The sequence below is a fragment of the Oreochromis aureus genome, linkage group 23 (genome assembly GCF_013358895.1).
Source record: "Oreochromis aureus strain Israel breed Guangdong linkage group 23, ZZ_aureus, whole genome shotgun sequence".
NCBI lineage: Eukaryota > Metazoa > Chordata > Actinopteri > Cichliformes > Cichlidae > Oreochromis > Oreochromis aureus.
This window is the reverse complement of record NC_052963.1, coordinates 32,303,848-32,375,936: the sequence shown is the minus strand read 5'-3', so window position 1 is coordinate 32,375,936 and position 72,089 is coordinate 32,303,848. Positions and strand designations below refer to the sequence as shown.

The 72,089-nt window shown below is 41.7% G+C and overlaps 2 protein-coding genes across 3 annotated transcripts; both read left to right on the top strand.

Moving 5' to 3' along the window:
- Positions 1 to 33,063: 33,063 nt before the first annotated feature.
- LOC116313000 (claudin-18) lies at positions 33,064 to 36,572 on the top strand. 2 transcript variants are annotated; one of them, XM_031730556.2, is made up of 5 exons: positions 33,064 to 33,381; positions 35,492 to 35,656; positions 35,739 to 35,868; positions 35,957 to 36,067; positions 36,233 to 36,572. In XM_031730556.2, exons 1-5 carry the CDS (start codon positions 33,162 to 33,164, stop codon positions 36,372 to 36,374), a joined length of 768 nt encoding a protein of 255 aa, XP_031586416.1. In that variant the 5' UTR covers positions 33,064 to 33,161; the 3' UTR covers positions 36,375 to 36,572. The 2 variants fall into 2 exon arrangements, with proteins under 2 accessions (XP_031586416.1, XP_039463185.1); XM_039607251.1 differs by lacking the exon at positions 33,064 to 33,381 and adding an exon at positions 33,516 to 33,942.
- Positions 36,573 to 43,648: 7,076 nt separating this feature from the next.
- On the top strand, positions 43,649 to 65,542 carry hs2st1b (heparan sulfate 2-O-sulfotransferase 1b). Its single transcript, XM_031730493.2, has 7 exons — positions 43,649 to 44,242; positions 48,341 to 48,582; positions 56,675 to 56,760; positions 57,143 to 57,281; positions 57,384 to 57,481; positions 64,066 to 64,223; positions 64,430 to 65,542. Exons 1-7 carry the CDS (start codon positions 44,119 to 44,121, stop codon positions 64,654 to 64,656), a joined length of 1,074 nt encoding a protein of 357 aa, XP_031586353.1. The 5' UTR covers positions 43,649 to 44,118; the 3' UTR covers positions 64,657 to 65,542.
- Positions 65,543 to 72,089: the final 6,547 nt, after the last annotated feature.

The window sequence follows — 72,089 nt, the reverse complement described above, 5'->3', positions numbered from 1 at the left end:
TCTTCAGCGCTCTTAGTGACACGATAGAAGGAAACTGGGAAGCTTCCAGTTCTTCCCTGTGAGGCGCTTGTGCCACCAACAGCCTGTGATGCATTGCTCACTGACTCCTTGTCCTCTCCGCTTTCTCCTCCGCTCCTTATCTCTGGGTGATCCGCACAGATTTCAGACCCTGGATTTCCTCTACTGCAGCATTTCTTCTGCACTGGTGACCTTTAACTCGGGTCAAGAGAAATCCCTTATTCAGGCAGTTGATGGGGAGCTTCAGCTCGCTTTTCTGTTTGTGCAAAGAAATCTACAGAGGTGGTGGCTGTTATACCAGTAAGTCGATGATATCATTCAATAAGCATATTGTCAGCAGACCAAGGTGAAGACACGTTACTGTATATTCAAATCCAATGTGCTGTTTAGGCATAAAGATGTGTGTGTAAAAATACCTGATGTGCAGGTTTTGTTATGAGATCTTTGAAATGTTGCAAAGGCCGAGATATTTTAACTCTCAAAGCATTTAAATAAAGTTTTGTATTTAAAAAAGTGTTTTATAATTATCACAAAACATGTAATTGAATTATATGTATTATTTATCTTTGATCCCTTATAATAAAGTTAAAAGATGGATGTGGCTTAAGGGTGTGAGAAAGTGAAGGCAACTGCATTCTTTTAATGGCCAGCAGGGGAATAGATATCTATGGGAAAGTGACACTACTGCTCCCCTGCTGTATGACCTCAGTAAGCACTTTCAGTTCTGGCCTTAACTGCTACATTCAAGTCTGAATTGAAACGACATGATGCTCATTTGGTAAATTACAGAACCCATTAGTGTGAAAAACAAATTTACCTGCTGTACTTTGTGACTTAACTGTCCTTCACAATCCTGACCTGCCTTCAGTTTCTCCTTCACAGCCTCCTCTTGTTTGTCATGTGTGATTTTAACATACCAAGATGGCGATGGGAGAAGCACTGCTTGAGACTCTACAACAGGACATTGGTAAGATCACAGCAGCTGCAACCCTTTTTTTAGCATCTATGGGTGATAGTAGGGATGTCACAATACCAGAATACACAATTCATCTGTCACCAGGTGAAATCAGTCACACAGAGGTAGCTGCACCAAAAGCCTCCTTGTAATTGTTTTGGTCACTACTGAATTGTCATCGTCACCGACTTGCCCAGCTTGTCTGCAAAAGTTGCTGAGACCCTAAGTATTTATATAATGTCCTATATTGGCTTCCCTTCATTGGGTCCCTGTTAAATGCAGAATTGAATTCAAAATCCTGCGGCATTGTTGTTGTGATTTGGTGCCGTATAAATAATATTGAATTGAACTGAATTGAATTAACCCCTCCAAATATTTTGGCCTATGGTTGATAGCAATGCCAGTTATCTCACAGAAAAATTAGTTAGGTGTGCTTAAGGATAAAAACGCAAAGTACTTCCATACCCAACTCTTACTGCCTTTCTTGTTAATAAGTCAGGCCGAAGCTGTCACAGCAGTTCTATTTCTTCTTTACGATGCCAGGCTAGATTACAACACGTGCTAGTGTATGTTACCCCAAACAAACCAAAAACAATTACCATTCATTTTCAAATTTTTCTTATGACAAACTATCAAAAAAGTTGGTTCTGGTAACATCGCTAAATAACACCATGCGACAAAAAACCCCTTCCATCTGCAACCAAGGTCTCAAATTATTCTCTCTAGTGTGATTTTTGTCTCTTCTATATTTCTGAAACCTCTGTAGCATCTGGAAAACTAAGTTGTATTTTCAGAATTTCAGAAGAAACTGTGGTGAACATAAGTGAAATATGGGACATGGGAAAATATGTTTGCCCTTGCTGGGTGAAAAACTTTCTTTCAAGAAAAAGGACACCATCTTGCATCCATTTCTCCTGGCTTCAGGTATAAAGGCTTCTTTACATTGTTGCTTCTGTTCATTGAGTTTGTAGGCATTCATTTATGCACAGCTCTCTTAAGGTTCTGCGCAGCATTTCAATAGGGTAGAGATGTAGACTTTGTTCATTGCAACACCTTGATTCTTTAGCTTTTCAGCCATTTTGTTATAGATTTAAATTGTTTGTGCTGATATGCTGTGTTTGGTGTGTTCTGGATTATGGCCAGAGATCTCCATTTTAGTCTACTCTGTCCAGAGGACATTGTTCCAGGAGTTTTGCTGTTTCTTCAGATGCAACTTTGCAAACCTAAGCCATGCTGCCACATCCTTTTACAAAGAAGAGGCATTGTATAGTCTGATCTTGTGGTGAATTAGCTGGGACATGCTCTCCTGCAAAGATTGTGGTTTTGTGTTAACACACACCAGACTGGCAAACTGTTAAAACATCTGCTTTTATAGAGATAGTCATACTGGCTGATGATCAGTACAAGTGCATTACATACATTTGATACTACTTACTCTCTTAATTCCTATGAAAACAGTAATGGTGGAATTAGTTTACCACATCACTGCAACTGTGTTTTAGGATTACTAGGGGAAAAAATGAGAAGCACTTTTCATATTAATTATAAATATTTATTAAAGTAAAAAGTATCCGATTGACCTGTTTGTTTACTAACATCCAGTTTACTTCCTGGGTTACCAAATGTATTTAAAGTATTAGCCAATATCAACACTACCAAACAGAAGAGAGAAACCAGGTACTGAAACTTAAGCATGGTTGTGTGTGTTTGATCTAAAACAACATTTAGGCTGGGGGTACATGCTGTAACAGCCACGTGAATGCCAGGATCTGAGATTTCTCAGCAGGACATTGCAATGTAACGACTTAACACGCACAAGTTTCAGTCTTTGCCGAGTAGTTGCATCACTGCTGTTTGTTTGGATATTGATTTTCCAGCCACAAAAACGAGTATCAGCTCAATGAAATTAGATTCAATGAGGAACACTGGCAAATACTTGTTCCGAGGCATTCGCGACTGTTGTCATTTCCACAAGCACTCTTTGTGTAGCTGAATTTGTAATCCCTTTTGAAATGCAAAAATGTGCTTTATATATGATATGGTTGAATGCATCCAATTATGGCCTTTAATTTTTAAATGATTTGCTCTTGAAACATATTCCAGGCAAGTGTTCCTCACTAAAATTTTAGTACTCTTTAATCTCGCACTGAGTAAAGGAGAAGCTACGTCGACCAAAATGGGCTTTCATAACTTAAGTGAAAATCAGCCAACCTCACACAAGTGTTAGGCTGATGGCCTTGCAGTAGTGTGTCATTAGCATTCATTATAGTCCTATAAGCCAGAGTAATTACAGGCCCAAGTGCAGGGAGGAATAGCAGTTTACACTGCTAGTAATTTGATTTGCATCTACGCTAATAACTTCTTTTGTGTGTGTTTATGTGCCGTGTCAGAACACAAGTGCCATTTGGCTGCAGGCTGTATGAGGCAAAAAAAAAAGAAGCCTTTTAAATTCTAAGATTGAGTTGCCTTTGCTTTCAGCACTCGAAGCTCTCAATCTGCTAAAGCGTTCAGATTAGCGTGATCACAGAACAAGTGATACTGCATTTTTCTGAAAGTCGTTTTGATGGGCTTTGAAGGAAATGTGGGGCTGTGAGGGAACAAGAAATCAGATGGATGCAGCTCAAAGTTTTTGAGTGCAGATTTTTCTTTGCAGCCCACACATTGTTCCTCTTTAAACTGATGATATATGACAGAGAAATACCATTACCACATCAAGGAATTAACCTTTCCATAAATGCATGTTCTTCAATAATAGGTGAGGTGTCTTAACGGCTTCCTTTTTGGAACCATTAAAGCAAAAGCTCGTGTTGCCACAAGTTGCTGTGTTTGTATCCCATTCTACAAGTGCACCAGTGGGCCCTCGGGGTACTAATACCTGTGGTATCTGGGCAGTGTCTTGAAAAGAGCCAAGCTCCCTCTTCTGATGACTGACTGAGAATAGAGAAGCATTCCCCAAAGCTGATGAGGTCACAGGGTTAAGACTATGCTTTTGTTATGGCACAATGACATCCTATTTACCTGGTGGAGTCCGGCTTTCTTCTCCATGCAACTGTGACCTCAGCGTGAAAACCAGACCTTTGTCTCCTTGACAAATAGAGGCTCAACGTTCAGATTCGCTTGGTTGCACCTCAGTGGCCTCTAGCTGCGAGACCTGCGGGCTCCTTATGTAGTCACAATGTCTGTCTCTGCTGAAGATATTTCAGCAACAGCTTTGCTCTTGGACCTGGATTTTTGATCAGTCGACAGGTTTGAACAATTTAACCTGAAAACCACTTATGCATTATCATCTGCAAAATCTTGAACATTGTAGGTTGAAGGAATAATCTTTCTGAAATGAATAGGGTTGTTTTTTTTATATATAAACAATTCATAAATTGCAAATTCTGTGTAAAGTCTTTTTTAAACAGTGAAACAGAGTCGTTTCAAATGCTTAGAGCAAGCCCACCATAAGTTGACTCCTCTGCACCCAGCCTTTGAACTAGATGGTGAACACACAAGACATAAAGAGCTTTCAGGAGTTTTATTGAAACCAAACCAGAGCAAAAAATTGCTAAAATATCTGCTTAGATTAGGCTTCAAAATAAAATGCTTGTTCTTCTACTTTTGGCTGTTCCGTTTGGGGATCACCACAGCAGATCCCATCTTCTCTACGTGTACAAACCTTCTCTATAGTCTTCCTCACGTCCTCCTGCCTTTCAGCTGCATATTCACCATCCCTTGTCCAATGCATCCACTATCTCTTCTCTGCACATGTCCAAACCATCTCAGCTTTGCCTTCTCTAAAGTTGCCTCCAAACCGCTAAAACCTGAGCAGTCCTTGTGATGTATTCATTTCTAATCTTGTCCACTCTGGTCAGTCCCATTGAAAATCTTAACATCTCCAGCACTGCCACCTCCAAGTCAGCCTCCTTTTTTTAGTGCCACTGTCTTCAGATGTGGAAAAAATAACTAAATGAACCTTCTAAAGTCTCTGAACTCTGTTCAGTGCCAACACAAACACAATCAGTGTTAGTTCATCAGATCAACAGATCACTGACCAGATGTCATGCAAATTCATGTTACACATGAACCAAGAAAAATGAAACGCATGCTTACATCTTTATTCCAAACATGACTGAACATAGTTACAAGTACTCAGTTGCAACATAACTGGATCACATGTTTCCTGATTCATCTGTTGATTGGCTCATTTGGGGGTAGTGGCAGGACACGTACCATCTTTTGGTCTTTTCTAGATTTTTATTCACTATACTTTTAGTACCATGTCTCAGCTAAATAAAGTCTCTCACTGCCTCCGATCACCTCATTTGCCTCCTCCAAGAACACGATTGCTTCTTCTTTCCAAAGTTGTTCCAGCATAAGTCATTTCATCTGGGAAATGCTAAAGCTAAAGGGGAAAGCAGAAGCTTTATTGTTTTGGTTGCTCAGTTCAGCTTTAATTTTCATAGGGGTCAATATTCCACCTCTGCTACATTGCACAAAAAGCATTTACTTCATAATGATAAAAAGAATTGCTTAAACATTGCTCTCACACCTTAAAAGAAACAATGAAACAAAAAGCTCCAACTACCGCTTCATTGCTGCTTACTTTTAAGGTCTTTGCAACGATTTGTGCTTTCTTTTTTTTTTTTTGAAGGTTCCTTCAATATTTGAAATCAGTCTTTATCATTTTCTCTGTCCCAACTGATTTCTTTCAAAAAGCTTTAAGTTATTCAGTCTCTTGATTAAAAGTCTATGAAGAACTTGAGTTATATCGGGTTGTTTACCAGTCGCCAGTGATAAAATCTTATGGCTCTGTCCCAACTGCTTTTTTATTAAGACGAAGCCAAGTGTCAGTAAGCCAGTGAAGACTCTTTACTTGTTAAATGGGGCGATACCATGACCATCAATTGCCACCCACTTTGCTTTTATGCTCTGCTAATGTATTGACACTGTCAAGGATAGGAGTAAAATGCTGAGTGGAAAGGCAGACTGTCAGAGTAAAGCTGCTCACTTTCACCCTGAGGAGTGTTGTTTTTTTAGCTGTACACCACGAATTGATACAGCTTTATTTGCAAGTTTAAACCTGAAGCCCTGACTGGTCATCTGAGGAAGTCGGTTATGAAAGCCACCTGATAGCTAGCCCCCGGGGCCCTTCTTTTTCCGTTTACCCGCTCTCCTAATCCAGCGCTAATGGTTAGCAATGGAGGCCCAGAGGAAGATTCAACCGTTGGTGTGTGGAAATCCCTGCTGGAGTGGGAGTGTCGCGCTTGAGGAAGTACTCAGCGAAGCGCGCCAGAGACAGCGACGGGACCCTCATGCCATGTGCACTGCAACGCTCAAGGTGACCCGGCAAGACAAATTTACCAGCCGCACACACACTCACACAGCACAGCGGACACACTTTTGATTGTGATCACAGAGGAAAGCTATAAAGAAGGGATATTCCTTTTGGAACATCTTCTAAATCTGTCAGTTGGTGAATTTAATTTGTTGTGTCTCCACAGTTGTTGTAATAGTTGCGGCTTCTGTGGTATTTTCAGAAAAGGATATCTGAGGCTTGACAATGGGACAGAGGCAGAACCCAGACGCCAGCAGAAACAAAAGACCTGAAAGAAGTGTTCAATATCAAACCTGCTGCAAACTGCTCCAGGCATTTAGGGTGATTGTAGAGAAGTGGTGGCAGAGATGTGATACAGCTAGATAGTACATAAACTGCTAATTAAATGTTTCAGGGTCGCAGCCGTGTAATTTCCTTCATCGGCTGATAAGAGACTTAAAGGTTTGTTCTCGCTGTCTTCTTTGCAGCGTTTTGGCCTCAGCTTTGTTAGCCTTTGATGGATGACTTTATGCATTATTCCACAGGTCCAACTTTTCATACATGAGAATTGTTACACAGAAAAAACCATGTTGTTTCACCTCATTGTTTAGCCTTGGGGCCCAAGGTCACGTTTAGATGCCATTTGTTAGTGTCTGCACAAGTGTTTGGAGGTCTGAACTTTGACCTTACTTGTGTCTGAGTGGGATGCTGCTGTCGGTATTGAACAATGGCAGTGCGACAGGGCGGACTGATATGGTGTGGTCGAGGCCGATGCCGCAGGCCTTTGGTCTAACCTTTGGCCAGCAGTGCTGTCAGTAGAGAAAAAACACCAATCAGAAAACTCAAATCTTTCTTCCCACCTCTATTCATTTGAACTATTTGGGCTTAAAACTGAAACTGCTGATGAACGGTGTATTTATTCCTAACATTGCTTCAACTGATTGCTACAAGAAGAAATATGAGTCTTCTGTGTGTTCGTGTGTGGGAGAAGAGTTAATCTGCATACTCGCGTAGCCTCACCAAAATACCAATTTAGGATTTTATTCTTCCAGAGCAAAGTACGTTTCACAGTGTCCCTATTAGACCAAAATGAATGTCAGAAAGGGGGAGAAAAAAGGGAGAGGTACTAATCTCAATGAAGAAAAGTGTAAAAAGAAGATTGATATTAATATCAAATCAGGGCATGTGTGGGAGAGGCAGCGTAGCGCGAAATGCTTAATCTAAACTGCATGGACGTCCATCGAGGAAGCACTAAATGTGGACTGACCTCCTTAACCCATCCACCAGGATCCTTTTTGCTGTAATGAATAATAGAGGATTGGTCGGGTCAAGCAAAGCACCGCTGGGTGCCCTCTCCTCCCCCGCGAAGGGTCCGCTTGCCGATCGCCCCTGAACGACACAATGTGCAATGTGTCCCAGAAGCCTCAATCAATTATTGATGCCTGATGAGAGAGGAGCCAAGACAATCTCTCAACTTCTAACTTCTTGGTGATATGAAAGTGAGATTGAATAGTCCCGGTGTACACGGCACACCCTTCAGGTTAATTGTGGTTAAGCATCATTTGTGTGCGTGAAGCATGATTGCTGCCCAGCACAGCTGAGATGAGGCTGACCCTGAAATGGGCGCTTTGAAATTGGTTCTGCACACAGATTTTGTCTGGAGTCCTATTAAACAGTGAATTTATTTGAGCTCAATCGACCAAATATGCATGCTCACTTTAAAATCACCCACTTCAGCTTGTTTGCAAGTTCTAGTTTTCACTCCCCCGCCCACCCCCTCCCCTAGTCTCTCTGGCCAGTGCGCCTTAATACCAGTCGCTGTCTGATAGAGATGCTGAACAAACATGTACAGATCAAAAACAACTCCCATCCAGTCTCACATTTCAGCCTAAATACATGTAGTGTCCTAAACAGAGATTATCTGGGCGGCCGATCTTGATTGTCTTCCCTTTTTTTGCGCTCCCAGGTGGCAGAGCGAGGTCCACATGTTTGCACAGGCACAGCAGCAGTCCCTCGGGGGCGATGCTACTTGCAGCTAAACCCTCTGATGCTTCTGATCACACATCACACTGTGTGTCTGTGTGTGTGTGTGTGTGTGTTTATCTGTCTATGCATACAACACGCGGACACATCAACACACTGCGAAGGTGCAGTTGATGTACTATATCGCATGCTATTATGCCACCAAAAAAAGAAAAAAACCCAGATTGAGATAGCAGCGGGTTTGTGAGATGCAAATCTCCTTCGTGGAAATGTAGTTTTATGAGAAACTCGCGAGATAATCAAACACGAGACTTCTTAATCTGGCTGTTAGATATAATATTATGATAAAGTAATGAACAATAAAATTGCATTAGTGGCTTTGTGCAGTGAGAGCTGACTGATTTGCCTTCACTTGGATCCATGACAGTTGTTTATTGATGCCTTGGGGCCAGACGACAAAATGATGAATAGGGAGGAAGTAATCAGAAGCACTCTTGAGATGCACCACAGATACGCTTTCTCCACAGGGCCCGCTACAGTGCCTTATAACAATTAGGTTTTATTAATAGTATTATTCTCATTAAAATGTATCATGTCAAGCAAAAGAAATTCAAATTGACCTGGATTCTTCTTCTCAGATAATCAAAATTAAAATCAGAAGATGTTTCCAAAGTAGAAAAAAAACCCCTTTTTTTATGTATTTCCAGTTTCTCTATCTTTCATCTTAAGGTGTGGAGCAGTTCTGGTTTATGTGGGGATATCGCTGCCCAAGGTTAAACACTCTGTGTCAGGCAGCAGTTTTTGTTTGAGCTTTACACAATTAAAGAGAATTAAAGTCTGTTTTCTCCCCAACATAATTACAGGGTATGAAATGAGTCACAGCGGAGCGTTTGAGGCTCAACAATGGTGGAGGAAAAAACTTGTTCATCCGATTGTGACTGCCAGAACATTGCCCCGTGGAGACAGGAGGGAAACAAACACGCGGGAAGGAAAAATAAATCCAAATTCATCTCCTTATTTCTTTCATTCTTTTATTTGAATACAGATGTATTCAGTCCTGTGTCAGTCACTCTTTTTAAAAAATGCTCGTCTTGAATTTTTTTGTACAGTAAAGCTGTACTTACTGTTTGGGGATGCTGAATGGCAAAGATTTCGCTCTCATTGTGACAAATTTCCCGCTTCTGCTCGGAGACAGTGACAGACTAAACTTTCTTTTACACACCCAACTCCTCTTTTTCTTTTGTAAATAGAAGGACACAAAGTGTTGTGTTGGGGGAGGTGGTGTGCTTTTTTTTTCTTTTTTCAGAGGGGGTGGAGGGGGGGACGTGAACGAGAGGTTGCTCACCCTGTGGGAGGATTTGACATATTTTGCAATCAGGAATGAATCAAACAGATAACAAATGTTTAAGAATCTCTGAACCCTATGGAGTGCGTTCCCTTCCCCTTTTATCTGATGCAACTATCGGTTGTCTTTCCTTTATCAGCTTACAGTAAGGGATGCCACACAGCAGCAGCAACAGCAAAAAGAGCAGACGTCAGAGGGAAAAATGCTTGGCTGCAGTGCCCTCTTGTGGTGGCTGGTGGCATTTCAGTTGCTGAAACTTCCTTGAGGTCTTCAAATAGATTCTCCAGTCAGTAGAAAAAGCAATGGCTAAAGTTGTTTTCAACTAGTTATTTAAAAAATGTCCTTAACTCTTCTTTTGTACTCAACTAAGACACTAAAACACATTTTTAAAGAGTAAAATGTTGGTAATCTCTCTGAAGTACAGTTTTAAAGGCCCGCAAAGGAGCAGAACTACCAAGAAATGAATGTTCTGACAAAGTTTGAAGAGTTGAAGTCACCCTCTCCGAACCAAATCCTCGGCCCTTGTTTGGATTCTTTTGTCCGTCGCTTGCCCAAATAAGCCTCTCTCCTTGCTGTGGGGATGAGAGGACAGGAGATAGGATTATGCGATGACTTGTGTTTGTTCGATGATGAACAAGCCCTCGTTAGCGAGCACTTTAATGTGTGGACAGATAGCGCGCTCATTAGCTCTAGTAATGACCACTTCACAGTGTACTGCTGCTCTAATTGCATGTTTTGTTCTCTGCGAGGCTGCGGCGCTGCACAGTGGAAGGCATCTCTCCCCTTCCCTTCCAAGAAACTCGCTCGTCCTTTCTTCTTCCTCCTCCATCTATCACAGTTTGAGGATGCAGCATATTTTGTGGTCACCGTTCTGTCTGAATGAGGCATGGCGGATTAGAAGCTCCCAAAATCATGTCGACTAAATGGAACAGATGAGACTGGATGAAAAGCCTTGGTATTGTCCCTGTAGCTAGGGCAACTGAGGTTCCGACTCAATTGTACTTCTGTCGATTAATTCAGTTATGCGGCAGTAATAATTTTTGAAGATATTGAACGATATGATGGAGGACTAGAAATATGGAAAACTTATGATCTCACCTTTTGATGGCGAAAAAAAATATGAGTAGCTTCCAGCATCAAAAGCCCTAATCATATCATATTTTCTGAACATAAAAGGCTCTCTCCTTTCCCCATTTTACTTCCTCAGCTGTAGATATGTCATGTCAATCGTTACATTATGCACAAGTGCTGTCTTTTTTATTGTGAATTCCACATCGGGTGGGACATTTGATATGGAAGCTCAGAGGATTCTGATGCCCTTCTATTTTCCTTGATTTCGTTACCAGTGGGACATTTTTGCCTCCGTATTCTTTCATGTTCCTCCCTTCTCTGAAAGTAAGTTGTTTATTCTCCATGATGACTATCTCCAGCTCAAAAAAAAAATATCTTCTGAAAAGACTTCTGAGCAAATCTGTCCAGGCTTGGTCCCTTTTTAAATCTAAGGCTTGGGTAGAAGCCTACAATGGCTTAGACTCCTTGGAGGAGGCAGCTTTCTTTTACTCTCTTTCTCCATTCCCAGTCATCTTTGTGATACTTGTGAACACACAGCTTTATGACAAGGAGCTAACTTAAATCAATTTAAAACAGCTTTTGAAATGCCTTTCGATATGCCATTGTGTTTACTTGAAAAAGAATGAAAAGAAAATCTGAATTGTAACATCTGTCGTATTGGGTGCCCCCCTCCCGTGCAGCTTTCGTTACACACACAATGCAGTATTGATCGATTCAAGTCCATTTAGGTTTTGAAATAAATAAATATATATATAAAAAAACATATAATCTATCCAGGCTAGAAAGCAGAGAAAGCGGGAAGAAAGAATCGGAGGGCCTGCAGGCAAACAGACGCATTAAAGACATCCAGAGCACAGAGGCAGCCAAGCTATGCTAAGCCAGCAGGATGATTCATTTAAGCACATCTCTGTAAGCGCCACAGTCATTGTTGCTCAGCTGCGTACACTGCAGTGAACAGCAGCTTTAAGTGGAAGAGAACTGCGGTGGTCATTCTTTGGAACAACAGTAAAAACTATCAAAGTTTGCAGAATAAAGAGCTGCTCGCTCACATCGTCTGCTTGCTGTATTTCAGACCTGGGCTCGAGTGCTTTTGCTCCCCAAAGAGGATCAAGTGGCTCTTGAAATCATAGGAGGTAGTGACCATGAAAAAGACCTTAGCCTCATGTTCCACATTATATCTCATAGACCATCAGGCTGGCGCACAATGTGACTCAAGACCCTTCAAGTGACATCTTAGTACGAACAGAGCGGCAGAATTGCGCTGAAATACCTCTTTGCCGAAGCCAACCTGAGCTACAAGCAAATCCTTTTAATCCAGTACAGTATACTTAAGGACTGACCATTGGTAAACCCCAGAGAAGAGAGAAGTATTAATAAGCTGTCACAAGGCTTACTCATTCTATGATTTCCACAGACACTTAACTGCCATGGTGAGAGGCAGGGGAGGGCTCGGGGATGAGTGCTCACCCCTGATCTTTACCCCTCTTAAAGCAGTAGGGAAAATGGAGGCAGGCAGGGGATTATGGAGTGCAGTAATTGTGGAGAGGTGTTGGAGTCAGGATGCAGCGTTTCTGCTGGATTAAGACAAGAAGACAGGCTAATCTTGGATTGGGAGAGGAGACACAAGGGTCGGAGTTGTTCTGGAGCCCTGAGGCCGTTTGGAAAGCTTAAGTGGCAAAAAAAAAAAAGAGGACTGCTTATCCACACCTCTCTTGTGCTGCGAGTCGGCCCTCCTCGAAATCGTGCAACGCTACCATCTTTCAGCATATTAAATGCTTCCACATGTTGTCATTCACCCCCATAGAAGCAGACTCGCCCTGAAGTCTAATTTTCTTGCTTGTAATGTTCAGAAAGGATGAGACTCTTGGAGAATGGTCACTTTCTTCTGCTGACATTCAGCAGCCCTTGACGCTTATTAGCAATAATAATCATGATGGAAAACGGCGGCACGTTGCATTTTTCTTTCCCGCTTTATTTCGCCCCTCTTTGCCTTCCCTTCGATGCCTTTGTGCCGCCACAGTCCCCGGTGCTTCCTCACTCCAGTTTGTTGTTGTGCTTCCATTGTCTCCCTGAGGGGAGGTGACCCCGTGTCTGTTGGTTGTATCAGCAGCCCTGCATTGTACTCGGGGGGGGATTTAGACTCTCAAAGCATCTTCCCGCTGCAGCTTTCCCTGCAAACACCCAAAGTGGTATCTCGCCTTTTCTCTCGCTCAGACATTAATCTTGCTCTACCCTTCTACATCAAAAATGCTTGTATTGTCAGCGCGCGCTAATGTTTGCCTCCTATTCACTATATATACACATATATGTATTTTTGTGTCTGAGGGAATCAGTCGAATGCATTGTTCCCAAATCATTGTAATATCTATTTAGAGTGGCAACAGCACTGGCTGCCGATGCTCAGTATTCATGGAGCATAAACCAGCCTTAAGACTTAGAAAAGCTGAAAGGGCTTATCCCTATATTCTTAAACTCCCCTCTTTTATGTTGGTCTTAGGCATTAAGGATAGGATTGTGAATAGCAATTGTTCAACTGCTGCACTGAGAGTGAGTGTGTATACGTGGGTGGGGGTGTTTTATTCCTTGGCAAAATCCTTTCCCTTTCTCCCATTTTTTTTCAGCTGTAAATATTAACTGTGTTCTTAACTCTTAACGGTGTATGGGACACAGTAATGTGCTTTTAAGGATATATTATGTGAAAGATTTTCCACTGCATACACTGCTGCTTGAAATAAGAAAAGGCTATTTTATGGAGCCTGAAAACAAATTTGCTACGGCAGAAAGAAAAGAAGAGGAAGAAGAAAAAAAATAGATAGAACTTTGCAGTATCAAGTCGTCAGCAAACAATGAAAGGGAGATCTCAAAGGGGGCCGGGCGAATCTTTAAAAAAAAAAAAAAGATTGCATATCGTTTTTATTTATTTTTTTTTTTTTTTTGTTGCGTCGCAGTGTTTCAAATCCGTGCTCCGTCTTTCTTCAGAAAGTGTGTAGTGCTAATGCATTTCAAAAGCCCTTTTTCAAAGCACAATAGAATATCGCCACAGAAGTTTAGTGGTTCCGCTAAAGAGAGTGGCTCAGTCATTGAGAGCTGTTCTCCATTGTGCCCGAGCCTAAGACATTCTCGCTGAAAAGTCGCCATCGTTTTTCACTTTTCATAGCTGGAGTTAAAAGGTTGTTGAGAAAGCTTACATATATCTCCGCTGCTTTATAAAGTGTTAGAATAATTACTGTTGTGAATCTAATTATTTGGGGTCTCACTATGAGACAGAGCGAGATCTGGTTTATTAAAAGAAAAACATGCACAGATCTCAGGTAAGTTATCCACAAGGCTGAACCAAAGTCCTGGAGTCCTGACTAGCATACACCGCCTGTATAAACATATTTCAAACCCATTTCATTTAGCTGTAAGAGCGGGACTGAGCAAACCGTTACATGTACTGTAAAGTGCAGTCAACTGTGTATAATCAAAACAGAGAGCGGCACTTAGGGGATTGTGACAGCTGCAGCCACTCCTGTTGATATCAAATAAGACCTTCTGAAACCTTAAGGATGAGTTAGCATGAAACAAATTGCTCCTAATTGTCAGGAGGATAAATTGTGACTGTGAGCGTTTGTAATTCTGTCAGCTACCATTCACCCCCTCATCTCCATTCATCTGGGCTCAAGCACTTTAATTGAGAGGGTCTGGGCTGGCTGAGTGAATTGGTAATAGAAATAAGGACCCAGTGTGGATATTTTAATCAGTGCTGACTTCTGTACCGGGGCAGAAATGAGTCAGTGCACCATGGAGTGGCGGGCCATCTATCTCCAGGGCCTCAGGTGGAGATGGAGGAGTGGCTTCTCCATTGGATGTGACAGTCACTCAGAGGATCTAATGGCTCAGCACTCACTATTGATTGTTATTGGGATTTACGCTTCCCATCCAAAACAATAAATTGAATCAACCACAGGGATGTAGAGCCTCACTCTATGAGCCAACTCATTCAATACATTAGATAAAACAGCTCTAATAAATTAAAAATATGTGTAAATAATAAGTTATAGTTAATATTGGTACTAATGTACTTACCTGTTAACTTGTTTTTAGTAGTAGTAGTATATATAAGATCAATATCACTCTCATGATATGGCAAGGCTAAGAGGGTAGCTAGCTTAGCTTAGCCTACAGCGTAAGACTGGAACAGCAGCAATCAGCTAGGTTTGTCCAAAGATACAGGTATAAAGATTGAAACAATGCATGTTATTGAATCTATATACTAATCTGTTTTAACTGATAGGATAGTAAGTCTACATGGTGCTGTGCTGCTTGTATGTGGTCATCTTTTATATCTGCTAGCTTCATATGTAAACGGCAGTGTTACAGGTATAGTTATGGTGTTTGTCTCAACTCAGCCACTAAACTCAACCCACCCATATAAAAACAGACTTTTTTTGGAAAGCAAACAGCTTTTGTTTTTGCATAGATGAAGCAAAAGGGTAAATATGTAATTCCTAGCGTCCTGCATGCATTATTTTTCGTTTATTTGGACAGAGTTCAATTAGCTGTAGCCCCAAACTGAAATGAGGGCGGTATTGCACTAATTTTTTCACATGAATGCAAAGTGTTTGGTGTTTGGACTTTACAGCATAGCTAGGCCGCTTCTTTTACTTTAATATAAAATGTAAGCACTTCAGTATATTTGCTCATTGCTGTGCACTTTAGCTGTCCTTTGCTTCGTCCTTTGTGCTTTCCTGGTATCGTTTTTTACCTCCATGTGTGTTTCTGTCTTTACAGAATTTCCATGACTATTTTTTAGCTGTTTCTTCTTTTACTTTGTAACAGTTTTTCTTTTATCAGGTTTTGTTTTGCCTCACGTTTTTATCTTTTTTCTTCTTTCCCCACATTACTTATGATATCTGAATGCTTTTGTTCCCTGCATGGGTGCCATTTATGGGAAGGATGGTGTAGCTGTGTCCCTACCACTTTTCTGATTACCTAAAATTGTCCCCAACCACTAATTTAATACCAACTGCATTTATGGATTTGGTACATAAACCATATTCCTGCCTCCCTCGCCCAATTTTGCTGATTAGCTCTGCGATTTCTTGCTAATGTACAAGGTTGTTGATGTAATAAGGCACAGATTTTAAATGGGGTGCAATTGTCCATGTCAGTCTTGGTTTTTTGAATCCTTCCCCGTACTGAGACCAAACATCCACCCTACAGTACCTCTGACAATCCATAATGTTCCTTGTCATATTTTCTATCTATCATGTCTTTTTCCACCTGAATTCATGAGGTTTTTTTTTTTTTTTTAAATATATTAACATTAGTTCTTAAACTCCCTTCCTTAAACTCTGCCTCGATGTTTCTGTTTTGATGTAGTGCTGCTGACGACTGGATGTGTAAGTGCTGATCATTCACTCTCTGTCTGCAGTGTTATTACATGTGACAGCTGAAGCCGCTGTCCATTTAAAAACACATACCGTAGTAGTTCATAAACAGGAATATTCATAGGAATATTTATAAAATTGGACAACAGGGAATAGATCAGAACTCATGTCTATTTATTCTGCTCCAGGATATTTTGCGTGGCTCGCACATGCTAACTTCTGCATATTCTAATTTGTCCTTGTCATGTTTATCATTAATCTTTGGCCCTGGTTTGCTTGAGACACAGTGATTTGTTGAGATGCCCCCTGGGAGAACTAAAGATATTCTCCAATATGATAATGCCATTACACCCGCCTCGGAAAACCTGTCATATAAATTATACATTATCAGTGACTACATGCACTATGTGTTGATGTGACAGTTCTCAGTCTGGGGAAAAAACACTTAGACCTGTCATTTATAATGCATTTTCCTTTTTCCAGTTAGCTAACCTATCAATGCTCAAGTGTGGTCTTTGATTATTAATTAAATATTCATAAAGGAATGTGTATAATTGACAGTAGCTGAATAACACTTCATTGACGCTGTTGGATTTTATCAAGCCATACACGGGATTTCTTTTAAGTTACAACATTATCATTATTTTACTATAATGAGCTGGACATATCGACAACTACGATGGAGGATGTTGGCAACATGAACACGAATCCTGGCTGAGGTGATATTAGCTTTTCTTTTCATTTATCATTAATTTGACAGATGCATAAACTGTTTTAGGCCATCGCTTGACAAAACTCATCAATCAAACGACACAGTACAGCACACTTGATATTATTGAGCATTATTCACCATTGTGCCTCAGTGACTCCACTTTTTGAATGTGGTAAGCTCATATATCAATCAGAAGCTTTGTTAAATGTTGATTATTTTAAACAGGCGGAATCACGAGATTAGGAACAAATGATTAATCACGAGAGTTTTTTGAGGGGTTTTTACTGCAAGAAGTGAGATTTTTTTTCTGCGCTTAATATCAACTTTTGCGTTTTATAAACAGAAGCAGAGAGGCTGATGACTGGGCGGATCGGTGGACTCGTTTCAGTGCAGTTTGGGAAGAAAAGGAACGCAGCAGAGACACGCTGCTGGCAGAGATGAATTAGAGCTGTGGAAAAGCACTCAGATACTAGCAGGTGACATTTTTCGCCTTGCCTCTCTGTTCCCTCTCTCTTCCATTTTCTCGCCAGCAAAAAAGGGAACAGAGGGTAAAAAGGGTTGCATTGTGCAAAATGGGACAAAGTATAAAACATATTCAAAGAAAGTATGAAATTCTCCAACTTCAGAAAGCCATTTAGATCATCCATCCGAGTGACGTAAGGGAAAATAATATACTTGACCCTTTTGTCTGTACACTTTGAGAAGTTTGTTATAATGGCAAGCCCTGTAATAATTCACTGTACCTCATGTATATTAAGTAGAAATTCACTGGCTTTTATGATAAATTGCTAGGGTAACGCCAGGACACCTCTTTTGCATTTCAATGTGAGAGAGTGTCAGATTCTTATTTCATTACCAGGCGACACATTAGCTGATGGATTTTAATTTTCTTTTTTTTCCCCTACTGCAAGCAGGAATCCACAGAGACCAGGTCGAAACAGAAAGGCTTTGAATGCGAGGATGGATGAAAAATGAAATAAATAAATATAAATCATTGTCAAGAGCCTTTATAGCAATTTTGAGGCCATCACCAAAAAAAAGAGGAAGAAAAAGTAGTCAGTTTGTGTTGTGTTCCTCTGCATACCTTTACCGATTGCCTGTCCAGAGTGGGAAGCGGTGCGGAGCTCACTTGCTGACTGGACAGAAAATCAAGGTTTAATTCATATTGTGATAAAAATCTGGATGCGGTTGAATCTAAGACATGCTGAGCAGGGGCAAATGTGGAGCAGACGTGAGAGCGTAGCCTTTTCAGCGCATCGCACAGCGGGGTGCTGAGCTGCTCCTCTGCAACCCTCCCTTGCCTTTGCCACGAAGCTAAAAACTCTGCTGAGGGATTCTTTCTGCTCGGTTACAGAGGAGAGGAGAACAAAACACAGGTGCCAAAAGCAATTATCAAATTACCTAAGCCTTTCTTGCCTCTGTTTAATCTGTTTGTAGCAAATCCAGCTAATAATACATTAGGGCATTAAATGTGGCCCTCTGCAGTGGTAATAATTACAGTCACTTCATCTTTCAGTGGGAAAAGAGTGAACAAAAGTAGGTCAGTGTGAAAACTCTGCTGTGGCGAAATATTGCAGGCAGGGAGGAAAAATGTTTTATACTTGTGTTGTAAGTGTACCCATGAGCAAGGCACACAATCCCCACTGAGTATTTAGCAGCCTCTTAGCCCTGGTTTTCTGCTTCTCATGTGTATTTGAGACACAAAGACTGGGTACAGGTGAAAAAAGTCACGATTTCAAGTAAGAAAAGTGTACACGGAGTTTCAACAAGAACACAAACAACAGGTTGGCTCAGACCACAAGGGGCAAAATGCTGCTTAGTTTATGTGTATTAGGAAAAACTACATTTTGAGGAAAGTTTAAGGTATCAGACTTCCAGTATTTTGCTCCTTTTATGGATGAAATGTAGCAAATTGCTCAGTGACACTAAAGTATAAAACAGCATCCTCCTTGCAGGTGATTGCAGTTAGTAACACTTACCATTTTGTTGCCCAGAGGTTGACTGTGCAGGTCACGTGATGGGAGACAGCTTTGCCCCAAATAATCATGGTCTGATTTAAACTGACTGCAGTTGCTCTCAGATTGGTTAACAAATAATTGCTGTCCAATTCAGATAAGCAAACAGATGAGCACAACTCATCTGCGCAGCAACTTGATTGGTTGCCACTTGGTTGTATTATGTTTATAAAATCAAGCTTGCTGAGTGCCTGTGTTATTTTATAGTTAAATTGCATTCCTGCAGCAACTACATCACCATTTCTGGAGGCGTTTCTCAATTTCTGTATCAAATCTATGAGGTTGTGGCTCAACTCTGGATGTAAAGAGTGAATGTCAATTTCTGTTTACTACAAATTTATTTTTATGTAGAGAGAAAGAATTTTTGTGGATTTAACACATTTAATTGCCATATCATTACAAACGGCTTGCATGGAATTACTAACTTGATCCCATTCTGTCACAAACTGATGGCTAACTGGCGCCCTTTCATTGCCCTTTTATCACCATCTTGAGACGCCAAAACTTATTTGAAGACTGACGCTGACTGTTGCCATCAATCAGTTTGCAAACTAATTGTAAACAATTGCAAAAACTTGGATTGTGTTGCTGTTTCCAACCACTGATTTGTTAGTGTAGTGTAAAGGTTGTACTGCTGAAACACAAAAAGTGCTGAGCTAGTAAAAACTTTAAAGCTCAAGCTGTAACTGTTACCAGAAATAATGCATTTTGATAGATTAAACTCAACTAAAAGTTTTTGTAAAGGAAAGCATTACTTTCTTTTATCTATATGTGCATACATATATTAAAACTGGCTGTTCGTGTGATTTAAGAAAGAGCGTAAAACTCTTAAGACTTTGTGCTAACTTTTTTCATTACCATTGTAATGGTACGATATGATGACTGTATTTCACAATATCTTTTATACTCATATGTCTCCAAAGGTCATGCATTACCAAGCTTGCTTTGTTTTTAAGTTGCTGTTCAGTTGCAGCTGCAGTTAGTGGGTGGAAACCTTTTCAAACCAATTTTTAAAGAATAGCAACCTTGTGTGGTGCAACTGTGTTAATCAGAGATAAATTGGAACAAATACCACTTTTAATTTCTACTAAATAAAAAGATAATGTGGCTCTTTTCTTAAATGATTGGATATGGTTCAAGTGGAAGCTGTTTGGTGCAGCAGGACGTTGGGCCATCATGAGCTGAAGCTGTTGGTGTTTGGCCTAAACCATTTCTGTATGCTGAATATTCTCATAGCCATCAGCAAAGAAGCAGCACTGCAGTCTTTCTGCCTCTCAAATCTGACTATATTCACAGAGAGAACAAGAACCTCCCTCATTTCATATCCAGTCCTCCGTCTGTGGAGCGTCTTCCTACTATCCATTGTCACCGCATTAACCGTAGGCTAGCATAAAAGTAATTGGAAACTGATGCGAGCCAAAGCTTCAATTAATGCACCACCAAAGTCCCCGTTCTGTGTAATCGGCAATAATGGTTTCATGTTTGGGAGGGCGTTTGGTCACTCGCATTCAGCACTCACCTCCTGACAGAGGCTGTTAAACCCTGCTCAAAATCCCCACTCCACAGTAATCTTCATTTCAGTCATTTTCCTTCTTTCTCCATCTCTGATGACAGCTCCAGTGTCTTCGTTTTGCTTGCAGTCAGATTGTGCGCCCGAGTGAACAGGAGGTGTAATTGACTACTGACAACTCGGCGACAGGATTCTTAATTATTACTCTAGGGTATGGTGGCTGGCTGGCCGGGGTTCAGCTCTCTCACTGAGTATGCTAACAGAGTCATTTTTCCTCTTCTCTGTGAATATTGAAATGTAGTTTTGTTCGCTGCGTTTCCACGTCAGACCCCAAGACTTTGAATTTAGGGAATAATTGCAAATGAAATGCACATGCTGTCGGTTCAACGTTGCACATTTTTTATATAAGTGCACTGCAGGCTATAGGATACCTGACCCTATCAGTGCTGGTGCAACCAAATGTATTAACAATATATTACAGTTTTCCTTGTGAGAATTTCTAATCAGATGTAAATGTCTGATTAGAGCTGTTACTTGAGAATATAGAACTTTTGGCTCGTAACATGAGGCTACGTGGTACCTTTGGTTTCTTTTGCCGTTGTGTGTCAATACTTCATCTGCCCTTAAAGTGATAAGACATTACACCGAGGCTTCTGCTGCTACTAGTAAGTACAAGAGCATAATTCCTCTGGTCCTTGCCTGCGCTGGGCCTGCTCAGTGTGATAGAGCAGAGTAAAGAGGGTGAGCATTGCTTTGTGCTGCAGTCTGTATCTTTTGTGCGGGTGGATATGGAAGAGGGCGTGAAACAATTGGACAAAATGGCCCTAATGTGCTTAAAGAATCTTCTGTCTTTAATCAAAGCTCACACACATGCTCCACAAAGGCAGACAGAGCAAACCCAATTCTCCGCTGCTTCTGCCGAGTGGCTGTTCCTCTCTTGGCTTCAGTGCTAGAAATCAGGATCAGGTTGGCTTTGTGTGTGTGTATGTGTGTTTTTCTTCCGCTGTCATTCTCATAGATTCATTGCCTCATCTCTTAAGGAAGGGACAACGGGGATTTGCTTTAAGACAAGACGGTAAACTTTGTGTTGTCATGATTGCGTCCTGTTGTTTGATCGCTTCATCCATTCAGAAGTCATGGTTTGCTTAATCATCTCGCAAAAAATAGCTTTAATGAGAAGACAATACAAATACAGTCATAAAGTAAATCAAATTGACCACAGGCTGAATAAAATGCTCATGTGGACTGTTGTTGTGTCCAAAATTTTTATAGTCCTTATTGAATTTATAGTGAGTGTTGCTATACAAACGTAGTGAACATGAAGAGCAGGCTTGATATTGCAGCGTATTACTTCAAGCATCATCACAAGAATTTGATGTAAGTTGATCTGTCATGATTTAATTGTCTGAGCATCTTTCTGATGACCTCAGCAGTTAGACCTCTACATAGAACTCACTGCATAGGACGTAAGGAATGGTGAATGAAGAGGGTGAATGAGATTTCTATATGTGTTTTGCCATCTATGACCAAACAGTGGTGATAGATTACTCTACAAACTTGTTTCGTTTGTCAAGGTTTGCAGATTGTGGACATAAAGCGGACTTCAGAGACAGACTTTATACACAAGAGGTAATTGAGTGAGTGGCGACGTCACATTAACGGTGCACGGTGGAAACTAATTAAGATAATAAGGACGTAAAACTAACAAAAAGGCAAAAGAGACAAAAGGCCAACAAAACAGGTAGTAGGTAGGAAGCGGGGAAAGACAAAGACTTGACGACAAGACAACAGAAGACAATCGAGAGCCAAGACTAAACAAAAGACTAAACAATACAAGTAATCAAATATATAACATTCAAAACACTGAAGAGAACCAGATTACAAGTCTGTAGCCAAGAGTTACAATGAATGTAAATTTCACATTGCTTGTAAATTGCTCTCTTTGACTCAGTAATTAAATGCTTTTCACATTATGTTGCATTATGTTTGCTAGCTAACTTGACTATATCAGGTCTCTTAATGAAATTGCCTCTCTTGAGTTTGCTGTTTATCCAAATATTTAGCTACAAGTAGCAACCAAAATCACAGAAAGCTTTGTACTTATTAATCTATAAACTTAGATGATTTTGTTGGACATTGAAGAAATTTATCATTTTCTGTCTTGACCATATCAGTCACAGGATGGTCCCTCACTAAGCAAATCAAGTAAAAGAAAACATGTTTCTGACACATTTAAAACAAACCTCACAGCTGCTAGCAAAGGTTTGAAGAGTGAAGAACTAGGTTAGGTAACCTGGACTGCCCTGACTATACCAGTAAATGAGTTACATGTACAAATACTTAAATGCAGAAGATGTGTGTTAGCTAGGTGCAATGTTCTATGAAATGATTACTGCACAGGGTCTTGCTGCCTTTAGGTGCACCAAGGTGTCAAAAGGCCATTACTAGCTTATTACAATCTCTCCGCGGAGTCTCATACACACACACACACACACCTTCATACACCAAGTGACTTTTTTTGCACGCTACTCAGTCTTTTGCACATTTCTATTGCACTGTTGCGTCTGCACTGTCTTGTGTCTGTATCGTTCTGTCCTGTCTGGTGTTGCACTGTCTTTGTTTTTTTGCAATTTTTGCACATTGCACTTTATGTAGTCCTGTGTTGATTGTCTGTTACATGTCATATGTAGCACCATGGTCTTGGAGGAACGTTGTCTCGTTTCACTGTATGCTGTACCACTGCACATGGTTGGAATGACAATAAAGCCACTTGACTGTAACCTCCAGCTATTTTGGACCTTGGCTCTTTTTGACATGCAGTAAGGTGATGCTCTGTTCTCCTCAGATGTACGCATCTCTGCGGTGGCACTGTAACAGATCAATACTGGCTGAGTTTGAGTTTAACCTACAATATAAAATAATAGATCAAAGTTGTATAGAATGATTTAAACAGTGTTAAACAGCATTGTTCCCACATTCTTTAAACTGTTATATTCTTCAAAGGCAAATGTTCATAGTAACACTATCCTGTTTTTATTAGATGAACAGAAACGTATGCTTCAGCAGGTCCAACAAACACAAATAAATCTGTATTTGAATTTGTCAGTTTATTTTTTATCAAGAATCTAGGAACTTATTCTTTTAAAATTAATTAGGCGTAAATGTTAACAAAAAGTCCGAATTGTACCTGCCAGGTGTTCTCCAAAATTATAAAACTGACTATCTGTTAAATCAGATATTTACCTTTAGCATTTATAAGAAAGCAAACAGCTGAAAAATGTTTGCTTTGTGGTTTCACTTATGTTGCATTAAACATAAGTGAAACCACAGATCTTATAAAGTCTTTTGCACTGCAATGAATGTAAATGGTTCTATGCAAGAATATAAAGGTGACAGGTGCAGAAACAGGACCTAAGGGGAGCCGGGTTCGACAAAATGGTCAGTTGTTCTCTTTATACACATTCAGGCTTTGTTTGTAGGTGGGGGCACAGTTCATGAAGTTTTAGTGATTACAACACGGCCCATTGACATCCGATTTTTTTTTATTCTTGGTTCTGTCTATTCTGCACAGTAAAGAGATCAAGAGAGTGATCAGGAACGGCTGCTCATCTCATCTGTAATTTGATGATGAAATAGAAGGGAATAAAAGGGGAAAAGAAGAGTGCATACCTGGGAGCGTAAAAATCATGATGGTTGCTTCATGACCGCTCCTCTTGCCCTTAGTGTAACATTCAGGGAAAGAGTGTCCCTTTGTTATCGCCCCCCTCTCCCTGGCAATTATCACAAACTCCACTTCCCCTGCCCTCCGGAGCCCAGAGAACTGAGCGGCCGGAGTGGGAGAATAGCTACATTTATAATTTTTTTCTTCTCTTTCCATAGATTAATTTTCTAGGAAGCCCTGTCACTGCTGTACAGGAAAGCAGAGCGAGAGGAATGGAGTGTAAAAGGAGGGAGATGGGGGTGGGCGGGTGGAGAGAGATTGGGGCTACAGTGCACGAGCCTTCTCGCTTTTTCGTTTCCTTTCTTTTTTTTTTTTTCCTTGACAGATCATTTTCCATGCAGGGGTATCAGGGGGTCTGGCCGATAATTGGCATGCAGATTGCAGCTGATGGCGTCCCGCAACAGAAGAAAAGAACTGGCTAGTTAGAATAATGAGCCAGCCTGCCTGATGGATGGGCGAGGGAGGAGGTCATACAAAATGTTTCAGACACAATTCCTACCTCCCCTCCTTTCTCCCCCTCCTCCTCGCTACCTGCACCTCCCATTTTTATTTTTCTATTTTTCACAAAGGCCTGATATTTCATTATTTCCTCCTCTCTCTACCCTTCTAGGGTAATGAAAGCGTCCCATCTTCCTCTTACTTCCACTCTTCTTTTATTTCTTTTTTTCTTTTTTTTTCCTCTCCTTGCCCAGCTGCGAACACTTCCTCTCCCTTACGTAGTGCATGGTGACAGTACAGTTTTGGGTACGCAGAGACTCTAAAATGTCACATCTCATTAGGAGCCTGACACCCTTTAGAGACTTTAGTGTTTTAATTACAGTAAAGGAGTTAATTACTCATCTCTCAGCGGATTTCAGTTTCTCAACCTCAGTTAGCAAGAAGAAAAGTTTGCAACACGGGAAGTAGGCCTGAATGTAAGAAGAAGAGGTTTACGTGCTCATAAATGCCAGTAATCTTCTTTTTTTGTACATTTTTGTGGTGTAAGTAATTTTTGAATAAACTGATGTGTACTGGAAGCCACTACGCCCTACAAACACTGAGCAGAGGACAGACTTGAGGACAAAGAGGGGTTAAAGCTTTGAGGCTGGTTAAATAAAGTGGAAATGCATTATATTAATTACATGGAATGCAGATCATTTTGCACTATAAGTTGCAATTAGAAAATAAGACGAATAACAGAACTGATAGTTAGATAGCTAACTGCTATTTGATAAAACTGCACATTTTATCATATGGCACCAGTTTGGGTCTAGATACTCAGGTAGCCGGGGGTTTGATCTTGCTTGTGTTGAGTGTTTTCTTACTGCTAGACTTTTAGTCAGAGTTTTTCTTTCTCTTTAAATCTATTAGGAAATTATTTCCGTATAGATGAATGGATCTCTGCTCCCTAGGATTCAAGAAGCAAAAGCTTAAATTTAGTTCAAATCTACATCAACTACCTGGTCGGAGGAGAAAACAAAACCAGCAAGAAAAGAAAAACAGTTCCATTCAAGTTGCAGTTAACGTTAACACCTTTAACCCTTAGCATCCTCAGTCAGGTAATGTAAACGTTATTAAGATGAAGCAACATTTCAAAGAAGCAGAGAGCTGAGTTGGAGTGCTCAGAGCTTCGCAGCTATGAACTCAGGGCCTCCCTCAGTTACGTATCAATAACTTGAAATGTTGTGTAAGCGATGGATTTTGGTTGGGAAAAACTGTTATTGCTCTTGTTAAATCCATGTAAGATTTCCCCTCATTTGCATTTTATTCTGACTGGCTGCACTGGCAGCGTGCATGCCACCTTGTCCGTGTATTAACTGTTCCCTCAGACACATCTTAGGATCTTAAATTATTACTTATGAGATTCCTGTGTACTTTTATGGGAGGACTATGTTTAAGGAACTGTTAAACAACATGTAAACTTTTATTTTTTCATCTGAAGAGGCGCTTGCATTTTAAATTATGTGAAATAAGGAGACATTTAGTGATGACGTTACCTGCTACACTGGTTTTATTCTGTGTGTATATAACTAAGCCTTGTGTTACTTAAATATAGAAAACGAATGCGCAAATCTTGAATTCTTCAGTGACTGGCTACTGCATATGGACAGGAACAAATTCCTGCTCAAATTTTAACTAATTAGTAACAATTGCTAATATGTTGGATCATCATGTCCATCAATAAACCCTACTTACTATAATAACAGATGCTGGTGAGTTTCAGCACGCACTGCATGACCCTCTTGCAGGGCAGCATTGTAATGAAACAAAATATTTTTAAGGATGCTTTAATTACTTTTGCAATAAATAAATAAATACAATATCACACAATGACTGCATGGTGCTGTCTTTGGTTTATGCTGAGATAAAATCCAGTCATTCTAACACAGCTTCTCTGTTTGGGCGAGTGTGTTGGGAGTAGATCCTGGGCTTTCCCTTCAGAAAACACGTTTTACCTTTTCACCACCCCGAGGGTTGCATTTTACTGCGAATGCCTCTAATCCCAGCGGCTTTACAGATAATTAACCCAGACTGTCATTTTACCCTGCACATCACGCCGCTTTTGATCAACCTCCTGGGTCAGGTAGCTATAGGTAAACAGAGGAATTATAATAAGTGTTATTAAGCGCCGTGTTGTGCATGAGCGGATCAAGCACTTTTTCTTGTTTTTTTTGTTTTGCTGACATCTTTATTGATCTTTACCTCTGCCTATAATGCAACACCAAAGAGCACACTGTGGTCTTTCAGGAAACTAAGACAGACAGCGCTTTAGTTTAAAAACATTCATACAACTTCATACTTAAAGTCTCCAGATTTCTGAAGGAAATATTATACAGTGGTTAGTGCTTTACAGGTTAAAATTTTTACCTGAAAAATAGCTTGTTACAGAACGCACATCCAAGGAAGTGCATAAAACGACTGTAATAACCTATTTGTTTTTATTACCTACCAGTTACCACGTTATAGACATCCTTTAACCATAATACTGCTTCTCATTATAACTGGTTTTGTACCTATCTGCCACTCACATAAAAGCAAGAGTTTTGTCATGATTTCTTATTTAATCTGATACCTGACTCATTTACTAGTACATAATCATTAATAAAAAATATGAATCATATTTTATAATGAATATTTAAAAGAAATGTGTTTGCTTTATGAATTTTGCTGAAGTGATTTTAGAACCACAGGATAAAGTAACTCCCCTTGTTTGTAGATCGGCTTTCCTTTCTGTGGCACTGTCACCTTTAACCTGACCTCTGACCTTTTGGATTTGCTGTGTTTGCCTTTTGGATAAGCAGATAGCTCCCCTTAAATGAGCTATTTTGTTTCGCATATGCCTTAAAAAGTGTAAACTGTCAAACATAACATACTACATAGTAGTAGTCAAATTAACACAAGGTGGTACTCAGGTAGGTCTATGCATGGGAGCTGCTACAACCTACACATATTCATAGGTCTCAAATGTTTCTGTGGAGCAAATAAAAAAACTGCAATACTTTGAATAATTTTAAGTATATTTCTGGAGCTCTCTGGTTGGCTGTAATCTATTTTTTCTCTTGCTTCTACTCCTTTTTGAGAGAATATTCTCCACCAACAGCTTAAAATTCCTATTTTTTTTCATTAATGGTGTTTTGGGAATTTGATTTTTCCCCCATTTCCACTTTTTCCAGCATGGAAAAATAAATAAATGCTACATTAGTTCCGTAAATGCCAACAAAGAACAAAAACCAAAGAAAGTTTAACGCTGGTGAGAATCTTGATCGAGTTCTGGGGCTGCACTCGCTCTCAGCAGCTTAATCTCACTTGCACCCTCATCAACACAACACAGAAGAGAACAAATTTACTGTTTCATCCTCATTCTTCCAAGCACGCTAAGGAGCTGTATACAGTACACACCAGATCAAAGCCTTAATTGAAAAATAATTATAGGTACTTAATCATAGAAAGCACTGGGCTAATTGAAGTGAAAACAAGGAGGCAAACGCGGGCCCTCAGAATCGTGGCAGAAAGAGGATATTGTAAAAGCTTCTTCTTCAATCTCCATTGTCTTCCAGATTAAATAGGAGAGGGCTATTAGCAGAGTTAATTGGCTCTCTAATTTAGATCTCGCCCCACTGAAAGCATAACGGATGTGAGCCTGTCGACCAATGATGTGTGCACTCTGTCACACTGTCCTGCTGGACTGTGATTGGTTAATTGCTCAGGGATTTTTGAAGTTTTCTATCATTCTTCAAATGTAGCAGATTTGTGGGGGCTGTGCTCATCTCCCTGGCTGCCCAGGTAGCGTTCATTGTTAGGAGGCTTGAAGTGGGTGAGTGTTACTCATTTACCACAGCTAGACCACTCACACTGCCTTCTGGCTCCTGTTAAAGCTGCTTTTTTTTTTTCTTTTTTTTAACCAACACTGTTAATTCATACTGATTTCGCTCCGTATTCACAGGAGGGAAAATGCACTGAAATGCTGATTGTCCTCCTTCTGACCTGCTCATATTTTGTTGAAGTTCCCAATGCCCTCAGAGAAACAGCACTCCAGGCCCTGTAACGTGAAAGCCCTCCTTATCGCACTCCCTGCAAGTTAGCTCCCTGCTGTGACCGCTGCCTCTGTTCTCTGCACTCACTCTGCCCTCTAGTGTTCGTCAGGAGGCAGTGCACTGATTGCTGAATAAAAATCCATTTAGACTCCCAAAAGGTGGAGGACAGTAAATGGGCCATTTTTCTACCATTTTCTGAGACAGCCTTTCATCATTTCAGCACATCTCTTTCTAGTGTTTTCTTATTGTAGCCTGAGTGGTAATGGAGCTCTTGACTGGAGTTCAAAATAGAAGTTGGTGCGGAAATTTTCTTTCAAGGTTTGTCTCCAAACTTTCTCTCTCGTTTTTTCCTTTTTAAAAAAAAAGTTATAGAAAATGACAGCAGCAGATTGCGCTATGTCCCCTCCTATATGAGATATATACACTGCATCAGAAAAGAGTCATTATACAAGTTTTGAAACTCCTCAACTAAATATTTTCATCCAGGCAAAAACCAGTGACAAACATTCACAGTCAACAGAGTATGAGGTCTGATGATCTTTTGCGACTTTTATGCTCCACAAGAAAAGAAAAGTCTTAACAGCTGCTGAATGGATTGCCATGAGAGTAACCTCTTGGATTCACAGACATGTCTTTCCAAACAAGGATTTGCAATGCTAACAGCAACCGCAGCTAGATGGAGAGACGTTTACTTTCTCCAGGGAGGACTCTTCCCAGGAGAGTTGCAGCTTGCTGTTTTCACCATCATTTCTCATAGGAGCCAGGACTGTCTAATAAGGAGTGCAGCTGTTGCCCTTCACACTATCGACCCACCACCTCAGACCAAATTTGCACTAGCCGAGTAAAAACATTGGTCCAGATATGGGTAAACGTGAGCTACTTTAGCTACATTGTGCTAAAGTAGGTATTCAAGTGCAACTGGTTCCTAAATTTACTGAAAAAGATTTTGACACATGTGGGTTTTCTTAGTCTACCTTCTTAACTGTGTCTGTGTAAGTTCTCAATACTGAATACTTGAGTTCAAGGCAGGTTCATGAAGATGTGTCACTCTCATCCGGGAGACTTTATCGGTTCTAAATGCTGATGGGGAGCACCAGGAATTTCACTCCCAGTGAGGTAGTGATGGTTCACCATCAATGAACAGAGGTGGTGGCCTTTGAGACCAGCTATAACTCAGTCTTGAAATCCCTTCCCTGGCAATTCAATCCCCACTCACACCTTGACCCATGCGACTTTAATAACTCACAGGAGGACAGCCTAGGTCATCATGTGACATGTCTCAGGACTAACTCCAAGGTTAAAATGCACAGGTGTTAAATACCTGTTACTTCACTTCCTCTTAGATGAGAGATGAAACATCTTCATGAAGCTATAAAACAAGTCTAGTTAGCTTGACATATGAAAGGTTTCCATCCCTGTTTCAATCCAGAAGAAGTTTGTAGCTGGCCATTAAGCCCCCCAGACATTTTCCCAAGTTGCTATAACCCGAACACGGCTAAAAGGAGAGGGAATATTGAACACAAATATGTTATAGTAATAAGCCAGTGTTTTATTTCCAAGTTGTTGGTGATGATTTTTACAGCTTATTATTTTGTTAGAAAATGCCTGTTTCTTAAATACTCTTTTGTCTACTTAGCTATATATGGATCAAATGAAAATATCAACATTTTGTGCATTAATGTAGATGTTTAGGTTTTGACAGTATTGAGTGGTACAGTGAGAGTTTGTGGCTGCAGACCTACTGACATGTGGAGGCAATGTCAGCAATGATTTACTGTTTCTTACAGTCTTATTCACAGCACAACAAACACCTTCAGTGAACAAATCTCTGTGAAGTACCTTCTCTTTTCATGTGCATTTTCTTGGGCAGCTCATGATAAGTAAACAGTGGTTCTAGCAGAAGCTAGAGAAGTTATTTGCTTAAGGTTTGGCCTGCTGGGGGATAAATGGCTTTGCCCAGCAGACAGCAAAAATCATTAGTACACCCTGTTACTAGCTGCTGGTATTTCAAAGGATATTAATCAAATCTGGCTGCCTATGTAAGGGTACATTTCACTGGGTGGGCCATTAGACCTGTTTTCAGAAAGTTTTCAGGAGCGATTTTTGTGTGGGAAAGGAGGCCAGAGAGGCGGTGTAGTTAAATGTTTTTTAACAATGTTCTTCTCTTGTATCTTATTAGGTTTAATTTTCTTTATTTTAGTTTATGTATTAATTGTGTGCTTGCACTGAGACTAAGAGCTGAAACTGTGCTTAGGTTATTTTGAAATTACGAAATCGCGGCAACAGCGGTTTTAATGTCAAACAAAAAGATGAAAAGGTAAAGAAATTATATATAAATGTGTGAATACTGAGCGGCAGAGGCTGTGTTTTTACTCCGAACAAGGCCCCAACCCAGTTTCGATTCAGTCCCGGTGTCTCAAATGTTCTCCCCGACATATCAGCCACAGGCAAATTGGTTTCAGTTCACTACAATCGTATCAGTATTTACTTTCGCCTGACTGGCTGCTGGTGCCACAACGATACGCAGCACCCACCCCAACAATGCTGTCATGCAGTATCGTTTAACAGCCTGGCAGAGGCATAGAACAATATTTAATCTGCAGATGTTGTGCTTCTAAACTGAAACCATTTTTACAAGTCTAACATACAGTTTAGTGAAGAATAACGCTCAAAATAAATCTTGAAAGTACCATGTTAATGCAATCATCTAAGCTGATAAAAGCAAAACTGTTGTGGGTGCAAGCACATTTTAATGCTTTATTTCCGACTGCTGTTACTGTTCACCTCTCCTGGGGAAATATTCAGAGTGAATCAACAGAGTGAAATGCTTGAGTGCTACCTTGGATGACAGACAGCAGTAATCGGCAGTAAGTGGGAGAAGCATATTTACATCTCACAGTATCCTGCCTGCTGCTACTGACACGCCGGGCTTCCCATCTTCAGGACATGGCCTAAACCAGCATGCCCTGTTCTGAAATAACCTAATTTTGTCAGTTATTTAAAAGAAAGAAAACAAGTCCAAGTACATGGCAGCTTATTGCATTTTTTTTTAAACTGATCTATTCAATTAAAACATAACAGAATAAAAATAATTTGATTCGTATTAAACCAGAAAAACTGTCCTAACCTTTACAAGATTGTCTTAATGATATGTTCTCGTTATTGTTTCTTGTTATGTCTTCACTATAACAACATATCTCGGACAAAAATATGACCAGAAACTGAGATGATGTTATGTTACATCAAGAAAGGGTCGAATTTCATTGAAACCTTTCTAATCATTAGCTAAATACTTTGGATCCCATCTCACCAATATGAAATTGTTTACACAGCTTTTGTATTGTTTGTACTGTAAGTTTGGATTTTTCCAATATTTGTCTTTTATTGCATCATTTTTAGGGGGTGTAAATGATGATTCGATCCAAAAGTTTCACATTTAGTCATCACTTCCTGTTGCCATGATTTTCAGTTTAGTTCTTGGGTAATTTGGCCTCTTGGCGTTTTCTCTACTCTTCCTTAAAATATTCTTGAGGTTGTTTTCTTGACAGTCGCCTTTCTACTGAGACCATTTCTGTTGAGGGTTTAGCGAACGGTAGATGGATCAACTGGTCCCTGAAAGATTCTTATCGGTTTTGAATGGTAGCATGTTGGCTAGCTAGCTTAACAACTTTGCAAAAAGTGCTTATGACATTATGATTAAATATTAAAAGACTGCTTGTTTTCTGAAACTTTCAAGAGGCGTGTGCTGACATTTGCAATCAGAGTCTGCTTTGTAATGCCTGACTGTGCAGTTTCAAGGTCCAAATGTGAGCACACCCCTCTTGAGCCAAGTCCCCACAATCTGACTGTGTTGTATTGTTCTGGATTGTTTGGCTTTGGCTTTACTTTTGTAAAACAGCAACGTATGATCCTCATTTTTCTCAGCTACTGTCACTCAAATCTGACCAAACCAAGTCTGAACAGTCCAGGTAGGAAGAACCTATTGGACTTAGTGTGCAGACTGGTTTTTTATAACTATGTGTTCAGATTCGTTCAGAATCAGGAAGTAGGTCACTCGTGTAAATGCGACACATTTATTGTGGTGACGTGTTTAAAGCAGAAGAAAATAGTGTAAAAAGATCGATTTCATGGCACGAGTAAGACATGACCTTGAGTGTTTGTTAATCTAAAACCAAATGAAGTGGTCTAACTTTATTTCTTTTTAGATTAACGAACACTCAGATGATTGTTGTATAAAGCACTCTGAGTGTTCCAAAAGAGTAGAAAAGCGCTATATAAGAACCAGTCTGTTTACCATTTCTGCCCAACAAATCTGGTATAGAAGCTGAATGACCTTCTTCTCCAAATTGACCAACAGACCATCATAATTTCCTCTTTTTAGATTTTTAAAGACCGTTTACACACACTCACAAACAGACTTACAATCCTCTAAATGACGAACACTCCTTACCAACATTAGTTGACACTGATACCGATACGCTCCACCCAAATCTGTACATAAGTGCAAACACGCGGAGTTACTGGTAAAGTCCTTTTAGACTTCATACTGGACGATATCATATTCAAACACAGCTGCAGTGCCGAGGAAAGGCTGAGCTGAGAGCACTTGACAAAACTGTTTCCAGCAGCAGAAGGAAGACGGCAGCATGGCGGCCACATTGTGTCAGGGTTTAGGCTTCGTTCTGAGTTTGATAGGAATAGCGGGAATAATCGCCGCGACGGGGATGGACCAGTGGGCCACACAAGACCTCTTTGACAACGTTGTGACAGCCGTGTACTCATACTCGGGCCTGTGGAGGTCCTGTGTTAGGCAGAGCTCCGGCTTCACAGAGTGTCGACCATATTTCACCATCCTCGGCCTGCCAGGTATGTTTTAAATCAATAATACCAACACACATGTCAAAAAAATGAAATTGACTCTTGGGGGGGGGGGAAGGTGGTATGCAATACATGTAGGCGGTTTAAATATTAATTCAGAAAGAAGAACAATACAAAGAACCATGTTTGGCGCGTGTTTTCACACCCTGTTTCGAAAGGAGGGGAAAATGTGCTCCCCACAGTTTCCCGAAACCTGGAAGTAAGTCTTGGGTAAACATCAGATAAGGTCTGTTCCATGTCGAAGCCTACATAACAGCAAGCAGCAGTCAGACACTGCCATTACATGACTCTCTGACTCTGATGGTAACAGTTTGAGTGGAACATCCAAAATGGCTGCCACAATGACCCAGTTAATAGGATTCATGTTGTCGGTGTTGGGCCTGTTTTTAATATCGGCTGCAACAGTAATGGACGAGTGGAGCTTACAAGACCGATCTTTTACAGTAATAACAAATTTTTATACCTATTCTGGTTTATGGAAGTCGTGCGTAGGGACGGCGTACGGTACCACACAGTGTCGGCCTTATTTCACCATACTTGGCCTGCCAGGTAAGAGAATTACACTCGGAGAGAAAAAGACATTTATCAAATATTTCTCGACATGTCGGATTAAGGAGAACATTTTCTAAAGGACCTCGGAAGGTACTTTAGAATATTTGGGAGGTTTTAGGGCAGATTTTCCCCCCATTTCCACCCCCCGCCACTTTTCCGACCAGCCCTGGCATAAAAATGCAGTCGACTGCAGAAAAGATGGTGTCTCTCCGGAATCAAATAGAAATTTGATGAGACATCCAAAGCTTAGCTGAGCAAGCACAAGCTTTAGCAGAGTGTCACACAATGTAAAGTACATTTCCACACTCTGTACTTAACAGCTGAATGTAGTGTAGAGCATATTGTATATAAGGTCTTAAGGGATTAAATCTAGAATAATACAGGTACAATATCTGAGGATGCTGAAAGATGGCATTTAGTTCAGTGTGTTTCACCACATGCTGCTTTGATTTATGAGTGCTGGAAAATAACTGTAATGTGCTTTTTTTCTTCCTTTTTAAAAAATTTTAATTGAAAGTGAATGCCGTGAGTGTCGGGCTTTTTCTGCTTCTATTCATGATGCACATGTGCATCAGTAAAACTAATATTATTTACTATTGCCGGGGATTTTGACCCCATTTTAGAGACTTTTTAGAACTACTCAGAACTAGAACTCAGCCTAGTTATTCTCTTATGTCTATGGATTCATATATTTCCGTGATATATGTAGAAGAAGCATAATAGTTGATTGTATTATGCTGTAAAACACCTTGATCTCCTTTTGTATCACATTTTAGTCATTTTAGGTTTCAAACTAATTAAGAAAATAAAAGCAAGTTCAGTTTCTAATGACGATATCTCGTCTCTTTTACACCAGATATTATCTTCAGTGGAAACTTTTAATGATAGCTGACCTGCCGTTTTCCTGTGACAGAACATATTGAACTATTGAAGCTGCTACCTTACAGTTATAATTAGTTTCTAGTGTGTGATTTGTATTATGGTGGCCATGATCAAAGAAGTACTCAGAAGTAAAAGTACAAAAATATAATTAGCGAAATGTATTGTCAAAACTTCAAGTGGTTTTTAAAAAGAGCTTTTCATGACTGGATGAATATAAATGATATTGAGTAGAAGTTAATTTGAACCTTTTAATATACTGTTGTGTGTTCAAATCATAATCATATTTTTTGTATATATTACCTTTAGTACATAATAACTGAAGTTGTACAAGGCACAGTGTTGCCTTCTAAAACATACAGCGCAGTACATTAACCATAAAAAGAAGATATTTTTAACATGCATGTTATAACTTGCAACACTCCAGAAATATTTAAACCTAAAATTTGAACTTATGTATTATAATACATTTCAATTTTCTACTCATTTGAAATATATTTAGGTTTGGGTTGTTTGAATATTGTATATCTTTTATTTATTTAAACTCATTGAGTTAATTGGCAGCATTTTCTTTTCTGATAAATCTTCAAGTATCTACAAGGTAATACCAATCTCACAAACAGATACATCCTAAGCATATGTTAAATGTCATAACTTTGATTTTCAGCTCTGCTCCAAGCCGTCCGAGCCTTGATGATTGTTGGGATTGTCCTTGGCGCTATCGGCTTACTGATCGCCATATTCTCGCTGAAGTGCTTGAAAATGGGGAACATGGAGGACAACTTGAAAGCCACCATGACTCTGTCAGCTGGGATCATGCTTCTCCTTGCAGGTTACTTCACTAATAATGCTCAGATGATTTCAAAGAAGAAAGGTTTTGCGATAATCCCAGCATTAATTCTGATTTTTTTCAGGTGTCTGTGGGATTGCTGGGGTGTCAGCCTTTGCTAATTTGATTGTACAAAGTTTTCAGTTCACTACATATGCCAGTGGATTCAGCGGTACTGCCAATGTTGGTGGACTAACAGGAACTCTGACGCCAAGGTAAAGATAAACTGAAATTTGCATATATATAGTAATATATTACCTGCTGAATTAATTTTGGTAATGTTTAACCTTAATAATCTTTCAGGTATACTTTTGGCCCTGCACTTTTCGTGGGTTGGATCGGTGGCGCTATCTTGTTTATCGGCGGCATCTTGATGTGCCTGGCCTGCCGTGCAATGACTCCAGAGGACCACCGGTAATTTATAACTGTTTGTGATCTTTAAAAAGATTGGTAGGGACAGTAGCCTCTCTGTTCCTGAACAATAAAGTATAGAGATGCGAAAACTGCAAAATAGGGCAAAATACAGTACGCACACAGATTATATTTTCAGTGTTTGATGTATGTGACGCTATCCCTCAGGTATGATGGGATGGCCTACAAAGCTGCCTCCCAGAACACGATGTACAGGCCTGACACCAGATCCCGGCCCGTCTACAACGACTCCTACAAAGCTCAGAGTATGGATGGAAGGCAGACAAACCAGAGATTTGACTACGTGTAGAACCATGTCAGTTTTAATACTCTTGTGTAAAGTCAGCAGCTCTGTGATAAGTTTTCTACATTCAGCATTCATTTTTTATTTCTCTCTACTTTAATTTGGAAGACCTGTTTCAGGCCTAATTTCATGTTACTTTTTCAAATGTAATCACAATTATAAAGTCTGTGCTGTATATTTTGTATGTGTGTCTGTGTTAAATAAAAGGTGATTCTTACCTTGTCTGCCACTAAATTCAGCAGCACAACACATAACGCATATTAAACCAGCTCACATAGCATCTTGATCTCAGTGGAGGAATGTGCAGAGGTCATGTTTGATCTTACAGGGATAAATAAGTCGAAAACAAAGGGATATTTGCACAGGTTCCTGCGCAGATTAGTTCTTAATATAAAAAAATGTACCCAGTAGGGAAGCACTAACATGCAATCCAACAACTACTACTACCTACTGCTCCCAAAGAAATTAAGAGGCTAAGAATCATCCAAATGCTAATCAGATGTACTTGATTTACTGATTATCGGCAAGTGTGAGCACCTCTACAAAAGCAGAGGTTTTGGCAGTTTGCTGGTCTCGAGCCGTCGGGCGTGTGTTGACATAATGTCCCTGCAAATTCACCTCAAGGTCAGATTGGAAAACTCCAGCAGCTACATCTCAGAATCCACAATCCTTAGTTATTATGTAAATGTTAAAGTTCATGACAGTTAAATTAGAAAAACACTGAACAAGTGTGGATCTTCCAAGCAGAGGTGTTCAGATGCTTCTGAACAAACTGCAAGACTTCTGGAACAATGTCTTTTGGACAGACCAAAGATGTTATAATGTACAACACGTGGTACAATAAAACCTCATACCATCTGTCAGCACAGTGGGGGAAGGGTGATGAGTTAAACTTGTTTTGCACTCACATTTGCTTGTGGTCAATGAGGCAACCATGAACTTCACTGTATGCCAAAGTATTCTTCAGTTAGATTTGAGGTCATCTATCTGGCAGCTAAAGCTTGGCTGAAACTGGGTCATACTCACATGCATGACAACAGAATGGCTGAAAAAGAAAAGAATCAAGTTTCTGCAATGGCCTTAAGAGAGCTGTGCATAAACAAATGTTTTCAAGTCTCAAAGAACTGAGCAAAGTTGTACAGAAGAGTGGGCCGAAATTCTTACACAACAACGTGAGACTGAGTCATACAGAAAATCATTCAAGTTACTGAATCATGAGGTGGAGTTTAGTTTTTCACAGGAACAGAGTCTTGCGAAAACGTTCTTTTTCACATGACTGTAGATCATTATGTCAGTAACATATCTTCTACTTACTTGGATGAAGGTCTTTTTCCAGGTTGGGGCTTTCCAGTCAAGGTCTTAATACACAAACCTTTGCTATGCCTTTCGAGGAATTTAGACACACATCAGCTCAGTGGAACCACTATTAAAGTGTATCTGAGAGCCCCTTTAAGTGAACCTTTGTTTTCTTACAAAGTCTTGCAGAGTCTCTTTACAGACCCTTCCTTAACATCATACTGCTTTTTCAAAATGCAGCTGCTGTTGCCAACTAGCTTAGTCAAAGTTAGCATTAGCAAATTAGCATTAGCTTGCTAATGCATCACCATTTTGAACAAGAGTGGAAAAGATAATATGTTTGACACATTAACCTGATACTTTAATAAATAAATAAATAATAAATACAAATAGCAAATGTCAGGTCTATAATTCTTGCCTAACTGACCAAATGTTGTTGTTGGTACTATTGGTTAAATGGAATTAAAGTTTATTTTATGAATGTATTATTTTAATGTGCATTCATACATGCAGCAAAGTCATACCTGCTCTAACATGACTAAACTAAATACCTTTTATCCACCTAAAACTACTGTTTTGGGGATTATTTTACAGCCTATAATGTTACAATGGCTTTGTTTTTACAGAGGCTAGTTTACTGTTAGTAATATCCTCTTGAGCATGAATATAGCTTCTGGGTCTGAAAAGTAAAACAAATGCAAATGTGTTTTGAAGGGGCCACTCTTCTGGTTGCAAAAAGAAATAATCTCAGTGAGAATCTGATAGACAACTCAGCAAGTGTCATAAAATACCAAGATCTGCTACTGTTTTCCAGACAGGACTTTATTGAGCTCCCTCCTCACTGTACAGTCTATGAGCCATATATACTGAAGTTTTACTTTCTAGGACATTAGTTATGTTCTAATGGTGCAGCCACATTTAGTAGGTTTGTACAGTTTAAAACTAACCAGTGGAAAATGAGTGTGAAGAGGCTTGTGAAATGTACATATAATGTAGTAATTAATTTAGGGAGAGCTGATTTTTCATAAGATTGCACCATAGTTTTGACACTCTTATACTTTGAAAGTTTTAACATGATTAAATCTTCTGCACTTTGTAAAATGTGTACCTGAAAGAAATCTTGAGAAAAATGAAATTACATTTATCAAAAACGAAAACAGTTTATTTCTGCTTTCATACAAGTCATGCTCCAACCGTCTGAAACAAACACTCATATTGATTATTGTGTTGTTTATCCTATTAGCGTTATCAAAACAAGTGGTCATCAGTTACACGTTATCTCTTGCCCTGCAGCGCCCAATGATAAATAAAATTACTTTCACATTGTTTCAGTGTAATTGAATAAAATCAGTGCTCCCTCCTCAGATAGATGCTGTGTCTTTGGTATAATCCTTGTTGACTGTTCAGATGTAACAGGACTGATCTTTCATACCACGACAGCGCAGCTGTCTGTTACTCTGCTGGATTATGCCCTTAAATCCAGCAAAGAGAGTTTCAGTGATTTGCATGAAATCACATTTCTTGATAATTAAAATTAATGAAAGTTATAAGTAGTAGTTACATTTAATAACATTTAATCACTCTTAAAGTGAGTCATTAATTGTTTTAATTTAATTTTAAAGGAAGTTATTGAGACTATGAGACAACCCTTTTTAAGCTTCTTTTCTGCTTGATAATTTTTGGCACAGCAGAATTATTATGTTCTGTTTTTTTTCCCTAAACCTTCATCAGTTATTAAGTAAATGTAACTGCGTTGGGATTGCAAAGTATTGCTCATGCATTACTTATTAACTTAAAAAAGTAATTTGGCACATTAACAGTATGAAGGTTAACAGTATGAAACCTCACATGCTCATATCTTACACCTGATCTCTGCATTTTTGCAGTCTCAATCTTGTCCTTTCTGCAAAGCAAATTCACAGTACTTTGATCTAAAGTCATGATTATGGGGAAAGCGCACAGGAAAAGGCCTAAAATAAAGTGATACAATTGTTTGATGAATAATAACAAATTGGGCAATGAGTTTATGAACAGTGGGTTTTTTTTAGACAAATAATCCGATTACAATAATGTGTTGCTTTACAATGCATGAAAATTTCAATATTTTCACTGACACCTAGGCACCAGGGATTACTCTAGAGCTGAATAAATTAGCTGATTAGTTATTTTACAGAAAATGAGCTTCTTAGATGGGAATATTTGATCATTTTACATGTTTCTGTGATATAAACTCCACATTTGGAAGCTTCTGAAAGTTGGTCAGATTTCAGATATTCAGATGTTTTAGAAATAGACCTGATGACTGGCTGCAGTCTTGAAGTTCACTATGAATAATATTAACTTTCTGGAGGACTTCTAGACTGAAGTCCATTGGGGGTCCAAAAACCAGAAATCTAAAGCTTTGCTAGGCCGGGGCCACAAGGTAGAGCATGTACCTATTATATTTCATAGTGCTCTTCAGTAACGTCCAGCGGACAGGGCCCAGTTTCCATCACACTGGTCTTTGAAAAATGGCTCTTTTACTGAAAACATGTCCTCATACCCGGACCTCTGGCACCACCTAGTGGATCAGTTCAGCATCACTGCTTTTTTTAATGAAGCGTTAATTCACGATTGAAGATTTTTTTTCCTTTTGTTGTTCTTATTTCCTGATCACTCTGAGAATCTGATCTTATCTACAGTACCTTCCTTAAAAAAATGCAGGAAAACAAAATATTTGAGTGGTTTTTCTTTCTCCCAATGTTGGAAGCCTAATAATCATCCCTGTATGACAGTACAATCCAAACACTCCTGATTTTAAAATAGCAGGACCATAAAATAAAAATGTAAAAGTATAAATAATTTGAATCCATGTGTCCATGTGCCCAGTGTATTACTCCAAATCCATAGAAAGTTGTTATGAGGGATGACCTTTATCCTTAAAATGAGGCACGGGGCATTCCACATCTACAAGGCGACAGTGGGTTTGGTGAGCACTGCCATTATGAAATCAGTAAATGATTCTACAGCGTATCCAGGTCCAGGTGTGACCAAAGCACAGTGATGCAGTTTTTCTAGAACATGTCCCAGCAAAACCAAAGATCTGTTAGTTATTTGACAGAAATACTAAGTTCAATTAAAAGTCTAAAAACTAGAAATGTGAACCTCTACAACCATTGTTGAAAGAAATATGAACTGTAGTGGGAAAAAAAGTAAATCAAAGTAAAAACAAAAACAAAAACAGCAATAACCGCTTTTAGCACAATTTAATGTACAATATAATTAAGAGATCAGCCACAATATTAAAACCTTCTGCATAACATCTACACTAAAACAGCTGTAGCCAGTCGTTGAGTGCACAGCAGATCTCTGAAACTGGTTGCGTGGCATTAGGATGTTGGAGGTTAGGCCTCTGGATCTGTGGGCTTTAATGGTGGTGCCTCTCTGACTGGGGCTGGTTCAGTCGAATCCTTAAGATGCCCAGTAATATTGTGATCAACATCTTTAGTGTGTTCCAAGTTTTTTCTGAGCAGATTTTGTCATGTGGCAGGGTTTTTTATCATTCTAGTGAGGTGTGGTTAAAACCCTGGGTACTGGCTGGAATACATTTACTACACTTTAGTTGTTCTCAAACATCTTCTAGGGTCAAAGTTCACATCCAATGGCCGCTTATAGAATTTGACTTTGCTGTGTTCACTGAGAGGAAGCTTCAAGATCCAACTCACAACACAGATTTATGAGAGAAACTAAAGGTTACCTGATACATCCTCAATGCTCTGATAACTCACTTTGGTATCTCCACACTCTTCCCTACTCACATTGGACAAGGAAGTTAACTTATCAGAACAGCACACCTGCAATGAGACTTCTGTTTGACCTTTGAGGTGTGGATCAGCTCTGTTACCACCACCTCATGCATGCTGTTTTTTAAGCCCGAGTTCCGTCAACAACCTGAACTTCTGCTGACAATGTTATCAGTACAATACCAAAAATATGCATTCACTATCATTCACTATCAGCAATCAGCTATTAGACCTCTGAATAGCTGCAATGGTGAAAAACTTGAGTTTCTTTATAATCATCTCAAGTTTCTAAATATTTGGTTTTTGCCTGAAATTCAAATATCCTGTAAGGGTTTCATCTTTACTCACCCACAGATCCAAATTACTGTCATTCCACTCTGTGTTTAATTGGGCAGAGGCCTCATAATCCACACTATGTCAGTTGTGCAATGTAGTGGAGAACTAAGAGCATGTTCAGCATTTTAATAACTCTTTGAGATGGAGATGTGAGATAAGTTAAACATCTTCATAAAGCAGGTGATAGATTAGACGAAGTTAAGAGATTAAAACAGAACAAACAGTTTAAGAGATCTGTAGAAGATTTGTGCTTACAATAAAACAGCAAAATACACAGCCAGTAACAACATAACATGCAAACAATACTGAATAAATAACCTGAAATATTTTACAAGCTTTTGAACCATGGATTTCCCAAATTATTATTAAACCATCATCACTGCCACCAAAACAGTTCTCGATTTATAAAGAAATTTCATTAAAAGTAGATTCTTAACTCCTCCTAATAACAATAAAATACCAAAATTCTCATCTTTTCCCCAAATCTGCCAAGATCAGGTTCAAGTGGAAGGATCCCTGTTGCAATTATGCAGATACACTTCCCAGGGTTCAGGGGTGTAGTTCTTCAGATTTAGAAAGTAACTTCTTTTTCCTTTTTTGATTCCTGCTTAATGTAACCTTTTATAAAATAAATAATATTTTTAACAGTTTACTACCTTACTACCATAATCATAGTGGAGAAAAACCTTTAAATCAGATTAAAAGTTATTGCTAAAAAAAGAGTAGTACCTTTCATTCAAGTACTTAATTTGTCAAACTTACCTTTCTTAATTTCTGGTACATTTTCTGCATTAATTTATGAAGGAAATGTCTTTATTTATATAGAGAAAAATACAAAAATAAGGCACAAGGTTGATAGTCAAACTTATACTGGAATATAAAGCAAACCTTCTGTTATTTTTTTGTTGTCCTGTGTCCTCGCATGAGAGCCAGACTGCAACAGTGTGTTTTTGTGTTTTTTCTAGTCAGAAGTAACTTAAAATGTGTGTCACCTGATCAACCCTTGGATTGTAATAGATTAGATGTGTTTTAACAAGATTTCTGGACATCTTTAAAACTTTCTGTGTGTTTATATACCACAAATATATGTTTGTTGGGTTGTTTTAATGACTCGTGTATATCTGAACTATTGTATTGAGTTTATTTACTGAATTTATTTGCTAAAAAAACTAAACAAATACTAGAATTTGTTTAATTAATCATACATTTATTAAATTACATACATAACTATGCCTCTTAGATTGTGACAGAAACAACATTTTGTTACACTGTAAGAATTTAAATAAGGTTTTATACAGTCAGTGATGATGAGCCATCTTTAAAGACAGCAAAATTAAGGTTTTATATATCTATTGGACTGTTTGGCTAAGCATGGTGGTTCTAATCTTTACTTATTTTTCGTCTCGTCTTCTTTTGATTGGTCCCTTTAGGGCAGGAATGGATCATCTACCTTACCCACCCTATCCCAAGCATCCTCCTGTTTCTGTATGGTCTTCTGCTTTTTCTCCTGACTGGCAGCTTCTATTTCAGCAACCTTTGTTCACTGTATGTGCTCTCTCTTCCGTGCACATGTCCACACCATCTCAGCCTTGCCTCTCTTTGTCTCCAAAACACCTGTCCTGAACTGTCCTTCTGACACGTTTCTAATGCTGTCCATTCTGGTCACTCCCAGTGAAAACATTTTCAACTCTCCCATTTCCATCTCAGCCTCCTGTCTTTTTGTCAGTGCCACCATTTCCAAATCATACATAACAGCTTGTCTCACTAACATCTTGTGAACTTTCTCTGTGCATTGTGGGGAATAATTGTTGCACACACTGCCGTCCAGTAGGTGGCGACAGGAGCCTTTAGAGTTCTTCTGAGGTTGTCCAATGAAAACACAGGATGAAGAAGAAGCGACACCCCTGCTAGAAGCTTAGTTTGGACTCGGTTATCTTTCATGCAGTCAGCTGTGTTTCACTGCCTTCATGTCTGTGAGCTCTGCACGAACTCGCGGTTGGCAAAGCAGGTTAAGTCCGAAATAAAACACGAACAGCGAAGCTGGTTTTGAAATATGCCGGTGGTGTGAGGTTGGCCAATGTTAGCACGGAGCTAGCTGCTGTTAGTTTGTTTTGCTAACGCCGAGTTAACCCTGCAGGATGGCTGCTGAGCTCTATATCTACTAATGACGCTCAGCAGCTAACCTCGGCGTCCGGATTTCGATTTGCAATATATAAATCAAAACATCCGAGTCAGTCCAGTTTCCAGCAGCAGACGCTTGTATTGGGTTAGCCGTTATCAGTGGACGTGAAACCTGAAACTACCGGCATCCACGGCATGAGTCATTCGGTTGTTTGATGGGGATTTTAAGGATCATGATGCTGCCGAAGATCCAGCTTTTGGCTGTTTTGGCATTCGGTGTGGCGATGCTCCTGATCGAGAATCAGATCCAGAAACTGGACGAGTCCAGAGCCAAACTAGGTAAGACCACAACAAAGGTGGGTTCACCTAGTAAGCATGGCTTATTGAGGCTTTAAAACTGAGGCAATGCAACATAGAATTTGTAATTTATAAAAAGTAAAAACATTCGGACAAGTTTTTACCAAAAAGTACATTATAGGGAAAAAGTCAGGAGATTTTTAAAACTTAAAAATCATTTACATAACAATGCTGAAGTCCTCAAACATCGAAGTTATTGTGATCAATTAATTTTCATGTTTATTTTAAGTTCAGTTTGGTTTCAGCTAGTTTCCAGTGTGGCTTTGCTTATTATTGAATTCAGTGTTTATTATACTTTTTGTTGTTATCATCAGATTGTAAGACTGTAAGATTGTAAGATAATTTAGAAGAGTAGTGTTTATCAACATAAACATGTGACACACACACATAGATATTCCAGTCTCAAAAAGCTTCTGCACCAAAGCCTCCTCAGGGTAATTGTGTACACGGATTTGACCTAATTGGAAAAGGATAAACCTGAAAACAACGCCAGTACGTTTTAATTTTAAGTTTGCTATTCTTGAACGCACACAGTATTGTGTTGGATTTATTTATTTTTAGAAATCGTTTTCTCCCTACTTGCATCCCTACTTGATTTCAAATCTGTCTGCACTTGTTATATTGAACATCTGTATTGAGGTACACAAACATTAGATACCAGCGTGTTAGTGCTACAGATGGAAATCCATATTTTTCCACCCATCAGAAGTATATCCCTTCAAGCACAGGGTTTTCCCTGTTTATGTAAATAAATAAATAAAAACTTGGCACCCACCAAAGAATCTTTGGTCATCAGCATAAGTACCTTAGGACCAAAAGTAAAGAATATAATATTTTTCATTTTTTTTCAAAAGTAATTTCAAACATTTATTGCAGAAAAGTACACAAGAAAATCGTTAAACGACACACAAGCGATAACAATTTTTTTTATCTAGCCACGTTGATTCCTTACTGCACAATTATTTCTTTCACTCGTACCTTTCAAATGTGAAAACAGAGTGCAGCCAACACCCGCGCAGACTGCCAGACATTCCACATTAATATTCAGTAAAGATTCCTGGAAACAGACAAGTTCCATGTTGGGTTACAAGCACAAAACGTCAAGTGTGGTTGAAAACAGAAATACTGCCATGAATCATTTTGTTTGGATCAGAGCTCTGTGAGGCCAAATCCTCTACAGCAGGATCTGATCTTCATTTGGCTCTGTGTGTCTGCAAGTTTGAGCTCGTTTCCAACTTTAGAAGAAATTTGGGACACTGAAAAACGCTGACACTGGAGGCTTTATCTGTTTAGAAACCAGGAGATTTTGGTTTAGTAGTTTTGTGCAAGGGACTTCTAAGATAAACGCAAACAGTGTTTTTCATCACTTACTAATAAAGTTTGATTGAAGCGAGATGTACACATGTATATCGGGAATATGTGCTCACAGCAAAATGTGAAAAAGTGACTTATAATAAATCTTATTAGTTTATATTCAAGGACATTAATTATCACATTTTTTGACTAAATTTATTCAGAGGGGATGCGTCGCCCTGTCAACCAAGAAAATTAACCCTGGTTACCCACCTAATCAAGCAGATGTTGTGGAAGTGATAATTAAGTATTTTGATGTTTAAAATAATACAAATTAATACAATAGAATAGAAGATGTTTCACCGCTCATCTGAGAAGCTTCTTCAGTTCTAAGTCCAAATGGCGGAGTGTCCCAGCTATTTAAGCTTGAGTGGGAGTTGTCCCTTAAGAGGGTCGAAGACTCATCACATGAGGCAAGGTATGAAAAAGGGTGCGGGTCATTATCAACAGAGGTATTGGGTGAAACAATTTTAAGACCTTGCCTCACCCTATCATGTGACCTATTGAGATCAAGTGACGCAAGGTGTGAGTGGGTGTTAAGGTGCTTCGGAAGGGATCTCAACACTGGATTGTGGGTGGCAGACAGTTGGTGTTATAAGCCACCCCCTCTGTGCACATAGATGGCTCTTTCAGTCCATCTGTCTTCATGACTTTTAGATGCAGATGTACAGCTGAGTCTTGTCCTGTCGAGGTGGCTCTTCTGTGTTGTGCCATGCGTTTATGGACTGGCTGTTTGTTTTCTCCAATGTAGAGGTCTGAACACTCCTCGGTGCAGAAAACAGCATATATTACGTAGTTTAGTTTTTGTTTGGGAGTTTTGTCCTTGGGAAGAACCAGTGTTTGTCTGAGTGTATTGGTGGGTTTGAAGTGTACTGGGATGTCATACTTGGAGAAGATTCTCCCGAGTTTCTCTGATAAACTTGCTACATAAGAGATGACAATATTGTTCTGTTTGTCATTCATTTTCTCCTTAGTTGGTGTAATATTTTAAGAGCTTTCTTTAGCTGTGTGTGTTCCTTTTCTTTCCCTTCTGGCTTAGAGGGAATGTTTTCGGCTCAGTATTGCAGGGTCCTGATTACTTCAAGTTTGTGTTCCCGACGGTGGTGGGAGTCAAAGAGTAGGTACTGGTCTGGGTGTGTGGGCTTCCACTAAACTTCAATGTTGAGGTTTCCATTCTCTTCAAAGAGGAAGTCCAGTCGCTTTTCTTTCCAAGTGCCTTACATTTCCATGACCTGGATGACTGGGAACCTACACAGACATTGTGTGCATTCCACACCCATATCTGAAGTCATCGCTCATGATTCCACCCTTCTCTCAGTTAATGCCACATCGACACCCTGCGAGATCAAGGCCAAAACTCAGAAACTGTTGATAAGATCTGAAAATCAAAGATGATTTAAAAAGCTAAAAACACACATCGAAATCTGCAAACATAAAATTTCCAACTGAAAAAATCATGATCTTAAATATCAAAAGTTATAATGTATCAAAGTAAAAATGAAAGTAATTAATGTTTACAGGAAATTAACACGTAGAAAAAAATAACGTACATGTTTTTTTTAGTTTGAATAAACTGTTGAAGTTGTAGTTTTAGTATTTTTATTCCTCAGCAATCAAAGGTTCCCTGAAAATCTTCTGAATTCGATAACTGAACAAGAAGTCATATGTGTATCTACTAGGAGGCTGAGGAGTAGCACTGGCACCTGCCAGTGTACTCAGTTTAATCTTTTTTCTTTGAAATTAAGAAACATTTTGTTCCAGATTCAGCTTCATAGCCATCTCAACAGCATTTTGACATTTTTACATCATACAAAATGTGCTTTCAAGCGGCTCTCATTACATACAAATGCATTAGTTTAACCTCATCACTTACACTGTGCTCAATTTGGACTGCTTTCACTGTTTTTCTTGCTTAAAGACTTGTCTATTTTTTCTTCCATTTAATCAACCCGTAAATAAGTTACCAGGAACACATGCCTAACAGAATAATATGCACACATCCCATTTTCTTTAATCTTTAATATAAGTGACCATCCATCTGTCTTAAAATGGAGACAAAAGGAACTCAAACAGCCTCCACCCCCTGAGCTTCATCAGCCTTCATCATGTCAGACAGTAAAGGATTTGCTGGACTGCTGGATGTTGCAGCATACTGAGCGCCACACATCCGGTCTAAGAGACACAAGGCCATTCGTGTAATTGTCTTTAATTAACATTGCAGTGGAGAAAAGAAGAGGGAGAAAACACCTTTAATTATGCCTCCTGTCAATGTTATCATCAAAAGCCTAATTACTTGTTTTGATGTTATTGTGCTTTGAAGGACTTGTTGTTTTCTTTAATTAAGGCATGCTAACTAACAAGCTTCACTGGCCTTATGCCATGTTCCTGTGGGAGGGGAGAATCTCATCTCAGGGTTTATTTCATCTGGCAGCTGCCAGTCTGCTCATGCTCCTGCTTCTCACTCATTCCAGCTGTTTAGCTAATCAGTAAATACAAAGAAGACGAATAGGAAGACATAAAGGTTAGATAAATCTCTTCGAACAACATCCAGCTACCTGGCACGCAAATTGCTCCCTAAAACTACTGACTGACTATTTTATGGTGGTGTGATAAGCTGGAGTGACTGTCCTTTTAGTGCAAAATCGAATATTATAATATTGTGCTTATTCAGTTGTGCACTATATAATTAAAATGTTAACAACAGACTGTGTTTACTTGCTTGTTCAGAACGCACCATAGCCAGACACGAGGTGGCCGAAGTAGAGCAGCGTCACAGCGAATACGGGGGTGGGCGGGAACTTCCGCCGATAGTAGAAAACGACGACACGGTCATCATCTACAACAGAGTGCCCAAAACAGCCAGCACGTCCTTCACGAACATCGCCTACGACCTGTGTGGGAAGAATCGCTTCCACGTTCTGCACATCAACACAACCAAGAACAACCCTGTCATGTCTCTACAAGACCAAGTAAGACCTCACACACTCAGCCAAAATGACAGAGTAATGTCTATTATATTTTGTGCAGGAATAAATTTTTAAAGGCTCTGTTTATGCTTATATACATAGACAGATCGCAGAGACGATGTAAGATTTTGAGATCGCACTTGTCCTGGAGTATTTTCCTCTAATGTTTCTACTCTACCTCTCCGTGAATCGCTACCTTATCGTGGTGGAGGGGTTTGTGTGTCCCAGGGATCCCAGGGGCTATGTTGTCTGGGGGCTTTTGCCCCCTGGTAGGGTCTCCCATGGCAAATTGGTCTTGGGTGAGGGACCAGACAAAGAGCGATTCAGAAGACCCTTATGAAGAGAATATCGAGGGAACAGTTTACCCTGCCCGGGATAGGGTTACCGGGGCCCTGCCCTGGAGCCATGCCCGGGGAGGGTGCCCGAGGGCGAGCGTCTGGTGGCCGGGCCTTAGTCCATGGGGCCCGGCCGGGCACAGCCCGAAGAGGAGACATGGGCCCATCCTCCCGCAGGCCCACCACCCGCAGGAGGCGCCGTAGGGGTCGGGTGCATTGTGTGCTGGGCGGCGGCCAGGAGCGGAGGCCCTGGCGGACTGATCCCCGGCTGCCAAGACTGGCAACAGGGACATGGAATGTCACCTCTCTGGTGGGGAAGGAGCCTGAGTTAGTGCGTGAGGTTGAGAGGTACCGGCTAGATATAGTCGGGCTCACCTCTACGCATGGCTTGGGCTCTGGAACCAGCCTCCTGGAGAGGGGCTGGACTCTGTCTCAGTCTGGAGTTGCCCCTGGTGAGAGGCGGCAGGCTGGGGTGGGTATTCTAATATCCCCTCGGCCTGAACTAAGGAAGTTCAGGGTCTCTCCAAAGATCCTCAGGATCTTCTATACAGGCGCTGTGGAGAGTATCCTCACACAGAACATGACAACGTGGTTCGGGAACAGCTGTGTGAAGGACCAAAAAGCTCTCCAGAGAGTGATCCGTACAGCAGAACGCTGCTGCAGGATTGCTCTCCCCCCACTTCAGGACACCTACACCAGGAGATGCCGGACTAGAGCAACGCAGATACTGAAGGGCCCGTCCCATCCTGGCAACAAACTGTTCCAACTTCTACAATCTGGTAGAAGGTTCCGCATCATCCGGGCAAGGACAGAGAGACTCCCCACACACACACACACACACACACACACACACGCCAGCTCACATCATCTATAATTGACTGAGACTCTCCTCCAGACTCTCAATTCCTTTAACTTCCTTTAACTTTAAATATGTTTATATTGTCCATTCTGTAAAATAGTCAGATGTCTATTCATATTAATGTACAGAATTCACCTGCTGCTGCTTCTACTGCACATTCACCCAATGTATATACTATATATATATATATATATATATATATATATTTTATAATGTTATTCCTCTACCCCATGTTTTTGCACATGTCGAGGATCGTGTCAGGATACATTTCACTGTGTGTTATACTTGTATAACTATGCATGTGACAAATAAAGAACCTTGAACCTTGCTGCCGGTACGTTGGGGTTTTTCCCGGTGGATGAGAGGGTTTGTTCCCTGCGCCTTAGGGTCGGGGAACGGGTCCTGACTGTCATCTGCGCTTATGCGCCGAGTGGCAGTTCAGAGTACCCAGCCTTCTTAGAGTCCCTGGGGGGTGCTGGAAGGTGCCCCATCTGGAGACTCTGTTGTCCTGCTGGGAGACTTCAATGCTCACGTGGGTAACAACAGCGAGACCTGGAGGGGCGTGATTGGGAGGAACGGCCTCCTGATCTGAATCGAGCGGTGTTTTGTTATTGGACTTCTGTGCAAATCACAGTTTGGACATAACGAACACCTTGTTCGAACATAAGAGTGTCCATAAGTGCACGTGGCACCAGGGCGCTCTAGGGCCGCAGGTCGATGATCGATTTTGTAATCGTATCACCAGACCTGCGACCATATGTTCTGGACACTCGGGTAAAGAGAGGGGCTGAGCTGTCAACTGATCACCACCTGGTGGTGAGTTGGATCAGGTGGCGGGGAGGACGCTGGACAGACCCGGTGCACCTAAATGCGTGGTGAGGGTGTGCTGGGAACGTCTAGCAGAGGCCCCAGTCCGCGAGATCTTCAACGCACACCTCCGGCAGAGCTTCAACAGCATTCCGAGGGAGACTGGGAACATTGAGTCCGAATGGACCATGTTCAGTGTCTTCATCGCCCGGCTGCTGCATTGAGCTGCGGCCGCAAGGTGGTTGGTGCCTGCCGTGGTGGTAATCCCGAACCAAATGGTGGACACCAGAGGTGAAGGGAGCCACCAGGCTGAAGAAGGAGTCCCATCGGGCTTGGTTAGCCTGTGGGACTCCGGAGGCAGCCGACAGGTATCGACAGGCCAAGCGGAATGCGGCTCGGGCAGTGGCTGAAGCAAAACTCGGGTGTGGGAGGAGTTCGGAGAGGCCATGGAAAAGACTTTCGGACTGCCTCGAAGAGATTCTGGCAAACCGTCAGGCGTCTCAGGAGGGGAAAGCGGTGCTCTACCTGCACTGTGTATAGTGCTGGCGGAGCACTGCTGACGTCGACTGAGAAAATTGTCAGGCGGTGGAAGGAATACTTCGAGGACCTCCTAAATCCCACTGACACGTCTTCCGAGGAGGAAGCAGAGTCTGGGGATGAGGGGAATGACCCGCCAATTTCTGGGGGCGAGGTCACTGAGGCAGTTAAACAACTCCTTGGTGGCAGAGCCCCTGGTGTTGATGAGGTCCGCCCCGAGTTCCTGAAGGCTCTGGACGTTGTAGGGCTGTCCTGGTTGACACGCCTCTACAATGTTGCGTGGAGATCAGGGCAGTACCCTGGATTGGCAGACGGGGTGGTGGTCCCCATCTTTAAGAAGGGAGACGGAGGGTGTGTTCCAACTACAGGGGATCACACTCCTCAGCCTCCCTGGGAAAGTCTATGCCAGGGTGCTGGAAAGGAGAGTTCGTCCGCTAGTCGAACCTCGGATACAGGAGGAACAATGCGGTTTTCGTCCTGGTCGCGGAACACTGGACCAGCTCTTTATCCTCTCAGGGATACTTGAGGGTGCATGGGAGTTTGCCCAACCAGTCTACATGTGTTTTGTGGACTTGGAGAAGGCATTCGACCGTGTCCCTCGGGTGTCCTGTGGGAGGTGTTTGCGGGAGTATGGGGTGTCTGGCCCATTGCTACGGGCCATTCGATCCCTATACAACCGTTGCAAGAGTTTGGTTCGCATTGCCGGCAATAAGTCGGACTTGTTCCCGGTGGGTGATGGGCTCCGCCAGGGCTGCCCTTGTCACCGGTTCTGTTCATAATTTTATGGACAGGATTTCTAGGCGCAGCCAAGTGGCGGAGGGCTTTCGCCGGTGGCCTCAGAATCTCATCTCTGCTTTTTGCGGATGATGTGGTTCTGTTGGCTTCATCAGGTGAAGGCCTCCAGCTCGCACTGAACGGTTCGCAGCCGAGTGTGAAGCAGCGGGAATGAGGATCAGCACCTCCAAATCTGAGGCCATGGTTCTCAGTCGGGAAAAGGGTGGAGTGCCCACTCCGGGTCGGGATGAGTTCCTGCCCCAAGTGGAGGAGTTCAAGTATCTCGGGGTCTTGTTCGCGAGTGATGGGAGAAGGGAGCCGGAGATCGACAGGCGGATTGGTGCTGCGGCTGCAGTGATGGGGACGCTGCACCGGTCCGTCATGGTGAAGGAGCTGAGTGTAAAAGCGAAGCTCTCAATTTACCGGTCGATCTACGCCCCTAACCTCACCTATGGCCACGAGCTGTGGGTAGTGACCGAAAAGAAGCGAGATTGCGGATACAAGCCGCAGAAATGAGCTTCCTCCGAAGGGTGGCTGGCCTCTCCCTTAGAGATAGGGTGAGTAGTTCGGCCATCCGGGAGGGGCTCAGAGTAGAGCTGCTGCTCCTCCACATCGAAAGGAGCCAGTTGAGGTGGTCGGGGCATCTGACAAGGATGCCTCCTGGGCGCCTCCTGGGTGAGGTGTTCGGGCATGTCCCACCGGGAGGAGGCCCAGGGCAGACCCAGGACACGCTGGAGAGATTATATCTCTCGGCTGGCCTGGGAACGCCTTGGTGTTCCCCCGGATAAGCTGGAGGAGGTGGCTGGGGAGAGGGAGGTCTGGGCTTCTCTGCTTAGGCTGCTGCCCCCGCGACCCGGCTTCGGATAAAGCGGATGAAGATGGATGGATGGTTTCTACTGTATCTTAGAAATATCCATTATTGTCGCTCATATTACTAGGTTGAGCTAACTTTGTTTTTGACACATTTATGCAAGTCTTACATGCAAAAGTCCTAAAGAGAATATTTAAGAATGAAAATTTAAAAAAAAAAACAATCTTCAGGTCAGACAACATGTGTTTTGCCATTTAGCATCCTGTTTGCGCCCTTGTTTACTTCCTGCTTTTGTGCCAGTTTGGCACATTGCTGCATTTCTTATTCTCATTAACAACACTTGTAATAAACAGAGTTGCCAATTTCACACTATTCTGATGATCCACATCACTCATGAAAAAGGTACTCTGTAGTGGTGGAAGGGAAAATCATCTGCGGCTGTTGTCTGTTAATGAATCCATCTCTCCGGTGTGTTTGTTTGCACGTTGAAAATAATGAAACCTGATGATATTTTGGTTTGAGAACCAAACCAAAGAGTCTTTCTCCGCATCCTGTTACTCTTAGTGAATGTTTACTGCTGAGAGCAGCTCAGTTCACACAGTGTAAATGCCCTGAAGCTATAATGGTGTTATTTGTAGTTGCCAATGTAATATCCTGTCTGCCGTCTCACAACAGGCTCGCACCTACTCACCACCCCCACCTCACACACACACACACACACACACACACACACACACACACACACACACACACACGTATGAGGGTAAACGACAGTCTGCAGTCCCGTCACAGCCAAGATTCATTTTTATATATGAACACTTTTGTATCAAGTTAAAACATCCAGCCAAGCCAAGGTATGTTTGACTTTGTGATATTTATTAATAGTGTAGGGTGATATTAATCTGTGTGTGTTTCAAATGTCATAATTAATTGTCCATAATATTGTCCATTTGTGTAATGTGTCTTAAAGAAGTCCAGACGCTTTTCTTTGCAAACTCCTTTGACTACGATGACCTGGATGACTGAGAACCTTCACAGACATGTAATGTGTTGTGTTTTTATGCTGGTGACCAGTGGCATAATTTACACTAGAAGCAGAAGTTTATAACGTCTAAGGCGTTTATTTATTTAATAGTTTAGATCAGTGGTCCCCAATCGTTTTTTTGTGCCACGGACCGGTTTAATATCAGACAATATTTTCACGGACCGGCCTTTAAGGTGTCGCGGATAAATACAACAAAATAAAATGATATGACGAAGACAAAAACGGTGGTATTTTGTAAATATAATAATAAACGCAAATTCACAGTGTAATTGTGTAACTTTATTAGCAGCGTGCTCCTGAAATGCGCCAACAACATTAAGAGTAACATCCTCCTCTCTGCACCTTAATGCTCTCTGGTCGCTATGGTAATGCAAATATATATAACGTAAATATTTCTTTCAAAATAAGACACAGAACTACAACACTGGAAAAGACCCAGGGAAACCGAGTTAACGATAAAAACCCTGAAAACCATAAATTTCACACCCGAGCCTCAACTCTCGCGGCCCGGTACTGGTCCGTGGCCCGGGGGTTGGGGACCGCTGGTTTAGACTGGTGGTTCTCAAAGGGTGTGCCCTAAAGCAAGTCCAAGGGGCCTCATCAATCAAAGAGTGGATGAGCTCCATATTAAGCGTGAGCAGAAAAACCAAAAATAGTTTGAGCAAAAAAAAGGCAGATTTTAAAAAGGTACATATTCTACTTTGTAAAATCACAGTCCATCTGGGAATGTGTCCATCTACACCAGCCTCATATCTAAACCTCTTTATGTTTATCACCCACATTCCACAAATGGTCAAAGCACCCCATGAATATCTATGGATCATATTTAGGTTGGTGATCATTGGTTCTTCTTACTGCAGTGATGTGTGTCACCACAATTTGGTGAGTGTATTTTATTTGAGTTGGTGCATTATAATGAAGCTCTTATAATAAAAAAATATATTACCAGGCAGTGGATATGTGCAGGTGGTGATGATATGCCAGGTGAGAGCTGCCACTGCGCATCCAGTATGTTCGTGGAGAGCCCATGTTCGCAGAATCTGAAAGAAAACTAACATCCTGGTCATTTATACAGTTAAATATTGATGGAACCAACTGACCCTAACATTCTTCAGTGCTTTTGATCTCAGATATTTTCAAATTCATTACGGTAATTCGTCTCTCAAGGTAATAAGCACTATCTATAATGCAAACATGACTTTCCTTAACCTGATATCAACCCATAGTCCAGTTCTCTTCTCTCTGCTCTGAAGGTGGTGGATGTGATAGGGAGATGGTGTAATACACATTAGACTTTGTTTTTATTAGGTTTGATTTGGTTTATAACTATCAACACTGCTAGTTTTGGTGTCTGTGATGAAATAGATTTGTAAGTGATGCGTTATATGATGAGAGTATTTACATATTCTGATTCAGCACATCACCGTCTGCATCACCAGTATGTTTGCAGTCTTTCTGTCATGCTTGGTTTTAAAAATCCAACTGTGGGCTGTTGTATACTGAATACTATTGTGTTCATACAAGTAGATATGATTGCAAATATGAATGAGGTCTTGTGTTGTGCCTTGGGTACAAAAAGTCATTGAACTTCAGATTAGCTTAGTGTTTGTTTGCTTCTGTTTTGTTTTCCTGACTGCAGCATTCAAGAACCAATGTTATTCCAGAAGATTTCAATATTCCCATCACCCTGTTTCCCTTTGGGCTTGATATGCTGTGGTATAATTCTCTCTTCTGTATGTGTCCTTACATTTCACTTTTCTGTAATAAAGTTTTGTTCACATCTAAATCTGTCTTTCTGAACCCTCTTAAAGTTTTTGGCCTTGTTTGCTCTCCTCAGCATTCAGTCACAGATGCTGCTCGTCCTCTCGCAGCATGTAAACGGCCTTTCTTTGACAGTATTCTTTCTATTTAGAGGCTTTTGTTCTTTATTTAGAAAATTCTGAATCTATGAAGTAATTTCAGTGATGGTAGTTTTGATGATCACTTATGTTCCTTCATATTGTGCTTTGGTTCCACCTGATCCACTTTCCAGTGTTTTAGTGCTCCATGTGCAGTTTCCTTAGAAGCCTTTAGTAGACACACAATTAAATCATCTTTATTTCATCCGAACGCTGTTTGAACAGAATGTTACAGCTTAAGGAACCTTTTATACAGAAGTTGGTGCCAGAATTTGATTGAAAGAATTTTTTTTAAAGTTACCAGATTCTGTGCCTTCTTTAAGTAAGACCTTCTTTTCAAGCTTACATAAACACATTTTAAGTAATCTCAGAGTTTTACATCATTATGTTATCATGTTGTGATGTTTACACCATTACTACAAAAATGAAACGAGTATTATCTTTGTGATAAAGAATTTCTGTACTCCAGTTTCCTCCCACAAGCTGAAGACACGCATGTTAGATCAGTGATTGTGTCTCTCCATGTTAGCCGTTCAGCGGACTGACAGACGACCTGTTCGGTGTGTATCCTGCCTCTGTGACAGCTGGGTTAGGCTCAAGCCCTCTAAATTGGATAAGTGGTTTAGAAAATGGATGGACATTAGCTACTTAACGCTTGTTTTTACTTTGACATTCTACTTTGAACTTCTTCTCCTTAAGTGGCAGCTTTTGTGACTCATCCACACCAAAAACATGCATGGATAAATATTCTGTACATTCAGTGACAGTGTAAGAGGAAGCACTCTGTCAAGGATGTTTTAGTGACTGGAGCTGTATGTGAAATTCAAGTGCTCAAAATCTGCAGCTTGTTCAGAGCTTTTGCTTGAAAACAGATGAAGAAGTGACAGGCATGTACTTCTTTTGGATTGCTGTATTTGAACTCTGCGCTGTAGCTGAGTAAAGTTTGTAGCAACATGTAGCACAAACATTTCTGTTGTGGCTCCGTTTCCCCGCGAATCCGTAATTAGTTTCCATTATCTTTGTCTCCAGGTGCGCTTTGTCAGGAACGTCACCTCGTGGAGAGAGATGAAGCCCGGCTTCTACCACGGCCATGTAGCTTATCTGGACTTCTCAAAGTAAGGCCCTTCATTTCCTGTAATACCATTAATATCCAGATTAGTTACAAACAGCCAGCAGAGCAGATAAAGGGAGGTCACGTATTGATCGCTAACATGTGCTTTAGTGTTGATTAATGGCATTGTTGTCCTTATCTCCCCTGACACTATCATCTCTGTGATCACAGGTAATTATTCTAATGGTCTAAGTGTTTCTCAGTGAGAGAGATTCGGTTAACTTGCACTCTCACTCCCTGATGCTGCTCCATGCTTTCACTAGGGAGAATCTGCTTTTTGAATGCAATAAAATTCAGCAGCACAGCTTCATGTGCTGCTGCAGTGAAGTGTAAATTAAGTCTGAAAAGATTTTAAAGAATGTGCCCTCCCTTTTCTTTTTGTTCAGATATGGCGTGAAACGTAAACCACTGTACATCAATGTGGTGCGTGATCCCATAGAGCGCCTTGTGTCGTACTACTATTTTTTACGCTTTGGAGATGATTACAGACCAGGCCTTCGACGAAGGAAACAAGGAGACAAGAAGGTGCTTCTTTTATAGCTTGCATCCTTTTCAAACACACATTGTGTTGCTTGACCTGTTTTTTGTCTGGATAATACAATAACAAGTGTTTCCATTGTGTTTCAGACTTTTGATGAGTGTGTGTCATCAGGTGGGTCTGACTGTGCTCCAGAGAAACTCTGGTTGCAGATCCCTTTTTTCTGTGGTCACCATTCAGAGTGCTGGTGAGTGGGGCTGCACCTGACAACCCGATCATTCTCTTTCTCTGAACTGCTAGAACTCCTGTTTTGGCTGCTAGCTTAGCATCAACAGGATGCAGCAGGGGTGCAGAGCAGAAGTCGTTTCGAAGGGACAAAATGGGAAATACGAATAAATGTAGAGAATTAGGTGTAGAATCGTCAGAATGCAGTAAATGTCTTGATAAGAGGTGTTACTGCTGTGTATACCAGTAGTTCAGTCTTTAGGTCTTCGTCTTGTCCTCGTTGCTTGGGAAGTTCAGATTTTCCAGCTTTTGTCTGTTGATGTTCACTGATATCCTGTTTCACTCGGTGCTGACTCTGGTCTGTTTTATTCACTCTCAGGAAACAAAACTTGATCAGGTTTAGCATAAGATTAGGTTTTGGGTTAAAATAAACAATGTTCACAGGAATTAAAAAAGCAAAAACATAATAACATAATATCAATTTTCTTCCACTTATACAATTCATGGATCATTGTCGTTACATCCATCTATCCATTTCCTTCCGCTTATCTGGGGCTGAGTCACGAGGGCAGCAGCCTAAGCTGAGAAGCCTAGAATGCCCTCGGCCACCTCCTCCAGCGTGTCCGAGGGATCACCAAGGCATTCCTAAGTCAGCCAAGAGATATAATTTCATCAACATGTCCCGGGTCTGCCCCGGGGCCTCCTCCCTCCTCAGAACACCTCACCCAGTAGGCATCCTTGTCAGATGCCCATACCACCTCAACTGGCTCCTTTCAAAGTTGATGAGTAGCGGCTCTACTCTCCACGGGAGACACCAGCCACCCTTTGAGGAAAGCGAATTTCTGCCACTTGTATCCATGATCGCGTTCTTTCGGTCACTACCCAAAGCTCGTGACCGTAGATGAGGGTAGGGATGTAGATCGACCGGTAAATAAAGAGCTTTGCCTTTATGCTCAGCTCTCTCTTCACCACGACGGACCGGTACAGCGTCCGCATCACTCCAGTCCGTCTGTCGATCACCCTCTCCCATCACTTGTGAACAAGACCCCGAGATACTTACAGTTTTCCACTTGGGGCAGAAACGCTGACCCTGAATGGGCACTCCATGCTTTTTTGGCTTCAGAGGACCCTGGCTTCAGACTTGGAGTTGCTGAAAGCGGTTCCTACTGCTTCACACTCAGCTGCGAACCGCTTCAGTGCGAGCTGGAGGCCACCACCTGACGAAGCCATCAGAACCACATCATCTGCGAAAAGCAGAGATGAGATTCTGAGATTGCCCAAGTGAAAGCCTTCCACCACTTGGCTACGCCTAGAAATTCTGTCCCCTACAAATTATGAAAAGCATCGGTGACAAAGGCGGAGTCCAACACCCACTTGGGAACGATCCATCCATCCATCCATCCATCCTCATCCGCTTTATCCGAAGTCGGGTCGCGGGGGCAGCAGCCTAAGCAGAGAAGCCCAGACCTCCCTCTCCCCAGCCACCTCCTCCAGCTCATCCGGGGGAACACCAAGGCGTTCCCAGGCCAGCCGAGATATAATCTCTCCAGCGCGTCCTGGGTCTGCCCTGGGCCTCCCGGTGGGACATGCCCGAACACCTCACCCAGGAGGCGCCCAGGGGCATCCTTGTCAGATGCCCGAACCACCTCAACTGGCTCCTTTCGATGTGGAGGAGCAGCGGCTCTACTCTGAGCCCCTCCCGGATGGCCGAACTTCTCACCCTATCTCTAAGGGAGAGGCCAGCCACCCTTCGGAGGAAGCTCATTTCTGCCGCTTGTATCCGCGCGATCTCGTTCTTTCGGTCACTACCCACAGCTCGTGGCCATAGGTGAGGGTCGGGACGAGATCGACCGGTAAATTGAGAGCTTCGCTTTTACACTCAGCTCCCTCTTCACCACGACGGACCGGTGCAGCGTCCGCATCACTGCAGCCGCAGCACCAATCCGTCTGTCGATCTCCGGCCCCTTCTCCCATCACTCGCGAACAAGACCCCGAGATACTTGAACTCCTCCACTTGGGGCAGGAACTCATCCCCGACCCGGAGTGGGCACTCCACCCTTTTCCGGCTGAGAACCATGGCCTCAGATTTGGAGGTGCTGATCCTCATTCCTGCTGCTTCACACTCGGCTGCGAACCGTTCCAGTGCGAGCTGGAGGCCCCCACCGATGAAGCCATCAGAACCACATCATCCCAAAAGCAGAGATGAGATTCTGAGGCCACCAAGTGGAAGCCCTCCGCCACTTGGCTGCGCTTTAGAAATCCTGTCCATAAAATTATGAACAGAATCGGTGATAAAGGGCAGCCCTGGCGGAGCCCATCACTCACCGGAAACAAGTCCGACTTATTGCCGGCAATGCGAACCAAACTCTTACAACGGTTGTATAGGGATCGAATGGCCCGTAGCAGTGGGCCAGACACCCCATACTCCCGCAACACCTCCCACAGGACACCCGAGGGACACGGTCGAATGCCTTCTCCAAGTCCACAAAACACATGTAGACTGGTTGGGCAAACTCCCATGCACCCTCAAGTATCCTCGAGAGGATAAAGAGCTGGTCCAGTGTTCCGCGCGACCAGGACGAAAACCGCATTGTTCCTCCTGTATCCGAGGTTCGACTAACGGACGAACTCTCCTTTCCAGCACCCTGGCATAGACTTTCCCAGGGAGGCTGAGGAGTGTGATCCCCTGTAGTTGGAACACACCCTCCGGTCTCCCTCTAAAGATGGGGACCACCACCCCGGTCTGCCAGTCCAGGGTACTGCCCCTGATCTCCACGCAACATTGTAGAGGCGTGTCAACCAGGACAGCCCTACAACGTCCAGAGCCTTCAGGAACTCGGGCGGACCTCATCAACACCAGGGGCTCTGCCACCGAGGAGTTGTTTAACTGCCTCAGTGACCTCGACCCCAGAAATTGGCGGGTCATTCCCTCATCCCCAGACTCTGCTTCCTCCTCGGAAGGCGTGTCAGTGGGATTAAGGAGGTCCTCAGTATTCCTTCCACCGCCTGACAATTTTCTCAGTCGACGTCAGCAGCGCACCGCCAGCACTATACACAGTGCAGGTAGAGCACCGCTTTCCCCTCCTGAGACGCCTGACGGTTTGCCAGAATCTCTTCGAGGCAGTCCGAAAGTCTTTTTCCATGGCCTCTCGAACTCCTCCCACACCCGAAGTTTTTGCTTCAGCCACTGCCCGAGCCGCATTCCGCTTGGCCTGTCGATACCTGTCAGCTGCCTCTGGAGTCCCACAGGCTAACCAAGCCCGATAGGACTCCTTCTTCAGCCTGGTGGCTCCCTTCACCTCTGGTGTCCACCATTTGGTTCGGGGATTACCACCACGGCAGGCACCAACCACCTTGCGGCCGCAGCTCAATGCAGCAGCCCGGCAATGGAGACGCTGAACATGGTCCATTCGGACTCAATGTCCCCGTCTCCCTCGGAATGTTGTTGAAGCTCTGCCGAGGTGTGCGTTGAAGATCTCGCGGACTGGGGCCTCTGCTAGACGTTCCCAGCACACCCTCACCACGGCGTTTAGGTGCACCGGGTCTGTCCAGCGTCCTCCCCGCCACCTGATCCAACTCACCACCAGGTGGTGATCAGTTGACAGCTCAGCCTCTCTCTTACCCGAGTGTCCAGAACATATGGTCGCAAGTCTGGTGATACGATTACAAAATCGATCATCGACCTGCGGCCTAGAGCATCCTGGTGCCACGTGCACTTATGGACACTCTTATGTTCGAACAAGGTGTTCGTTATGGCCAAACTGTGATTTGCACAGAAGTCCAATAACAAAAACACCACTCGGGTTCAGATCAGGGAGGCCGTTCCTCCCAATCACGCCCCTCCAGGTCTCGCTGTCGTTACCCACGTGAGCATTGAAGTCTCCCAGTAGGACAACAGAGTCTCCAGGTGGGGCACCTTCCAGCACCCCCAGGGACTCTAAGAAGGCTGGGTACTCTGAACTGCTACTCGGGCGCATAAGCGCAGATGACAGTCAGGACCCGTTCCCGACCCTGAGGCGCAGGGAACAAACCCTCTCATCCACTGGGAAAAACCCCAACGCACCGGCAGCAAGCCGGGGATATTAGAATACCCACCCCAGCCCGCCGCCTCTCACCAGGGGCAACTCCAGACTGAGACAGAGTCCAGCCCCTCTCCAGGAGACTAGTTCCAGAGCCCAAGCCATGCGTGAGGTGAGCCCGACTATATCTAGCCGGTACTTCTCAACCTCACGCACTAACTCAGGCTCCTTCCCCACCAGAGAGGTGACATTCCATGTCCCTATTGCCAGTCTTGGCAGCCGGGATCGGTCCGCCAGGGCCTCCGCTCCTGGCCGCCGCCCGACACACATTGCACCCGACCCCTATGGCGCCTCCCTGCGGGTGGTGGGCCTGCGGGAGGATGGGCCCATGTCTCCTCTTCGGGCTGTGCCCGCCGGGCCCCATGGACTAAGGCCCGGCCACCAGACGCCGCCCTCGGGCACCCTCCCGGGCCTGGCTCCAGGGCGGGGCCCGGTAACCCTATCCCGGGCAGGGTAAACTGTTCCCTCGATGTTCTTTTCATACGGGTCTTCTGAATCGCTCTTTGTCTGGTCCCTCACCCAGGACCAATTTGCCATGGGAGACCCTACCAGGGAGCAAAAGCCCCCAGACAACATAGCCCCTGGGATCCCTGTGACACACAAACCCCTCCACCACGATAAGGTAGCGATTCACGGAGAGTCCAACTTATTGCCAGCTATGCGGACCAAGCTCTTGCAAGGATCAAATGGCTCGTAGCAACGGGCCAGAAGCCCTATACTCCCGAGGCACTTTCCACAGAAGACTCAAGTATTCTCGAGAGGATAAAGAGCTGGTCCAATGTTCTGTGAAAAGGACGCAAACCGCATATTTCCTCCTGTATCCGAGGTTCAGCTAACGGACAGACTCTCCTTTCCAGCACCCTGGCATAGATTTTCCTGGGGAGGCTGAGGAGTGTGATCCCTCTACAGTTGGAGCACACTGTCCAGTTTCCTCTTTTTAAAGATCCATTCCAGAACATATTGCTGCAGATTTGATGATACAATTACAAAATCGATGATAGACCTGCAGCCTAGGGTGTCGTGATGCCACGTGCACTTATGGATACGCTAGGGTTCAGATCTGGGAGGCCGTTCCTCCCTTCACACCCCTCCAGGTCTCACTGTCGTTGTTGACATGAGCGTTAAAGTCTCCAAGTGAGACGACGGAGCCCCCAGGTGGAACACCCTGAAGCACTCCACCCAGGGATACCAAGACGGTCCGGTATTCTGAACTGTCGTTCGGCGCATGAGGGCAAACAACAGGAAACAGGCTCAGGGAACCAAACCCTCTTGTTCACTTGGAAAAACTCCAACGTAGAGGCAGCAAGCTGAAGGGGTACTGAAATACTCATCCCTGGTAACCCTATCCCGGGCACGGTGAACTGTTCCCTAGATCTTTCATTCACAGGGGTTTTTGAATCGCTATTTGTCTGCGCCCTCACCCAGAGATAGCCCCTGGGACACACAAACGCCTCCAACAGGAATAAGGTAGTGAGTCATGGAGGAGTGTCATTACATCTTAATTACATTAAGATTCTATTAACTATTTACTAAAGTGTAATTCACTGTCAGTGTCTGTTATAAAATGTTAGATGACTGTTTTGAATCAGTCGCAGTGTGAAATTTTTTTCTTTCTCCAAGCTGAGTGAAAGAAAAGGCTCCATCTGTTGTTTGTAAGCAGCGATGAGGATGTGGTATAGTTCTGTTTTTTTTTTTTTTCTCTTCACTAATCACATATTACACAGACGATGTAAACAGCACATAGATATATAGTCCAAAATCTGTGTACTCAGACTCATTAGTGACTGAACAGCCTCTGGCAGAAGCAGTGTTTTATATATGTCCAACCTAGGTTCTTCTCATTAAAGCCTCCCTATCCTCCAAAAGAAGAAAAACAACAGTCATTCATCCTTGTAACCCTCAAATGTCTTTTGAAAGCCAAAGACAGATTTTTGTTTTTTGTCAGCATTATTCTAAAATTTCACCTCAACAGTAGGAATATGTATTTTTTAGCTTTGTGTACAGTGAAATTAGAAATACCTCTCAAATCATAATTACTCTTCTGTTATAAAAAGAAGAAAAAAAACTTGTGTACAGTTTGGAAATGACTTTGAATTCCCTTTGGACATTATTTTGATTATTTTCAAATAAACCGTATCATTTATTTTCATTATTAGGAATTAAACAGTGAATGAGTGTGATTACAGTAACCAGCCTTGTTACTAATGCATACAGTTTGACATTTTTCCTTTCATGTAGTCATTTTCTTTTCATGATCAGCATTTCTGGACATTGTGCTCCTTAAATGCAACAACAGCTTTGCTCATCACTGAGAAAATTTAGAGTTTGCAGGAAGAGCGCTAGCATGAAAATAAGAACGGCAGAATTCAAGAAAGCTGCTCAGTCTTTGCATAATACCCACCTATTGCTAGAGAGTATTGTGCAGTGATGTCAAAGATGTAGATAAGTAACAGAAGAAAAGCCTGGCCTCCAGATGAGGTGATCCAAATTAAACTCACTCACACTGTGATCTCTGTTTCTTGTGCAGGAACGCGGGCAGTAGATGGGCTCTGGAACAGGCCAAATACAACCTGGTAAACGAGTACCTCTTAGTGGGAGTAACGGAGGAACTCGAGGACTTCATCATGATCTTGGAGGCAGCACTCCCACGCTTCTTTAAGGGAGCCACAGATCTCTACAGATCAGGTAGCAACAAAACACAAATTCATACTGTTACTTCTTATTTGTGGCTGTGATGCCCTTAAAACGAGCCCTGTCAGTACTGGAGTTAAGTTTATATGACGAATCCTTTTCCTGGTATCAATTTGCACTTAGCTGACAGAATGTGTTTTTTAGTAGAGCAGTCCCAAACATGTTACCTGGAATCATTAAGCCTTCTTATGTTCCTCCAGGAAAGAAATCCCACCTAAGGAAGACCACAGAGAAGAAGCCCCCCACCAAAGAGACAATAGCCAAGTTGCAGCAATCAAACATCTGGAAAATCGAAAATGAATTTTACGAGTTTGCACTTGAACAGTTTCAGTTTGTGCGTGCCCACGCCGTCAGGGAAAAAGACGGAGAACTCTTTGTCCTTGCACAGAGCTTCTTCTATGAAAAGATCTACCCCAAAGTGAACTAAAAGTGTCAACAGAAAAGCATTAACTAAGCTGCACAGGGACAAGTCGTGTACACTGGGAAATTACAGGACATTAAGCCCTGCTGGTTTCACTGGGTCTAGTTGGGAAATCCTTTCAGACACTATGGTGGAATTTCTACTTTTTTATTGCTAGTGCAGCTGTTGAGAAAACTAAGGTATCAGTCTATACTGTGAGAAAGAATTTCCCAAACCTTAAGGACAAGAAGGTTTTTTTTACAAAGTTTGATGTTTGGGTGGACTTTCAAAATAAAAGCAGGAAACCTCAACTACTTCAGCAGCTTCAAAACATTGTTTAAAAAAAGAGAAAAGATATCAGTTGACATGGTTTATGTATTTTTATCAATCATACACGAAATTCCAGTGAACCAGCACTTGTTTACAAAGTGCAGATGGTCACGGCTACATTCCTACATGCTGTGTTAACATGTTTTTGGACCAAGTTGTAGCAAAAGAAAACAGATTGGACCATTGCATCCTTTGGTGCGTGACTGGTAATTTTTTTATTCCACTGAGATCTTCTCAATTTTTACATGTTTCACACATTATTTCAGTGATTTATCACAGATATTAATGTGCATGTTTTTTCTTAAAAGACAGCTGCTGTTCTTTTGTTTGTTTTAGTCTGAAAGGACAACCTGGAGTAGGAGAAAGGTACTAATGACTAACAGCTGGAATGTTTGAGTACAGTATTACTGCAAGCAGGAAGAAACTGATAGTGCCTTTATATTAATGTACAGAACATTTCTTTAATATTATTTTTCCTCTGATCCCACATTCACTTTTCTTTTATTTTGGCGTATTGCTTCTATGATTACTGTTGTTTTCCACTCTCCACAGTAACACTCTGAATATAAACAAATAACTGCAAGTTTGTGTGGTGAATTTTGTGAACAAGTTTGGTTGGCTTTTAAAAAGTGATTTACTTGTTTTATGTGACTTTAACCAAATGATACAGTCCCAGTCAGCAGTCCTGAAACCAGAGCCACATTTAGACCAGAGTTGTGTAGTATGAAACGACTTCACGATTTCACATACTGTAACACTGGCAATCAAGCTATAAGCAGTAACACAAAGGTGGTGATAAACTCGATCCAAGCTATGAGCACGTTCATATGAAAGGGGTGTTGGCTGTGTGTCTGACACTGACAGCAGAGTGAGGGATTTTTGCAAAGGAAGATAAAACTATAGCATTATAATAACATGAAGATATTAAACAAATAACACAAGTTGAAAGCGGCACAGCTGCTGCAGACACATCAGCAGTATGAGTGTCTTGAATAGGAAAAGCTCTGTGTAAATGTTTATGGACTTTGGACGGTAAAGCTAGAAAGGAGCTGCTGTATTAATGAAATGTAACCAATTTCAAGCCAGGAAAGAAAGCCGCAAAAATGCAGACTGAAAGTTAACTGTGTATTAATACTCTGTGTATTAATACTGGAGACGCGGATTATTTCATTAAAATTGATATTTACACGAGTTTAAGATTCAAGTTTCAGAATTCAAATCTATTAAAATTTATGTCTAGAAAATGATATGCTTCATTTTAGGATCATGCATTCAGGGGCATAGAACAGTTGAGATTAAAATTGTTTGCAGTCAGTAAGCAAAAAAAAGAAGAAAAAAAATCAAGGTTCACCTAAATTCACTTAATACTTGTGTATATAAAGGATTTTTCCATGGTTTTTCAACTGTATTCTTTGGTAATGTGGGTATTGTGGATGAGTGGATAATACTAACTTTCCACTCTCCACTTCTGGCGTAGAAGCGATTTTTTTTCCCCCTAATTGCATATTTAGAAACTGGTATCCTGGAGCAGCTATTTGACTGCATTAACAGCTGGATTACTATCTGGGGATACTCGCCAGGTGAATGAATCAGTTCAGTTTTATTTATATAGTGTGACCTGACAACAGTCACCTCTGTCTGCTGTTCTGCATCAGTATAGTTTTACAGACATATGAATGGATGAGACCCCACGAGCTAAATTTGGCGACAGTGGAAAGGAAAAACCTTTTTAACAGGAAGAAACCTCCAGCAGAACCAGGCTCGGAGAGGAGCAGATATCAACTGCAATGGGTGGGTTGGGTGATGAGGAGAGTGTAGTGACATTCACAGTCGCATTAATAGGAATTTGCGTTAAATTAGATATTTGAGAGTTTCGCAGCCAAATGTTTTGCAGAATCTATCAGCATACAGTTTCAAATACTCTGTATGCTTTATGTACCTTCATTCTATTGGATCAGGGATAGTATGGATATTGGATAGAAATACGTATGAGCTTTTATGTTAACCCATACAAGAGAGATTCAGAAATAACTGGATCCTTAGCTACTAAATGTTTTAGTAGAGAACTCTGTCATTTCACCTGACTCCAACTTGATTTGGAGGAGGGAAAAATGTAACTGTCCACATACTTATGGTCTGGACTGTACTTGTGGACAATCCAGCCTGTTTTTGCACCCTTTTTAGATCCGTTACAGTGATTTACATGAGCCCAGTAACTCTTGACTCTATTTCTCGTCTTTTGGCTCCATAATTACAGAATAATTGCCTTGCTATATCTTACTCAACAGGGAGTACTTAACCACTGAAACCGTGAAATAACACACTGGGACGGGATGATCTGCTGAAGTCAGCTGTATTACCAACTCTTGCCTCCTCTCTGATGGGAGAATAGGCAGTGGGGAGGGGAAGTGTCTGTGGGGGGAGAGCACTACCACGCTCCACCAGTCCACAGCCTGTTCCTGTGTCTGCACAGAGACGAGCACAAAGGCCCCAACCCACATTTGATGCTTTGTGGCCATGGACACAAGGAGAGGCTGCCTGTCTCAGAAAATAGAACTCAATTAACAGTTTTGCTGCAGGCATATTGGAACATTGTTTCATTAATGAGATGAATACAGTCTGATAATTACTTCATCTCAATTAGGAAAAAAGGCTACACTCTATATTGATTGTGCCTGATGAGCTTGAAGGTTAATTAGGAACACGATTTTTCAAAAGTCTATGCTGCTCTTGTTGTAGCTGTTTGTTGTTGACATTCTGGTTTAAAGCAGGTCTTCCCATCACAATAAGACCACTTCATTTGTTTTGTTTAGCAAAAATAACCTGCTCTTCCTTAACCTTGAAGCCAGCCTGTGTTCTAAGCACTCTGATCCACAAGAGGGAGCCGTGGTCCTGCTGAAAACCTGCACAGAGCAGCATGGGTTCTTGGACTGACTGCAACGCTTCAACAGGCCCACATTAATGCACCTGTGCAAAGCCAAATGGAACAAACTAACAGTGCATTACCATTAACAATACAAATGACACCATTAGGCACACTTGGCTCACAGGCCTAGTGATGGCTATAAATAGTTTCACTTGGTCTTGGACAATTTGTGCCGTACTTGCATAATGACAGCACTCAAATTAATTCAGGATGTGTGAATGAAGTTCCCTGCAAACAGGAACACGTTGGGCTTTTTTTAGTGGTTTGTCTCTTCCTTTGCAAAAAGAACTGATCAGCAGCTTTGATATAAGTGAAATGATCTAATGTAGTATGCACAATAATGACCTCTTTTTGTCAATGGAAGTTGGCTGGACCTCTCCAAATGACCCTCTGGATTGGCTTTGAAGCCTTTTTCAGCAGACCATAGGAGACCCAGCACAGTTTTTGCAGCTAGCTGACCTCAAAGTGGTTTCACTACTGCTCCATAAAACAAACAGAGCAGAGCAGAGGCAGCTTGACTGCCCCTCGCTGGGACTGTGGACAGGACCTTAAAGCGCTTGGCCAAAGGGGACCATTATGTGTACTACTTCTCTCTGTGTTTTATGTAAATGCGCCATGCTGCAGTGGAAGGTAAAATTAAGCCAGCATGTCAGAGGCTCTGGGCCAAGAAAACCTCAAGTGTCCCTGATATTTTACTGGAGCCTGGTGCAGATGATAGATTGTAGTTGATGGGAGGGAGAGAAAATGATGGAGGCCATCATCATCATAAAGCATCGCCAGACTCATCCATTAATGCTTTCTTGCCTTCTGGCCTGTTACTCATTGACATTTCATGATGTGAAAAGGATAGTTGAACAAGACAAAGACTCTTCAGCCACACTAGCAGCTATTTGAGGCTACACAGATAGTTTACCCCCTCCAGTATCAGCATTACATTTAAGACACGGAGCTAAGCATCCATTTCTATGGAGGAGAAGTACATGGTAATGTTTGGGAAACTCACAAACTGCTTGCCTGAAAACACTTATGTGATCCTAAAATACACCAATAACCATCACACTAAAAATATAGTGTCAATGCAAAAAAAAAAAAAGATCTTACTCAAACTGTTGAATGCCATGAAATTTCCTTTTACCCCTGTATCATCAGACCAGAATTTCAGTGCTGTGGTTCATCACCAGACACGTGCTAAAATGAAAAGTATTCCCATCAGCAACAGTGTTGTCTAAGGAGCAAATACCAGTATGCTACACAAACTAAAATGGTGAACATGAGTACGGTGAACACTGTACTGTTTATCATCGACTTAACTGGCTATAGGTAGGAATGTGATCATAGACGGTTGGCTGACTCTGTGCGTTAGCCCTGTGACAGACTGGCGATGTGTCCGGGGCGTATGCTGCCTCTGTGACTCTGAACTGGATAAGCAGAAGAAAATGGAACATTGACATAACTACTGTGACATCAATCACAGTAAGAAATACCATCTATCTTGCTTTTGGCCTCTAATGAGGATCATAAATTACAAAATTAACATCATGTTGCATTTAATAAGGCTTTGAATCAGTAATTTAAACCTTAGTCATCAGAAAAGCAAAAAGGTTCTTCTCTATTATATTTAGCTGGAATTTTTTTTTCCAACCATGAGTCGCCCCCTGCTGGCTATAGAAAGAACGTCGGTTTACCACAGTCTTGGACTAGCCTCACTTTTTAGACTTGGAAGGAACAGTTTGATTTGTTGTTTTTTTTTGTTTTTAAATATCTTATTTAAAGTTAATTGTATTTAAGTGTGTTTTTCATCACACAGAAAGACTTTTTAAACATTTTGAAATGAATTCAAAAAAATGTAAGTCCGCCCATTATCTTCCACATCCAAAGACGGCTCATGGTGGCAGCAGGCTAAGCATGGTAATCAAGACATCCTTCTCTCCGGCCACACTTTCCATTTCCTCCTGGGGGATCCTGAGGCATTCTCAAGCCAGCTGAGAATTATAATCTCTCCAGCAGGTTCTGGGTCTACCCTGGGGTCTCTTCCTAGTTGTCCATCCCAGAACACATCCAAAGGGACATGCCCAGGCTGTTCCACACCCCAAAACTATGCCTGGCACCCATCTCTTGGTGAGGGCTCCAGTTTTCCACTTCCGGGTGAGGTTAACCAGCTCTACGAACTGTATTTCATTGGGGTTTTCTGAATTGCTCATTGTCTGGTCCCTACCCTGGGACTTATTTGGCATGGGAGACCCTACCTGGACCTATTGCTCCAGACAATACAGCTCCCAGGATGACAGGAACAAGCAAATGTCTCCTACTGTGGTGTCAGTGAGAAAATGTAGTAAGTGCTGATCAAAACTGAACATCATTGTTTTGTGTTACTCATGTGTTACTCATACAACAGGTTTGCAAATTGGGGACCATCAGTGCTTTGAGCTAAATGCTAGCATCAGTATGTTGCAATCGAGCCTGATGTCATTAGTCTAGCAGGTGACAGGGAAGGGAAGGCGTGTAGAGAATTGATGCCGTGTGCATCACACAAAATGTTCTTCCATCCAGATGGTTGGAGGAGTCTTTGAGGGTTTCAGAAATTCTTTCAGAACAGCAATAACTCTTGCTGAATACCCCAAACTTTTTAAATATCACCAGAAATAGACGTTTAGCTCTGTGAAGAAAATAATCGCTTGTCACTGCCATTGTCTTTCAAATAAAAGACATTTAGCTACTGAGTATAGGACGCAAGAAGTTTGGAGCGAGAGACGTTGTACGGACTAAAAGTCAGGAGGTCTCGGTCTCTGGTGCTTCTGATTTGACCATTTTTCTTTTTAGTTTTATTTAAGTCTCATCATATCTCACTGCGGGTCTGTTTAGGGGTGACGTGGTAGGTCAGCTGCTCTACCTCTTTGGTCCACACTGAAATTTATGTTTCTTTGTTTTATTGCTGATAACATGATGCAATAAATGACGATGCAATAAGAGGAATGATTCAGGACATTTAATCTAATTTGACAGAAATACCAATCCTCTATCGAGTGATTGATAGAGCAATGGCTGGATTAAATTGAATCAGATAAAAGGTCTATCATTTGCCTGGTGGTGATGCTTTGACCTTTGCTTTAGCAAGAGGCTCTCTAAGGTTGTTACAGTTCATTCTGAGGAGGACATCAAACTTTCAAAAATTTAATAAAAAGCACAAAGTTGGACTAACTTGGAGGAAAAGTCTGGGGGATCACCAAAGTAGGGTTCAGCCTCTAAGGTCAATGTACCAAACATAATGGTAATATATGTAATAGCTTTGGAGATATTGGTTAATTGGCTAACGATTTGTGACTGTCAACTCAGGAAATCATCAACATTCGATGACAGTTTGCTCCACTCAGACCCAAAAGGCCCCTAAAGTATCAGCAGGCACAGAAACACTCACCTCTAATGGAAATCCATTAACCAAGATCCGGTGACTGTGGAGGCCATTTGACTACGGTGATCTCATTGTCATGTTCAAGACACCAGTTTCAGATGATCTGACCTTTGTGCAGCGAGTATTATCCTGCTGGGTAAGTAGAAGATGAGTATACTGTGGTTACAAAGGGATGGACATGGTCAGCAGCATTACTCAGGTAGGCTGTTTTCATTAAACAACACTTAGTTAGATATACGGGGCTCAAAGTATGCCCAAAAATATGCACAGAAGGCAGGATGGATCCATGCTTTTAATGTTGTTCATGCCAAGTTCGGACCGTGCAATCCGAATGACCAGGCATCGGTTTTGTAATCTTATATTGTCTAGTTTTGGCAAACCTGTGTGAATCCAAGCCTCATTTTAATATTCTTAGCTGACAGGGGTGGCACGCTGTGTGGTCTTCTGCTGCTGTAGAACATCTGCTTCAAGGTTCAACCTACTGCGTGTTCAGAGATGCTCTCTCCTGCATACCTTGGTTCTAACATGTGGTTATTTGAGTTACTGCTGAATTCCTATCCCATCGAAGCAGTCTGGCCATTCTCCTCTGAGCTCTGGCATCAATAGGTCATTGTCATTTTTCTGACTACTCTTTGTAAACACTACGGATGCATGTGTAGGAAAATCCCACACAGATGAGCAGTTTCTGAAATACTCACACCAGCCTGTCTGACACCAGTTGAGTTGCTGCCCATGTAATTGGCAGATGAGATATTTGCAATAACAAGCAGTTGAACATTGGACCGACCGAAATAG

Excerpts from the sequence above, each read along its gene's own strand:
- LOC116313000 (XM_031730556.2), top strand. The coding sequence starts at position 33,162 with ATGGCGGCCACATTGTGTCAGGGTTTAGGCTTCGTTCTGAGTTTGATA. Across the intron at positions 35,869-35,956 it reads ACAGGAACTCTGACGCCAAG|GTATACTTTTGGCCCTGCAC; the intron begins GTAAAGATAAAC and ends ATAATCTTTCAG. Across the intron at positions 36,068-36,232 it reads ATGACTCCAGAGGACCACCG|GTATGATGGGATGGCCTACA; the intron begins GTAATTTATAAC and ends GCTATCCCTCAG.
- hs2st1b (XM_031730493.2), top strand. The coding sequence starts at position 44,119 with ATGGGGATTTTAAGGATCATGATGCTGCCGAAGATCCAGCTTTTGGCT. Across the intron at positions 44,243-48,340 it reads CGAGTCCAGAGCCAAACTAG|AACGCACCATAGCCAGACAC; the intron begins GTAAGACCACAA and ends TTGCTTGTTCAG. Across the intron at positions 57,282-57,383 it reads GGAAACAAGGAGACAAGAAG|ACTTTTGATGAGTGTGTGTC; the intron begins GTGCTTCTTTTA and ends ATTGTGTTTCAG.